The sequence below is a fragment of the Pogoniulus pusillus genome, chromosome 18 (assembly GCF_015220805.1).
Source record: "Pogoniulus pusillus isolate bPogPus1 chromosome 18, bPogPus1.pri, whole genome shotgun sequence".
Classification (NCBI taxonomy): domain Eukaryota; kingdom Metazoa; phylum Chordata; class Aves; order Piciformes; family Lybiidae; genus Pogoniulus; species Pogoniulus pusillus.
The window spans coordinates 14548695-14607616 of record NC_087281.1 but is presented as its reverse complement, the minus strand read 5'-3'; the positions used below and the strand labels follow the sequence as shown (position 1 = coordinate 14607616).

Sequence of the window (58922 nt, the reverse complement as noted above, 5' to 3'; positions counted from 1 at the left end):
AGGCTTTCTGATGGTTGCTTCTGTTAATGTTGGTTGGTTTTAGTTTGTGATATTCTGTCTTCCCTGAAAATATCTGTATCTTAATTTGGACAGCTTAGGGGCAATCTAATTTTTTTTTTCCTGTGTAAAGCAAAAGTTGCTATGAAGAAATATGCTGAGCAAATCACAGATGGCAGACCCCTGACAGACCACAGCAAGAGGCCAGTGTTGAGGTACTCTAGCACATGCCTGGAGGATGCTCTGCAGCCATGGAGGGGTTGAGACACAGGCCCAAGGAGTGGACTGCCATTATTCCTGGTGCAGGTATTCCTGGGGAATCTTGTCCAAGCCCTCATCTGGGGAAGTGGGAAGAGCAGAAGCGGGAGAGAGATCACCTTTCGCTTTCTTAAACTCTCTCAAAGCATGGCTGACTGTGCACCTAATCCTGTGCTGTAATCTGGGGAAACCAAAGTGTATGCTCTCCTGCAAGGGTTCTGCTTCCTTTGTAGATTAAGGTTTAACGTTATTGACTTGGAGCTGTGAAACAGAGGCCACCCACAGATGCTAGCTGTTCAGGTTTGCCTGCAAATGCCACTTATTTGGTACGCTGGTCATGGGTTTGGTGGGTACCACTGGTGGTACAAACCTTGCCAGAGCAGTGAGGACAAAGAATTGGTACTGCTCAGCATTGATACATCTGGGAGCTGAGACAAATACCCATGTCCTTGTGCTTGCCCTGCACTGAGGTGGCTGGGAAGTTCCGCTTGTGTCAGGAGAGCATGGGATGTGTGAGAACAGTCTCCTTGCCAGTGCCTCTGTGAACACCATGTTGAAAGGCTTTTTAAACTTGGTTTCTTCTACAGAAAATGCCTTTGTTCCACAATGGCTACATGTGCTAGTTTGAGCCTAGCTGCGATATTTTAGTGAGAGGAATTAGACGATAGGCTGTGAAAAGGAAACAATGGTGATGTCTGCTGCACTCATAGGCTTGCTGAGATGTATAAGAACAAGAATATAAATATAGAGTTGCTCTCTGTCTCTTAGGGCTGCATGAACTTCTCTCTAGCCTAACTTGCTGCTTGAGTAATCCTTCTGCTTCCTAACCCTGCCAGCTGACCCTCCAAACTCACCTTGAACATAAGGCAAAGTCTGGGGTAAGGTAGAGGGGGTGGGGAGAAGGTGGAAGGGTGGTTGGGGGCCCCTCCTGGGGACTCTGATTTCTGGGAGGGCTGTTGTGCTTCTGTATTATTTAACTCATATATTTCTGTCTATAGCTGTATCTATTGTAAGTACCTGCTTGTATACTGTGCTAAGCTGTAAATACAAAGCTTCATTCAATTTCCAGAGCTGCTAAGCCTAGTCTGGGTGGTTTTCTTAAGTGTGGGGGGCAGGTAACACCCAAACCATCACACTACATAAGGCTGACAGGCTTTTGTTTTTAATGGCCTCAAAGCAGGAACTAGCAGTATTTTTCCCATGTCCCCTCACCTACGCATGCAGAGGACTTCTAAACATTTCCCCCACCTACTCCAGCAAAGAACGAGACACAAAAGCAACTGGTAATATATCTGACTGTATTTCAAAGTTGTTGGTTGTAAACAAACTTTGTCAAAGAAATAAAATCACAAGACAAGATATCAGAGTGATACTATAAATCCATTTTTGTTATTGTTGCCACACTTCACATTTTTGGAACTCAGAATTCAGCTCATGGTGTACAAAACTCGTAAAAATTTATTGCAAGCGTGCCTTTGTGTAGAACAAAACTGGTGTCATAAAAGTAGTTCCCTGTCCCATGCAGAAACACAGCTGCGTTTCTCTTGCTGTGAAGAGGTCACACAGGTGCGTTTTCTGAGAAGACTTGGCTGTTACAAAATTGCTCTGAGAAGTTGTTTGGTTTCAAAACAAAACAAACAAACAAGGCAGTTTCAGTGTATGCTTTACCTCTGCAATTTACACTTCCAACAGAAATCTTTAGGGTTATATAAGAACATGGAACTTTGCAACAGAACTGCAATCGCTGATGTTGTGAGAACAGCTCCATGGGGTTCATCTTCAAAGCACTCGGCCAGCTAAGGCCCATCTGCATTTGGTACCATCACTGCACTTGATGGAATGTGAGTTGCACATACTGAAAATAAATGAAAACAAACCGTAAAGGGAGAGATTCCTTTTCCAGAATCCCCATTGTTCCTGTTTCTACTGTGGCATTTCCTCAGGCTGTCACTTCCATGCTGTGCTGACATGCAGCAGTGCTTTGACTCCAAGGCTGATGACTACTGAGTGTCTATAGTATAAGGAAAGGCATGGAGTGAGGCCAGCAATGTAGCTAAAGCAGGGGTTATGTGGCTCAAGCAGCTGTGCAGACCGGTTGTGTTAAATAGCCTTTTCATTCGAAGGCAGCAGGTGAGGGGGATTCACAAGCTGGAAAGAGAAGAGTTAAAAGGGATCACCTGCATCATAGAATCATACAATGGTCCAGGCTGGAAGGGACTTGCAAAGGTCATCTAGGATACTCTGCCTCTTCAAACCTGCTGTTCCTCTTAAACTTCAACTTGTATCAGACTGTGCTGTTTAGCCTCACCTATATGAGATCAGATTAATTTCTGGCATAAATTTGAGGTTTGCTATCTCTAATCTCTCCCCAGACCACGGGATCCAGTTATGCCTAATTTCTGAAATGGCAGGCACAGAGAAGACTTGCAAGAGAAACCCAGGTTGCAAAAGTAAGTTCCAGAGACTTACAATTTGTTTTCCATCAACTCCATTTCACAGAGAGGTGCTAACTGTTCGTACACCTTGACTCAGATTAACTGCAGAACAAGACCACAAAGTTACTCTGACACCCAGTGTGTTGGGGTTCTGGACAGATGAACCTAGAGGCCTGGGCTTTGCTTTTCAACTTCTAGGCTTCTTTAAGTATCTAGTGAAAATAGGGGGGGGGAAAGCTCAGTTTGAAGTTCAGAGCATGCTGTAAATACTTGAAGAGTGAAAGCATTTGCCAGCTGCTTTATTTTAGGAACAGTTGCCAGAGCTGGGAGCAAACTGTGGGCCTGGAATCTTCCCCAGTAAAACTTGGGAGACTTGCCTGACTGTGCTCATCGTCCAAGGAGCCTGGACCTCATCTCTCTCCACTCTTTGCTCATCCAGCCATGTCCTGCACTTCATTAGGCATTATGGTCCTTTCCCACTAGGTTCTTTGTCCAGGTTCCCCACACACTCACAGGTTGGTGCACTTACATCAAATAAGCATTTCTGCCGAGTGCATGTTTTCACCCACGGGACTGTTTTGCACTACACGTTGTGTGGACCACCCTGACATCCAATACAAGTAATTATTACTTCAGAAGAGTGATACAAAAGGGATTTACCACTTAAGGCCTTTTTGTGATACCTAACAACTGTTCACCAGACCCTTTCCTTCCAATGGGTTTAAAAAAACCCAAAGCACCAACACCCCACCCCCCCCCCCAGGCCGTGTCAAAGGCCCCTCTTTGACAGTGATCTAGAGCTGAGGAATGTCACAGCTATTTCAGTGGGTGTGGCGATGCTGATACTTGTTTTCGGGCCCGATGGGCAGCACTAATGGGGCAAAGCAGGCAACACCTTCACAGTGATTGCAATTAATTAGTACAGGCTTCAGAAACAATACCCTGTTTCATCTGCGATTTGCAAGATAGCAGAAAGGATCAGCAAAGTAATACTACAGAAGTAAGCTAAAAGGCCAACTCTGTGTTGTCATCTCTTGCAGACTGACCAAGAACCTGTGGGATGATTTGGATGCACTCTAAATAAGAGAAGAAAAATGTAGGTCAGGAAACTCCTGCGCTGGATTTCTGAAGACACAGAGTCTTCTGAGTCTTCTTTCAAGAGAAGAGGAATATATGCTCTCCATAACAAAGAAGATATTCTCAACTGATCTGCAACAGTGAGATGATGATATGGGGGGTGGATGGGGTGGGGTGGTAGTTCAGTTCATAATGCTTCTGGAAACAAAGGCAGATTTGGGAAGAATTCTTACAGAAGGAATATATATCAAGGAGCACTGGTAGTAGGCTTGCATTTGAGCAGATCTGTTTGTGCAAAATATCCCAGCTAATGACAGGCCAAACATACATGTTCTGAGGTTAGAGTTCCTTGCCTTTGTGAAGGGTTGCTAACAGTCCTTTGACCTTTCAATATTCAATATATTTTCAATATTAGAAAGTGCTATGGCAAACTCCACAACAGAGATGGATGGAAGATTTCATATAAGACTCAGGAACCTTTTTCAAGTCAGTCTTAGCAATTAGTTGTCTGAATTTCACCCTGATTACTGGACTACAGACCTTTGTGTTCTCCAGATGCTGCACTGTTTTATCCAGTTTTCTCTTAAGTACAACCTGATTTTGACCCGTGCTGGCTTATATGGACTAAGGAGCTTGTGCTGACAACGTCCCACAGTTCTTAGTTCAGAGTGGAACAAAGTTTGTGAAGCTGCATTTCTAGTTTGGGAACGTTTTCAACAAGAACCAAGTCACTGAAAATACAGGACATGGAGTGTGAATTTCGCTTTACAGTTTCATCACTCCCTTACCTGTGCTGTGCCGCAGTAGTTTGATTAGGGAAGGGGAAGCTCCTACGTGAGTACCTAATGATGTCTCACGAGTGCTGAAGCTGTTAAAGCACTTTGCAACTGTTCCACGGAAAGTAGCACAGAGTTTTCAGTGCAGCATAATCCCCACTCATCACTACAATCAGATCTAGGACTAGGGGACTTAGACACGTAAGACTGAGATATGGGAGGCTCTTTTCACTACTCACCAGCTCAAGATAGATTCCTAAGCAAATGTTAGAGGGAAAAAATAAAAAAAACAACTTCTTCAGCCAAAAAGAAAGAGAATGCCACAGAAGTGCAGCTGGAGGTAAAGAATGGGAGTGCTGTTTTGAGTGGCCATCCTTAATGCCAGTCTGGAAACAGCTAAATTAATTTTCTTCCTAGGAACTGTCTCAGGAAAACAAGATGTTGTATTCATTAGGGACTCCAAGACTTCTGTAAATTGGGATTCTTGGACAATCTCGCTAATGTAGAAGGGTCCAGGCTAGAGAACAGAAATGGAAGCCAGAGATTACTTTTGTTTTCAATTGTGCCCTAGTGTGACGTGCACAAATGGGCTGAGAGAAGTGGCAGAGTTTCTGCAAGCCCTTGAAGCATTTTTCAGCTGAGACAACAGCAGCACTGGGAACCATTTCACAGTGGCTTCTAAGCTGTAATGAGCGTTACATTACACACTGGGAAAAGAGAGGTTTTCCAAGAACAGATCATTGCAGACATCTCTCAAAGAAAGTTCTGTGCATAGAAGGTGGTCAGTGTCTCTTACTGATGGTCTTGGCTCTTCGAAACTACGTTTGCATACCTTAAAGCAATTTACAGAAGTATGTGTGAATGAAAGTTCAGATCAGTAGAAGGGAAACAAGGCTTGCTGCTCCTTTCTCTACTCCAGCTTCCAAGGGTTTTTAATCTTTTATTTTCCCTGTGTGACCTGCTTGGCATTTTTACTGCATTTTAGCTACTGTCACACTTTAAAATCTCTTACTCAGATTGTCTCAAGGCTACCACCCCCCCCAAAAAAAAATCCAAACTTGCTCCCATTTCACAATTAGCACACATGCACAGACTAGAGCTAGCATCCTTATGCTACACTGAGATTAAACTTCTTTTTCTTTTCCTCTAACTAGGGAGAAGCTTTAACCTTACAAGCAGGTGAAGAATCAAATCTGTAAGCCAGTTTGCAGTAAAGGAAATGCTACAGCACCTGAACTGCAGGTAATGAAATTTTACCTTCTAAAAATCACTTCTTCCTTAATTACTTTGCGTCATTTGTAGTAACACAGAGAAAGTGCAAGATGCTTTTTCAACAAGGAGAAATCTTAACTTTCCCCAACCCTATCCCCTCCCAGTCACTAAATGGAGAAGATGAGGTGGAAGTCATTTATGGATATAGACTATGCTTTGGTGGCTTTTGCTTGGTGGCTTTGAGAGCCAAAAATTCAGGCATTTTGTACATATAAATATATATACATATTTTTGCTTACTTATGGAATGTTTCTGCATGTTTAGGGCACCGTTTCAAAACAATGAAGGGATGGTTAAGGCTAAGAAAATGAAATTCATTGCAAAGCTATAACTTTGTCTTAATTTTTCTCCTTTACAAAGGAGACTAAAGCATCTTCCCTGTAATAGTCAGCCACTGTGTAATCCCCTGTCAACACCAATTCTAGGGAAAACTACTCAGGACCCAGTCCCTGAGGCAAAAAGCTAGAACCTCATGATTTTAGCTCAACACACATAATTAACAGCATACATTACTGGAAAATTAAACATTCTAAGGCCTTGGACCTGAAAAAGAAAAGGCATTTTCTATATGGGATGGCCTAGTTCCAAACCTTCAAGCACACGTAATAAGGTAACGATAGGCCAAGACCTCCAGATCTATCTCAGGGGACTGCATGGAGAGTGCTGGAGAGTGGTGTGCTCACTCCTCAGAAGTGCCAAGTTGCTCCAAGGAGGTCCTGCAAACCTCCTCAGGTGTGCTGCAGGCTTGTACACCTTGCAAAGGCTCCAGCACTGCAGGGGAATGCAAGGAAGTTGGTTTCCCAGCAGCTACTATTCATTCAAGCTGTCCCATCTGCAAAGTTCCAGCTGGACCTTTCCTTCCTACCTTGATTTTGACTACTGTATATATTTATAGGCTATACTTAACTTGTAGCTGCTATTTCCATTGCAGTATAGGATGGCAGTGTCTGAAGCAGGGAGCAGTAAGAAACCACTTGCCTTTAGGTACCATTAGGAATTCCCTTATGAAAATAAAAGGAACCTGTGGGCTACTGTCGATTAACTTTTTTCTTCTTCATACCTCATGGCAGCTCCTGTGCCCCTCTGAGTACTGACAAGATAGAGAAGAAGCAGTTACTGCACACAGTCTGAAGAGGAGAGGTCTCAGTTCTCTGCAGGGCCAAGAAATTTTGAACTCATCCTTGAACTACTATGCAGCTTGGCATTGCCAAGAACTAGACTGGTACAAACCTTCTCCTTCCTTTTCAGGCTACCAGATCTCAGTGCACAAGGTTTTGTCCTTTCTGTTGTGTTTACCTTGTGGGCTGATAAACGAAAAGGAGTGCTTAGGAAACCCATCGCTTGTAGATCATGCAGCCATCAGGCAGCACAGGATGTGTGAGACAATCTCCATCCAGGCTGTACTAGAACCAGAAATACCATGGAGTTCACCATCTCCTTACTTTTCCTGCAACCAGGTAAGATCTGCCTCTACATCTACTCAAAAAAAAAAAAAACCACTTTGGTGCAAATAGAAGGATGTCAGTGCAAGGATACTCTTTGGGCTAGTCAGTAATTTACTAACCCCAGCTGGATTCTTTCTCAGTTAGGATGCCATGCATTTCTACATTGCATAATGATGTAATCTGGGGAGTTCTTAAATTCATCTTAGTTACCCTCTGTTGTCTCTTGACAATAGACAGAGAACCTGGTGAGGTTTGCACTAATCAATCAATCAATCACTTCATTCCTCTTGAATCAACTCAAGTCATGCTTTTATACAAATGTTCAGGCTTGGGGACCTGACACCAGTTGGTCCTCTAAGCAATGTTGCTTCTGCCCTGCGAGTTAATGCAGTTCTGTTTGTGTCCATCACTGCTAATCTTTAGAATACAGAGTTTTACTGATTGAGTTGTGGACTGAAACCAGTAATGTACAGAGGGCAGGGTAGCATTAATTCTTCCGTGTTTCATTCATACCTCTCACTCTTGACATTGTTTTCCAAATCTTTGGAGGCCTTCAGATTCCATCAGAACCAAAATGTGGCTTTTCAGCCACCAGCTCACAATGATGCTTGTCCTCTACAACATTCCTCCAAATGGAAGAACTCTTTGGGCTTGCTCTGTTTCAGTGAGGTTTAAGATAGGGTTGCAACTGGACTTGTTTTGTTTTGTAAACCACAACATTATGCTCTTTTGCTAAACATGTAATCTGTTTAATTACAACTACTGTGGCAAGCCCTGAGTTCTAACACAAAGAATTTCTACAGAGCACCCCACAGTGATAATGGAAACCGCACTGCTATCAGTGGCTTAGCTTTTTTTTTTCCCTGCCAACTGTGTGCCAAATGAAGTTTTAAAATGGACAAAATCTTGAGACACTTACAGAAGGAAAAGAAATAAGTTGTTGTTCCATTAAAAAATGTAACAGTCCCTTACATTAGATTTGTAAGCAATATTTAAGATACAGCTGAAATCAAGGAAAAAATAAAGTTTAATTCTAAGATCTCACCTGCACACCAGCTGTAACAGTTAAGATGTGAGGCAGTTATTACTTACAGGTTTTACTCACTGTTTGTTTGTGTATAAAATGTTTCATCCTGATTAAGAAAGAAAAAAAAATCAAGGTAATGTATTTCTGGTTTAGATTCACTAATCTATTTGTGGGTTTTTTTCCTAATTTTACTACATTCTAAGTGGGACCAAATTACCTCACCTTACGTTAATAAGAATAAAGGGGGTGGGAGGGGAAAGACAGAAAGACAAAGTCTTAACTGGTCCGCAGTTCCTGCCTGCCTGCCTGCGAAGGCTGTTTGTCAGTATGCTTGCATCAGTGCTCCTGGATCTCAACAGCTTTGTTTAGCACACTGGGAGGGCAGCAGCGACACCTTACAGGATGGCAGGCACAGCCCATGGTGCACTCAGCATTGTCTGTCCCAGAACTGAATAGCTCCAGGAAGGTTTTGGTGATGCCTACTTAGGAGAGATGAGCTATGTCAGCTTATGACAAGCTCTTAGCCCAGGAGAAACTAGATGACCCCGCACAAAAAGTAGTATTGACAGCTAATTTAAGTCTGTTTCAGGTGTACAGAGTCCCACAGGGCATTAAGTCTGTTTCAGGTGTACAGAGTCCCACAGGGCATTCGCATATGCAGTTGTGTGTTAGCCTTTCAGTGGCACTTTCTGCAGGACCTGTTTACATCCGGCTGCTTCTAGGAACAAAGTTTTGACCTCTCTAGTGGCATCACTTGGCGTTTTTGGATAAGGACAGCCCTGTGGCATCACAAGTTCTTTGCTTTGCTGTTTCAGGTGTGGTATCTTCTTCTGCTTACCCTCCATCCCCTGCCTGTACCCCCAGGAACAATGCATCAATGGGAGGATGAGGTGTCCTCCAAGCCCAGGAGCTCCTTTACGAGTCTTTCGCCGAACTGTGCGCGGCTATACCTTGTGACGTGGTAAGCCTCAGACATTTTGTAGAGGATGTAGGCATTGTTTATAGCGATGCTGATGGCAAACCAGAATACTTGCTGCCAGGTCTTGTTTGGTTTGTGAGAAATGAAGTACCTGAAAAGCCAAGAGAGAAGGGGAAGGAAAAGCACTGTTCAGGCAACACTTGCAGCTGGGATGCAAGGCACAACCCCAAAGATTCTGCAGTCCCAAAGTAGAAGCAGGCCTAGGACTCAATTCCTAGTGCAAGTATCATCTCTGTGTACAATGTGTTTGACAGTCATTGAAAGGTAAGCTGCACAGTGGTGGATATTTCTGTAGCAGTACATAAAAGAACAGACTTCCTACCCTCATAAGCAAAACCTCAGCAACGCTCTCTGTACCGCTCCATGTAAGGAAGAGCACTGACACAGACTCTTCAAGCTTACTCATGACTAACATCCACGTGATGGGAGCTGTGGGTCTGAACCCCTCCAATTTGTAACTAAAAAAAGAGCCTCAGGCACATTGTGTTACAGTTTAGGGAAGAGTGCTGATGCTTGCTTCTCCTCTTGTTTATCTCCTGTGAGCAAAGAATGACTTCTGCTGCTGTCAACACTAGGTGGGAGGATGTGGGGGCAAGAGCCAGCATATGTAGTGCTGGTGTATGTGGGGCACTTCTCTGTGAGGCAGAACTGGAAAAGGACTGACATCCTTATATTTAGGTTCTGACTAACTTTAGAACTGCCAGAATATTTGCTCTTCAGTCATAAGTTTTCCCACTTTCCTACTTCCACATTTTATTAGTAACCATTTCCATGCACTACCTCACCTCTCTTTCATATTGATTTCCTCATACCAGATCCCAACAGCGATCTCCAGCAACCACCACCTCCTCTTCACCTCTTCTACTAAATTCTTGCTGCCTTATCCAGAATTGGCTTGGAAAAATCTCTGTTGCCTTTTTCTGTTTGACAGCTGTAGTTGATGATTTTAGAGGTATTTTGGAAACATTCTGTGATTCTCTCTCCTTAGTTTTTAGTTCTTTAACCTCATCTCTATTCCCACAGCTAAGCTTTGACACTGCTATATTTGTTTCTGCATCTCCCTGTTAGATTAACAACTGAGGACCTCAACTGGAATTCATGAGCTAAAAGATCTATATTCTGCTCTCCCAGATCACCTAGATCAGCTTTACATCCACAACTGAACATCCTTTTCTTCTGGCTTGAGGTGACACAAGTTTCAACAGACAGATAAATCACTTAAGCACCATCTGCTGATAAGAGTGGAGAGCTGAATTAGTCTGAGCCACTTGTGGGGCTGATAGACCCTTGTGGAATTCTCTAGCTTTCAATTTGATGTGACCAAGATCATCCTAATGCTTCTTAAAAGTTATTTACAAGATGCTAGGAAAAAAAGCCTCCATTTTTTTTGACTGGTGGACAGGTATAACGAGCCAAAATAACAACAGCAAAAGCAGCTCTTGCCCTTGTGCAGTCAGCGTCTGATCTTTGGTCGAAACAGAAATTTTGTCAGAGACTAATTCTGGGAAAAGCAGGACTGGGCCCTCAGCTGCAGCTCCACGTGGATAACTCAACCCCTGCAGCAACAAAGGAGGAGTGAAAGAAGCACACACAGAGAGACGTTTTCTTACTTGCTGTACTTGTCGTCGTATTTGCAGATATAGCTAAGGTGAGCAGCAAAGGCTTCAACTGCCAACGGGCATGGGATTTCTCCACTTTTCCTCTTAATTATGACTCCTGCACCAATTAGAAACATAACAGTTTTAAATTCACACCACAGGTCTAGTAATTAGAAGATAAATTTCTAGATACAACTTATTACAAAATCAACCTTGTTGACAAGTTTCTGCCCTACATCTGGAAAGCTATCATCTGCAACAGAGATTCTAATTTGATTTGGGTTTTTTGTTGCTACTACATTAAGTGAGTGGAAGGGGAAGAGGAGAGATGATTTTTCAGCTGGAAATGAGAAGGTGTTGGTTTACCAAACAATTTTGTTGTCTGTTAAAAAAGAAAACTCGTGTTGCCTTAGTCCCACAGTAGCCTCCTACAGACAGTGTCTCTCCTCTTGCTTCAAGAGATGATGATCAGAGGCTTCACAAGATGATGAACAGAGGCCTGGAGCACCTCTTCTATGAGGACAGGCTAAGAGAGTTGGGGCTCTTCAGTCTGGAGAAGAGAAGGATTCGAGGAGACCTTATAGTGGCCTTCCAGTATCTGAAGAGGGCCTACAGGAAGGCTGGGGAGGGACTGTTTACAAGGTCTTGTAATGACAGGATGAGGGGTAATGGGTTTAAACCGGAAGAGGGGAGCTTTAGACTGGATATTAGGAAGAAGTTCTTTACAGTGAGGGCGGTGAGACACTGGCACAGGTTGCCCAGGGAGGTTGTGGCTGCTTCCTCCCTGGAGGTGTTTAAGGCCAGGTTGGATGAGGCCTTGAGCGACCTGCTCTAGTGGGAGGTGTCCCTGCCTATGGCAGGGGGTTGGAGCAGGATGATCCTTGAGGTCCCTTCCAACCTAGACCATTTATGATTCTATGTGGTCACCTCTAGAGCTGTGATTTGGTATTTTCTGCTTTAAGTTCTGAAGGTCCCATATGAGTCCTTTGAAATTAAATCCTTTGCTCATCTTCAACCATGGGAGCCAAGAGGAACACTACCTCCACTTCACTTGACAAAGAAAATACAGTACAGTCAAGACAGAGGTGGTGCTCATGGGTTAGTTGAGGGACCCACAGCCATAGAACCTCTGAAATGAGAAGCTACCTGATTTGCTGCTATGAGAAGCCAGAACTCAGATGTATGCTTAGGTTGCTCAGTGGAGCTAATCACATATTTCTCTGCCTGCCTATGATGTTTCCTGCCCTGCCTTCTCAGCTGGCTTAGATAATTCAGATCATTGAGAGAATGATTTGCTATTGGAATGGGCTGCCCATGGAGGTGGTGGAGTCGCCATCCCTGGAGGTGTTCAAGAAAAGCCTCGATGAGGCACTTAGTGCCACAGACCAGTTGATTGGAAAGGGCTGGGTGCTAGGTTGGACTGGATGATGTTGGAAGTCTCTTCCAACGTGGTTGATTCTATCCCGTGCCTGGAGTGCTGTGCTGGGTGGCTACAGACTCTTCAGAAAGATAGGCCCAGAAGCAGAGGTGGTGGGATGGTCCTGTATGGCAGGGAGGACCTTGACTGTCTTGAGCATGATGATGAAGGTGATGATAGGGTTGAATGCTTGTGGGTAAGAATCAGGGGAATGGCCAAAAAGGAAGATGGCAAGCAGGATGTTGTGGGGGACCACGTCAAAGGCCTTGCAGAAGTGCAGATAAATCACATCCATAAGTCATCATTTGTCCATTGACATAGTCACTTTCTATGATAAAGTTTCAGTACAGGTACAATTTGGGGCTTTTTAATTTTGAAGTCCTCAAACTGTCATAGCCTTCCTTCTGCCACCTCTTTTACAATCATCCCTAAAATGCTCCTCACGTTTTGATTACAGACTTCACCATTCCATTCTTTCAGCTGGAAGTCTCATTTCATCCATTATCTCTGTCAGGCTCCCTGTGCTGAGGTTCTGTTTTGAAGCAAGGCTTATGATACATACTAAATATCATGTTCAGCTGAGCCACGCAGCAATTTATTTGGGGTCTTTAAAGTCTGTTTTTTCAAGAGTCTAAACAGGTATCAAAGCTAAAATGTTTAATACACTCTCCCTTCACCTCTGCCTTCCCAAGCTGGGTGTAAATGTAGCCCAAGAGGAGAGGGAAAAAAAAAACCCAACAGTCAAGTGAGTCCTTCATTACACTCACATATTTACTACTGTGCATTTTTGATCCTTCTAATAAATCTTGCAAAAATCTGGCCAGCATGAAATAAGAAGGGCTGATAAAAAAAATCCAGCCTGATGCATTAGTGCCACAAAATTATTGGCCCTCCCACCTGGGCAGGTCAGGAAAGAGTAAGTCCTGACAGGAGTGTTTTAGAAAACAAAAACTCCCTGTCTTTCTTCTCTTGCTCTCTAGTAATAACCAGCAACTTATGGGAAATTAAAAACCCTATTGAATTTTGTCCTAAGCAGCAATGGTGTCTTTGACAGTAGACTAAGCAGGACATTTTTGAAAGGCTAAAGGAATAAGACTCATCCTTTAGCATCTGAGATGATGTATTATGGCACATTGGTTCAAAACAACCATAATAAATAGCCTGCTGTCTCTTAAGAATAGTATTCATAGATCAGCTCTGACAAGCGCAATGCTCTCCTGGTATCTTGCTTGGGTGAGATTTGCAATCCAGGTAAGGTAAGTTCTACCTTCTTGATTTCCAAACTGCAATAAGTAGTTCATTATTAGCTACATCCATCTCTTTTCTCATCCTGAGTTTTGTTTTGACTATCTTTTGTGTTCTTTCTTAAGGGTTTTCTCTTCATGGCCTCCTCCACCCCCACCAACATTTATGCTCAACCAAGTGCAAACATGCACCGTGCACTGCCAGGCAATCACATTGGTGCCAGTCTGTCCAATTCCCCTGTGTGGGTTTTATTTCTCTTTGTCCCCACTTCCTTTCTCATCTTACCTGCTCACCAGGTCTGTGCTACAGGTTTGACTCAGGGAGCATAGATTCCTCCTCTTCCTCCTCTATATTTGCATGCCTTAAAGGAGACATTGGTGGTCCATCTGAGGTTGGTTTAAACTAGCTTTGCTGCACTAAAGTAAAGGCAGACAGTCTGGTCTCCTGCCGTCCTACTGAGTCTCCATCTGTTCCCAGCTCTCATTAGAGAGTCTCCCCCCCCAGCACCACTCTTAAAAACCCAGATTCTGCTTTCTGCTCTGATTCACCACAAACTATGTCAACTGTCCCAGCCAGCATTTGGTGAGCAGTGCATTGGGCAGATCCTGCCCATCCCATGCAAAGCTCCTAATCAATAGACCTTGCACACCCATCTACAATCCCATCTATGCCAAGGTCAAGCACAAGCAGAGCTGCACACACCTCTGTGTGCTGCTTGTAAAGGATGCTGTCAGTGCAGGGTTTGCTCTTGCTCCCTCTTTGAATGGGGCAGTTAATATTGATGCTTACAAACAGGCTTTTTCTAGCAGTATTTATGAATGCTAACCAAATACTCCATGATAACCTATAGAAACAAGGTGACATGCAGTGGTAACTCTTGCCCAGCTACTGCAGCTGAGTAACCCAAATCCAGCAAATTGCACAAGGCAAATGGCACAAATCCCAATGGTGAATATCCTTCATGGGGAAGCAACACTGCTCCAAGGACTGGCCTCAGCATGGACCCCAAAGAGTCCTATTTCCTTCACACATGTACACTCAGCATTTGTGTACATGTAAGTCACCAAGTCCTCTGCTGGGGTGCCTGGCAGAATTCCTTGAGCTCAGCCATGTTTTGCCATGAACAGCACACTGAGTCACCTTCTCATGTCACCATACAGTAACTCAAGGCCTTAGCTTTGCTTTTATAGCCTGTATGCATGAGTGTCACTTGGGATTCCAAACAGGAGTGTACAAAATAGCTTTGAATTGGTGGCTCTACACTTAAAGGTTTAAGTTATTTGTCTCAAGTAGTTATACATGAATTTGAATAACAAAAATTAAAAGAAACTGAAACAGTATTTTCACTGACAAAGGATTTCAGAGAGTAGTTAATCATATCACACGACTGACGTTGAGATACTGGAATGTGTCCACAGGAGGGCGACAAAGCTGGTGAGGGGCCTGGAGCACAGCCCTGTGAGGAGAGGCTGAGGGAGCTGGGGGTGTGCAGCCTGCAGAAGAGGAGGCTCAGGGGGGACCTCATTGCTGTCTACAACTACCTGAAGGGAGTCTGTAGCCAGGTGGGGGTTGGTCTCTTCTCCCAGGCAACCAGCAATAGAACAAGGGGACACAGTCTCAAGTTGTGCTGGGGGAGGTCTAGGCTGGATTTTAGGAGGAAGTTCTTGACAGAGAGAGTGATTGGCATTGGAATGGGCTGCCCAGGGAGGTGATGGAGTCACTGTGCCTGCAGGTGTTCAAGCAAAGCCTGGCTGAGGCACTTAGTGCCATGGTCTAGTTGATTGGACAGGGCTGGGTGCTAGGTTGGACTGGATGATGTTGGATGTTTCTTCCACCCTGGTTGATTCTATTATTCTATGATTAACTGTAACAGAAGTTTCCAAACCTTCTTAAATCCATCTGTATACTTTTAAAAATAAAAGATCTCAGTATCAAGAAGCTCTTTGAAATGATTTGAGCCATCTCACTTATCTGTTTTGGTTTCTCTACAATTGCTAAAAAAGATATCAATTTAACATACAACAGGAAGGCTTAATCATATTTACCTCTGGCAAAAAGACGTTTGTGAGTTTTTACTGGATAAATTAATTGTAAGACCTGCTCAAAGTGCACCATGATGTTTGTCAAGTTTTCTGTAGCAGGAATCCTACAAGATGCTCTGCAAAAGGGGCTAATGTAGTGTTATGTAACAACCATCCTCCCTTCTCTGACCACCATCAAAGATACAATCTTTATACCTAAAATGATACTGCCTCCACCAGCACAGGCTAAGGCCACATTAGCAGTAGGCTTTAACCTTTGATGATGAAAAAAATAATAGCTGTAGAAAGACACAAAGAGAAGCAGTCACTACTGCTACACTGTTTATCTGAGATATTAGGATGAAGAGTTTTGCTGAGGCTTATTACCAAACCCACATAAAGCATGTGCACTGCAGAGATGAGCAGGAGGAGTATTGCTTACCTTGTTGAACTGGTGAATAGGCATTTGTCAGAAAACGAAAGTGCCCTTTATTGTACCAGCAGATCAAGGACATGTTTCCTTTCATTCTTATTCTGTACTGTCCTCTGGACTGGGGAGTTTCAGGGTTGTTCAGCATGGATGGAGGTAGGCCTGTGCAGTCACTCTTCCTGGTGCTTAGCAGCCCGCAGCAGTAAATCTCTGCATGTGAACAGAAACATTTCCTATCAGCCTGCCATGCATGGACCCAGAAAGCAAGAGCAGTGGAGCAAGTCTGAATGACTTGACTAGGGAAAGGTACAGCTTTCCAGTCCAACAGAAGCATTAGCAGACTGGTCTTCTGCTGTAATACCAAAGATCTGTGGCCTACCTGAGTGCCTCTGGAAACTAAGGCAAATGCAGAAAGCCTGGTCTTCTGGTAACACGTATTGACACTTCTTGTACAGTCACAATGAAATGAAACAAATTCAAGGTGTCTTCTCAGCTATAATCTGTGTAACAGTGTGATGGTCTGGGTGTTACTCACCCCCCTACACTTAAGAAAATCACCCGGACTAGACTCAGCAGCTCTGGAAATTGAATGAATGAAGCTATATTTACAGCACAATATACAAGTAGGCATTTACAACAGATACAGGAATATACAAGCTAAAAAATAATACTGAAACACAGCCCTCCCAGAAACCAGAGTTCCCATGAGGGGCTCCCAACCACCCTTCCACCTTCTTCCCACCCCTCTATCTTACCCCAGACTTTGCCTTATGTTCAAGGTGAGTTTGGAGGGTCAGCCAGGGGGGTTAGGAAGTAGAAGGATTAGTCAGACAGCAAGTTAGGTTAGAGAGAGAAGTTCATGCAGCCCCAAAAGCCAGAGAGAGACTCTGTTATCTACGTTTGTGTTCTTGTTCTTCTAAATCTCAGCAAGCCTATGACTGAAGCAGACATCACCACTGTTTCCTTTTCACAGCCTGTAATCCTTCTCACCAAAACATTCTAGCTAGCTTCAAACTAGCACAAACAGTCTTCATAACATGTTTAAAACTAGACTGAAAAACACCCCCACAGTGATGTGCATTATGGAACAAATCAGAATTAATGATGCAAGAGAGTCTTTGATGTGTAACTAAGAGAATAAACTATGGAGGGAGCAGGGAGGCAGGGAGTGCTGTAGTATCTTGGATATTAATTGAAACAATTTCGCCCCCATGACTCCCATCCTGCTTTTAATCACAACACAAATAACTGAAAAACTCTGGTTTGATCCCATTGCTTTACTGTACCACCCAGTTCTTGATCTTCAGCTCACTACTCCTTGCACCTGCCATTACCTGGTTTGTTAAGGAATTGCTTAAGCAATTAAGAACTACTGAAATCACAGTTTGATTTCCCATGTGGCAGAAGGATGGAGAGTATGGAAATAAAAATGCAATGAAAACATTTTTTAGGGAAAGGAGATAAACCTAGATGAGTGAGCACTGAACTTGTCCTGCACAGGTATCAGAGGGTCCTCAGGAGACATATTCTGCTGCTCACAGCTGCTTGGTCTTTCCAGATGTGAAAGAGGCAATGAATAAAATCTAACACCACAAAACATGTCTCAATGCAGTCAGGTGAGCAGAAACAAGCTTTGGAAACAACATTAATAACAACAATGCTTGAATTTGTCATTAGGCTGTGAAATAATAATGCCCTGTTTCCATCAGTCCAAGGGAATAAGTTCTTCTTGATCAGATTGACTGAACTCAAGGAATGCTTGGATGGAAATTTCCTCATTTTCCCTAGATTTTGTGCTAAATTATCAGAGGGGGGAAAAGACAATGGGCACAGAAACAGGTGACATCTGTGCACATCCTTCATGAGGCAACAGAGGCTTGTGGTAGTTCAAAACTCGTGTCAGTTTAGTCTGCTTGATCAATTTTTTCCTCATGCTGAATTTTCTATGTTGGGTAACTGGATGCTCTTACAAGGGAAATGCTAAGTCTGGCTTCTCCTGAGCATGTTACCTCTGTTCTTCAATTTCCATTTATGTGGCTCTTCTGCCTCTGTCATTCTGGAATGACCCAAGACCTTGAGTGTAGCTGGAGCTTTTGTCCTCGGTTTATATAGTGCCCATCATGCAAAGCATCCTTTCAATAGCTCACAGATACTAGAGGAATACTACTATAATAATTGCTAATATAAATTTTTTTGGGTAGGTCTACAAGTAGCCAAGGCTCTTCCATGAAAAACTGAAGACATTTGTGTCAGAAGAAAGTCAACCAAGACAGCAATGGGGTACCCTTACTCTGCAGGTGGAAATCTGCACACTACCAATTATTTCTAACAAATTAACCAATCCCTGGAAATCCATAAGCTCTTTCCACTAAAGACAATGAGAAAAACCTGATGGCAACAGGCCTACAATCAATACAGGAGGAAGTACAGCTCCAGTGGAAGGACTTAAACAAAACCAACTGTTCTTGTCTTGTCTTGCACACACTATAGGCCACTTAGCAGTAAACTTGAGCATTAACATACCAAGCTCTAAGAAAGCTTTCCTCTAGCCAGTACTAAGATCTTCCTGCTCTGATAACAAGTAGGCCTGAGAAGAATTTCTTTAGCTGCATAGAGTTTATGACTCACTGAAGGATGACACTCTCTCCAGGGGACTGCAACAGTATAAAACCAAGCTAATAACTGCATTATTGTGCTAGAGCATCCAAAATAGCAACAGCCCTCTCTGAGATCCCATGATAATTAATTGTGGCCTTTCCTTTAGCATAGGCAATAAGACTGCAGAAAGCTTCCAGCAGATGTTTCACTCCTCTCCCAGAATAATGGAAATGTTTTCCTCTCTCAGGAACACACTGTGTAACCTTCCTGCTGTATAGCCTAGAAGAACACAGCACTTCTGCAGATTTACTAGCATCTCTCATCATGGATGACACCCTTAATCTGTGGAGTTTCTTAAAGCCACCCAGTTACTACAGCAATAAAAGCAATAAAAATTATGCCCATCTGGCTCAATCAAGCTTTTGTAGGTAATTAAATGAGCATTAAAAGAGGTGTTTACCATGGCAATGGCAGGAGTCAACAAAAGCAAGTTGTCCTTCTCTGGTCTTCTTAAACTGTAACTGCAAGATAAGTGCATACACCTAAGCTATCTTAGTAAAGATGAGGAAATGTGGTATAGGCACCCAAGATCTGCTTTTCAACAGGACATTTTGTGGTCATACTGATGGGGGAAAAATAAAAAGCACTAAGGTCATTGCTGAGGGTGACTGTGATACATTAGGAGAGATCTCTTTGCTGATCCCAGGCTTCTCTCTACTCAGATGTACTGCCAATGCAGTAGGTTCCCAGCTGGTGCTGGCAAAACCTTAGCTGCTTTGCAGCAGAGTTAATAAACATTGTCTCCTCCAAGGCTCTTACTGAATTTACCACAGATTGACATCTCCAGCACCTCACCTCTCCCAGTGTCTCAAGGTTCTTCAGGTTCCAAATTCCCCTGCAAAACCTCTGAGCTAGCCTCTAGCAAATCATGGCAAATGCAGCCAATTCCATGGCCTTAATAAACAGAAACATGTTCATGCTCTCCCTGTGATCTTCTTTATACAGGAGTGTCACACTATTTTGCAAAGCCAATAAAACCACTATCTTCCCCACAGCTTCACCCCTACTAAAGTGACAGCATGTACCAAACCTGAAATTTAATTTTAGAAGCATCTGTCTCACATCATATAAAGTCTCATGAAGCCATATAACATCCATACATCAAATGGAAATCTCAGTACAGTATCAGCATATTTGATCAGATAGTAAGCAAAAGCTACAGGCTTTAAAAAGACATTATTGAATTTGCTACATTGTAGAAACTGTTCATTTGCTGCATCCAGTTCTGGAGCCCCCATTACAAGAAGGATGTTGAGATGCTGGAGTGTGTCCAAAGAAGGGCCACGAGGATGCTCAGCGGGCTGGAGCAGCTCTGCCGTGAGGACAGACTGAAAGAGTTGGGGCTGTGCAGTCTGCAGAAGAGGAGGCTCCCAGGTGACCTGCTTGTGGCCTTCCAGTATCTGAAGGGGGCCTACTTTTTAGGGGGACTTTTTAGGCTCTCAGGGAGTGACAGGACTAGGGGGAGTGGAGCAAAGCTGGAGGTGGGGAGATTCAGACTGGATGAGAGGTGGAAGTTGTTCATCATGAGAGTGGTGAGAGCCTGGACTGGGTTTCCCAGGGAGGTGGTTGAGGCCCCATGCCTGGAGGTGTTTAAGGCCAGGCTGGCTGAGGCTGTGGCCAGCCTGCTCTAGGGTAGGGTGTCCCTGGGCATGGCAGGGAGGTTGGAACTAGATGATCCTTGTGGTCTCTTCCAACCCTGACTGATTCTATGATTCTATCATAGAATAGTAAGTAACAAATATACACTTTAAGAAGACATTATTGAATTTGCTACATTGTAGAAACTGTTCATTTGGATGATCTACTCAGTGCAAAGCCCATGAATAATTCACTCCTGTAAACAATCCAAATTATCTGTAAAGTAATAAGCACCCTGCTGGGATTCTCCATCCTTAGAGGTGTTCAAGCAAAGCCTGGCTGAGGCACTTAGTGCCATGGTCTACTTGATTGGACAGAGCTGGGTGCTAGGTTGGACTGGATGATCTTGGAGGTCTCTTCCCACCTGGTTGATTCTATGAAGGGGAAATTTGACCTGGGATTATTTCTTCTCTGTGCTAAGAAGAAAGCGCCTGAGAGAGCCATACTGTTAGACATTCTGCTAGCTAGACTGCTTTTGCTAATGCTGAGCATATTATGTTTTCAAAACTAAAAACTGTCCTGCCTAGGCAAGTTGATAACAGCAAAAAAAAAACAACAGAGAAAAAGAAAAAAGAGAACGTTGATAGGGCTTTTGTAATGGCATAAAACATCATCTAGAGAAGTTGCATCTATAACAGATATTAAACAAGCAAGGACTCCTAATGTCCACCTTTAAGGATTAATCTTATCACTATTCTTTCACAATAGGAACAGAAAAATCACAGCCAGCTAGGAAATGCCTTGACAAGTTCCCCAAGTCATACAGGAGACTTGACTTGGCAAGTATAAGGCAAATAATAAAAGCCAGGCCTTTACATAACCTTATTTAAAATGCTTTTACATCCCCATTTTGAGCTTTTAAGATTTAAAAGAACAACTTTAGAAGTTCTCTGTATAGAACCTTCTTATAAATGAGAACCTTTCTTAGTGATGACCAACTTACCTATACAAGGAATCAAAATATCAGTGAAGCCTTTTGGGACTTCTTTTGATTCAGTGGCAGGAGGCCCCTACGTCTGTCATCATTAAAACCCAGTGAGTCACCCGATACACACCTTGCTTCTCAAATTCTTCAAAGAGATTCAGGCTGGTAATGCTTGGGCCAGTGAAGATGATGTAGTTCTTCCCAGAAGCATTCTGACAAAGGCTTTTGGCCACCATACTGTGAAGCTGTGGTTTGTTCTTCAAAGCATCCAGACCATCAGCACCACTTCCTTCTTTCAGATGGACATAAATCTTTAACAAGAAACGGTAAGAAAAGTCAGAAAGCTTAAGAAATGCAGAGGGAGCAGATGCAATTGCTAACATACCTGCTCAGCTCAACCAGAGACAAGCTGAGAAGGAAGGCAGCAGATACTTTTCATACACTGCTAATTAATCTAAAGTCCCTTTCAAGGGGTCGTTGCTTTAAAACCACCTCAGGCTGGCTGGTACAGCTACCGATAAATATAGCATCCTTTGCCTCAGCTTAAAGGCTTCCTGAGGTTCTTGTCACTGTCGGGCAGGTTGAAGATTGTTTGCCTGGCAGGAAAAGTCTCCAGTCATAACTGAGATTATGTGCTGTACTGAAACTGCACAGGCTTCAATGCTGCCATCAAAGGGACAGCATGGGAACCTCAGTTTCAAAGAAAAGCCCCAAAAGATGACCAGAAGGAAGTGGCCCATTAGCTACTCTGCAGTAATGTCCAGATGTATTCTGTTGGCAGCAGCCATTAGGCTGTGATGCAAGTGAATTTACACCACTATACATGAGAGGAGCCAGCAATGCATGCCCCAAATCTCAGCCAGAACATCCTCATCAAACCCTCCAGACACATCACTGATTCTTACATCCTTTAGTTAGATCCTAGTTCAGAGGCAACCCACCAAAACAGACTGAACCAGGAAGCAGGGCACAGCACAATATGGAGCTGTTAGTAGGGAAATGCCTGGCTCATTTGCAGCAGGCTGCAGTAGCTTTAGCACGTATCCTGCTACAGTGCAGTCCACATCACCACGTGTTTCAGGAGAGCTGTCACCATCACCTGTGGGTGGACGTTTCATGCTTTGTGTTAGAGGGTAAGAATTAAACTCTTGGCAGTGTGACAGTCATTAACCAAACTCAGCCCTACCAACTGGCTGGTAGTGTGACAGTCATTAACCAAACTCAGCCCTACCAACTGGAAGGGCACTGAAACAAAGCTATTGATTCATTCCTACAAATGATCCCTTTAGGAGTCCTCTGCATTGTCATGCAGAGGGAGAAAACACATATTCCTTCCTTTGTACACAAGCCTTCTGTTTGTTTCCCTGACAGTGTTTAAAAAAGGTAACTTTGATCAAAGCAGAACATCTATTAAAACTAGTTATCTGACCCTCATCATGTTCTAGAAGTCAGTAAAAATAGCCAGCTGGAAAGAGCAATGAGAAGCAGCAGACATTATGCTCAGTCACTCAAACAGTACTGTACACCATGGAACTTGTAAAGATTTAAGGCCACATACATATTTGCTGCAAAGTTTGCTGAGACCTACCTCTGTGACTTTGGCTCTGAAATACTCAAATCTTTAAGGAATTCCAGAAACTGTTACCTGGCAGAGAAACAGCTGAGACTTCCTCACTATTTTAGGGGACAGGAAAAAGGAGTTCTACCTTGTTTGAGCAATGTATCCGCTGTGATATGTTGGCCTGGATGATCTTGGAGGTCTCTTCCAACCTGGCTGATTCTATGATTCTACAAATGAGCTTTTTTTTGTTAAACTTGCTTGAGACCCCAGCTCGCAGCATCGCTTCTGTTTCTCTCACCAACACATTCTATCATGAATGTGTTACACTCATGTAATTACAATGCCCAGAGAACAAAAATGCTCAATTTGGCAGTAGTGCTTCCACTACTTTGTATCTCAATGATTTCACATAGTAACAAAATTCAATTAAATACCTAAATTCATTTAATACCCAAGCTATGCTACAGGCTGGGGAAAGAGTGGCTGGAGAGCAGCCAGGAAGAAAGAGACCCTATGATTCTATGACCTGGGAGTACTGGTAGATAGTAGCTGAACATGAGCCACCAGTGTGCTCAGGTGGCCAAGAGAGCCAATAGCATCCTGGTCTGTATCAGGAACAGCGTGGCCTGAAGCAGGACAAGGGAGCAGGAATGGAATAGGACAAGGGAGGTTATTCTGCCCCTGTACTCAGCACAGCTCAGGTCACATCTTGAGTCCTGTGTCCAGTTCTGGGCTACTCAATTCAAGAGAGATGTTGAAATACTGGAATGTGGCCAGAGAAGGGTGACAAAGCTGGTGAGGAGCCTGGAGCACAGCCCTGTGAGGAGAGGCTGAGGGAGCTGGGGGTGTGCAGCCTGCAGAAGAGGAGGCTCAGGGCTGACCTCATTGCTGTCTACAACTACCTGAAGGGAGGCTGTAGCCAAGTGGGGGTTGGTCTCTTCTGCCAGGCAAGCAGCAACAGAACAAGGGGACACATTCTCAAGTTGTGCCAGGTGAGGTCTAGGCTGGATGTTAGGAGAAAGTTGTTGGCAGAGAGAGTGATTGGCATTGGAATGGGCTGCCCAGGGAGGTGGTGGAGTCGCTGTCCCTGGAGGTGTTCTAGAAAAGCCTGGCTGAGGCACTTAGTGCCATGGTCTGGTTGACTGGATAGGGTTGGGTGCTAGGTTGGACTGGCAGAAGAGACCAACCTCCACCTGGCTACAGCCTCCCTTCAGGTAGTTGTAGACAGCAATGAGGTCAGCTCTCCAGTCTAAACACCCCCAGCTCCCTCAGCCTCTCCTCACAGGGCTGTGCTCCAGGCCCCTCACCAGCTTTGTCGCCCTCCTGTGGACACATTCCAGTATCTCAACATCTCTCTTGAATTGAGGAGCCCAGAACTGGACACAGCACTCAAGACATGGCCTGAGCAGTGTTGAGTACAGGGGCAGAATAACCTCCCTTGTCCTGCTGGCCACACTGTTCCTGATCCAGCATTACTACAAAAGCATGATATTCACATTGTTTGGGGATTTTCTGCTGTCCTGACACTGATGTGTGAAGTAACCTCAGACATCTCCCCTGGGAGACTGCTGCTCTTCAGTGACACAGCCCTCTTATGCAAGGGCCACTCTGATTCCAGTTGCACTCTTTAAACACTGCTGTAGTGCAAGTCGCTGATTGCTTGGTAACACGGGAAGGCTCAAGCTGCAGAGACACAGTCTTTTTCCTTCATCTGTCCTGACTCATCACTTCTTCAGGGTAAGAAGTGGAAGGTGGAAACTCAAATTCAGTACCAGCAAGGGGATCTAAAGGACTTCATAAATCTGAGCAACACATTTCACAGGGATATTAGAGAAAATGAAATGCATTATGGCAAGAACTTTCTGCCAGTAAATGAAAGAAAATGCAGAGCCCATATAGTTTGGGGCAGAGGGAGTGTAGGAAGGAAAGAGCATCTAGAATAGCCTCACAGAACAAATTTCATCTCAAGAGAGAGAAAAGGACACACGCATGCATAAAACCATCTCTTCTTCATCATGATATCACAGTTTTTTAAAGTGAATAGACTGATGAACTAATTCCATTACCTCCTCTCATAGTGATTAATAATGCTTGACTGTCCCTTTGCAGTGTTACCACCTTCACACTGCCTTCCATTTTGTTGACTGATGGCTTTTCTGAGTCAGGGATTATCTTTGGGGTTATGTGTGTGTCATTGGTTTGTAGCTAAGGTGGAAGCACTACTGGAATAGCTCATCCTTCCTGACTCCCTATGGGGTTCAGTGTATGGCACCAGTTTCCTGTGCCTCCTGTCCTGCAAAATGACCTCCTAGTGCAGGAAGAGCTATGCAAGGACAAGGCAGCAATAAGGCAGTTACTGATGACCACATTCATTCCTTACGAGCCACAAGAGAAAGAAGAATAACATGATGTGACCTACTAGGACAAAATAACTATCCCTTATCAGATATTTGGGAACTCTCAGCAGTTTTTGATGAGCTCTATTGCTATATCTGAAATGAGAAAGAATCCTACCAATCATATTTGTGAACATCCTTTACAAGCAAGTATTCCAGAATTTTTGAGACAAAAAGAGAGCAATAAAAACTGACACAACTGAAGTTTTGACTTAAATAGGACGACTTACTCAGCAAATACTCTAAGAATGAAGCACTTCTAAGCTACTCTGATCATTTAGACTGCAATCAACACACTTGAAAAGTGTCTTAGGGGTTATGTGTATGTAGGAAAATATATTGGAGGGAAATGAGGAAAGCAAAGGAAAGGTGGACCAGAGAGGGACACTTGAGGTCCTGGAAGCTCAGTTTGCTGTTCTCATTGAATTAGACATAAAGAGACATGAAGGCCTAAGCCCTCTCCTGCAGCAGCAGCTGCTGTCACCTTGATGTCCAGCATCAAAGTTGAGTGAAAAAGGCAGTGCTGCCAGCTACTTGCCAAAGTCAGCTCTCCTGGAGCTATTCAAACCCTTTGAAAGGTTTAATTCATTTTTCCAGCTGCTGTAGATGTGTATTTACTTTGCTTGAATGATGATGTGTACCAAAGCAACAAAGTTATTTGCTGTAATGAGACGTTTTGTTTGAGAAATTCAGAAGCAGAGACATCTGAAACTATGTATCCAGCTCAAAACTGAGACTTAGCTGTAAGAGTGGAGTCAGGTTTATCTGCATTACAGAAGACAGAAAAGCAGTCTAATATAGATACATTATTCATATTATGCATATGTAAGACCAAGCACCTTCTTACATCCACAAGAAATATTGGAAGGTTATGCCACTTCTGTTCCTGGAAGGACTTAATGGGCTGGGTTTTTAAGCAAACACTACTGAAGAAAGCAAATGATGAGCCATCAAACAGAAGTATTTACTTACACCCCCAAAAAAAGGTGAGTCAGATATCTGTTCATGAGAACAAGCAGATAGAGGAATCTGGAGATCCGAGCAGCTAATCTTCCTAACATAAACACCTCTTGCGTGAGCTGACAATCGAGGGCTGTTCATGGAGTAGCTCAGCATGTGGCTTCAAACACTAGTACCATTTTTACATGAGGAAAACAAACCAGCCAAACCTTTTCATTGTAGGGAAAGCAGATCACTGGGAAAACTGGGATATCCTCACATGGAGATTTTTTTTTAATCAGAATCATCATTCAGGTTTAGAGGACCTTGTTTTTGGCCAAGGCCTTCACAGATGCCTTGAGGTTCCTTACATTCTTGAGAACCAGTCATGGGTAGATCACTTCTCTCTTCTGCCTGGGCTGTCTATACTTTGGCCACAACAACCCCAACCAGTGCTACAGGCTGGGGACAGAATGGCTGGAGAGCAGCCAGGCAGAAAGGGACCTGGGGGTACTGGTAGATAGTAGCTGAACATGAGCCAGCAGTGTGCCCAGGTGGCCAGGAGAGCCAATGGCATCCTGGCCTGGATCAGGAATAGTGTGGCCAGCAGGACAAGGGAGGTTATTCTTTCCCTGTACTCAACACTGGTCATGCAACACCTTGAGTGCTGTGTCCAGTTCTGGGATCCTGAATTCAAGAGACAGAACAAGGGGACATAGTCTCAAGTTGTGCCAAGGGAGGTGTTGGATGTTAGGAGGAAGTTCTTCCTGGAGAGAGTGATTTGCCATTGGAATGGGCTGCCCAGGGAGGTGGTGGAGTTGCCATCCCTGGAGGTATTCAAGAAAAGTCTGGCTGAGGCACTTAGTGCCATGGTCTAGTTGACTGGATAGGGCTGGGTGCTAGGTTGGACTGGATGATCTTTGAGGTCTCTTCCAACCTGGCTAATTCTATGATTCTATTCTTCTCCCCAAAGGAGTGCCTTGGATTCTGCAAGATCCCTTCTAAGTGTGACACACAACTGAACATAATATTTCAAGTATACTATAGCTGAAGATCCACATCCTCCACAGACTAAGTTTTTCCATGCTAGCACAAAAATTCAAGTTCCTCTGTATTTTTTTCACTCTTCCCTAAGGTACCTCTTACCTAATCATTTTAGCATGATGATAATTACAGCCAAGTCATGAAACAAAAATAGAAGGCAGCTGGTAAAATGATCCTGGACGTCATCCGGATACAAGCGAAGCATGAGTATCTAATTCATTAAGGGAGCAGGAGGATTAGGGTGGTGCTCAGCATCTATTCTGTTTAATTTGACATTCCATTAATTTACTCTCTCAACGGACAGAATGGGAGGAACAATGTAATTATAGCTCAGAATCTGAAACCTCTGGCATGTCTGAAGAATTATTAGTTTGGCGGCAGTTGGCTGAGGGGAGCATGGCAAGAGAGGGAAGCAAACTCTGCGCTTGCTGTACCCATTACGCTTCAGTGATAAGCTACGTGCTGGACTGGTGGAGTTCACCTTGGAGATTAAGCACACTGCTTCTGTCTAGCAAATGACTTTCCAAAAGCCTTGAGAGTGGAAACTTCCAAGAACGTTTTACAAGGTGAATGTATGTTATACTGGACAAAACAAGCGCTTTAAAACCCGCACGGAAGATGTATGATCATAACTGTCTTCAGAAAACGCAAACTTCTCTTCCCAGCAAGCCTCTTTTCTTGCACAGCTACTCAAACAGTTGTAGTGATGCATGGATCAAATCTTATTGTGAACAAATGTTTCCAGAACAGCAAACCCATGGGCCTTGCAAATTTGCCATGCATTTCATAGAATCAAGCAGGTTGGAAGAGACCTCCAAACTCATCCAGTCCAACCTAGCACCCAGCCCTAGACAGTCAACTAGACCATGGCACTAAGTGCCTCAGCCAGGCTTTGCTTCAACACCTCCAGGGACAGTGACTCCACCACCTCCCTGGGCAGCCCATTCCAGTGCCAATCAGTCTCTCTGTCAAGAAATTCCTCCTGACATCCAGCCTATACTTTTCCCTGGCACAACTTGAGACTGTGTCCCCTTGTTCTATTTGGCCTAAACAGGCAGCGTGCACAGAATCACAATGTCAGGGGCTGGAAGTGACCTCAAAAAATCATTTAGTCCAACCCTTCTGTCAGGGCAGGAGCACCTGCACATACTACCTGCACCTCTGAAGCACTGCTCTGGAGCATTCAGGACAGAAGGTTTTCACAGAAGCTTTTGAAAGAAAGAAATACCAGAAAGTATCTGCCCACTTACCTCTAGGCACCAAAATAAATGGCCAGATTTTGGAGAGCTCTCAAAATGCATCAGCAATTGGACAATCTGAGAACTTGAAAAGTTGTTCCCAGTGCTTTACGACACTGAAAACAAATTCTGTTAACACACCTCTCACTGAAGCTCACATCTCCCCTGCAGTCACATTAGCTTTTATTTCTTTAATAGAGAAGTAGAGGTGTGAAAAGAGATGTAAAAGGAAACCTGGCTAATATGTTTCTCACAGGAAAATGGACATCTTGATACCATACTGATTTAGGCTATTGCACATCTCTGGCTATCACAGGTGCAGTGTTACACTTCAGAGAGAAGCTGACTCATTAAAAAATTACAGAAGTCACAGTACCTAGACATTTAGGTAAGATGTACAAACACACAGACCCTTTTAACTCCATTTCAATTGAATTAGCTTAGGGCTGGCAGCCAGATGGACAGTATTAGAGACAGACACCCTGAGTTAAATCACATAGCAAACTGAGCATCAGGAACTTGTCATCATCATCCATCACATCTAGTATCTACAGCAGTCAGAAGCCTGCTGCATTCAGACTGTAGCCCCCAGCAAGGCAATGAAGTGACTATTACTTTTGGCCCTCACAAGATATTTGAAGAGTTAAAAGCACCTGGCAGATGAAACCAGTGGATGAGCACTGCCGAACCCAGAGACTGAATTTCCTCTTTTTCCTCTTGCGCAGCTCCCTCTCTGTGCACGTGGCAATGAAAACAGGATCCTCATCAATCAGGGGCTCATGTAGCACCTGCAGTTGGCAAGAAAACGGAGGGTGGGGGAGAAACAGAAGAGTAAGTGACTGCTGAAAATACTCCTCCACGGAAATGCAATCCTTACAGCATGCTTGTAAAGGACCAGACTCACTTTTGTTCAGTGTTAGCATTCAACACCAAAGCTTGGCCAAGCACACTCCATTGTGGAAGGCTGCTCCACACATCGTGTGCAAATGCTGCAAAGCATGGCTCTCACTTCTCTCAGCTGCCATTTAACATTGCTCCAAATGTGGCTTCTACCTCTTATTATCATCTACAGTTCAATGTTCCTCCAAACTGAAATGAGGAATGGGGGTGGAGGGGATGGTTAGCAGCACCCTTCTCTAAGCTTTATCATCAACACGTTTTGTTTGGCCTACAACACACTGTAAGGTGCACTCATGGGTTACAGCAAAGCAAAACACACAGCAAAAATAGAAAGAAATTTAGGGAGAAAAACATCTTTTCTGCTGCCACTTAAGGTGGTGGTGAAGAGATAGAAAACGTTTTCCTGATTGCAGCAGCATCAGGGAAGCCTCTCTTGCCTCAGGAGCTGAAGAATTTAATAAAAGGTGACAGAAAGATAAAGGTCTAGAGGCAGGAGTAGAAAAAGACATGGCAAACTGGAACAAGTAATGAAAACCAGCAAAAGTGAAGCAATTTCTGCATTCAGCATCCAGATGACATAAGTGGTTCTCTATTCCTTACAAATGTTCTGTTACACTTCTCTCCATTAATTCTGTGGCAAGTTAATCAGATTTTACACTACCTGAAGAACAGCACTACTACCTCCTTGCAGCTGACAGGCAGCTGTGCATAACATACACATCCCTGACTGCACAGCATGTGAGTTGCCTAGCAAGTCACTTGTGAGAGTACAAATGCTTGGAAACTGTTTGAAGATCTCAGCTGATGAATGCTCACCAAATTAAAACATCTGCAACTAAACCAAGGCAAGTCACTGCAGGCTCCCCTCCTAGCATACAGAGAGGCAATTCCAGCAGGCCATAAATCTTACTCTTTTAGAGACAGTGAGTCAGATGGACTATGATCTGAAGGAGCCTGCTCTTTTACAGTGACTGTCACCCCAGCACACAGCCTATCTCACAGATACAGGTATCCACAATGGAGAGGCTACAACCCTCAGACCAAACTTTCCATGTTTGCCTGTGTGCTACCTTTGTGCGCAGCGGCACACAGCCAGCAGCTGAAAAGAGAACAAAGCTGCACCGAACCTGGAAGTGATGCTCATAGGAGAGAGGTGGTAGGTAAGCAGTTAAGCACCAGAGACGAGCAGCTGCTGACCTCCTGAATACAAGACCTTTGTTGAACATCACTCTAACAGCCCAGAATAGGAGCCTGTGCCCTCCCCACACAGCGGCGGCTGCACGTTGTCATTTATACACACTCCACTTCGTCACGGCTCATAAAACATTCATAAGAGCATCTGAAAGCACTTCTGTGAAATGTTCAAATTATAACCCAAAATGCAGATGCAAGGAGAGCTGCACACAAAGCTATTTGTTCTTAAAGCTGCAGCTGTCCCGTTTTCCCACTGGAGCCAAATCCTCTTCCTTTCCCAAGGTCCACACAAAACACCACTCTCTCTTTAGAAGGCCACCTTGGGCATTTCAGTCTTCCATCTCAGGGCATTCTGACAGGATTTTGCAAGTATTAAACATGCTCTCACTTGCTTTTGTCTTTCTGCCTCTTACATGCAGAGGGCAGAACTACACCCCTTGGCATGAAATTGAATACATCATTAAGACCATGGAGCAGATCCTCCTGGAGGCTCTACTGAGACAGGAGGGACTTGGGGGGCTGGTGAATGAGAAGCTCAACATGAGCCAGCAGTGTGCACTTGTAGCCCAGAAAGCCAACCAGAGCCTGGGTTACACCAGGAGAAATGTGGCCAGCAGGTTGAGGGAGGTGATTCTCCCCCTCTACTCAGCTCTGCTGAGACTCCACCTGGAGTACTGCATCCAGTTCTGGAGCCCCCATTACAGGAAGGATGTGGAGATGCTGGAGTGTGTCCAGAGAAGGGCCACGAGGACGATCAGGGGGCTGGAGCAGCTCTGCTATGAGGACAGACTGAAAGAGTTGGGGCTGTTCAGTCTGGACAAGAGGAGGCTCCCAGGTGACCTTCTTGTGACCTTCCAGGATCTGAAGAAGCCCTACAAAAATGCTGGAGAGGAACTTTAGGCTCTCAGGGAGTGATAGGACCAGGGGGAATGGAGCAAAGCTGTAGGTGGGCAGGTTCAGAGTGGACATCAGGAGGAAGTCCTGTTTGGCCTATCCCCATTTTACTGATTCTTTTTGCCATCATTCACAGGTTAACTCCCATCTCTGACAGAAGGATGATTTCAGGCATCTCTGCCAATTTGTTTCACTTTTCAATGAACTCTTATCAAAAACTAAACTTAAAGCCAACTCCTAGAGCACTCTATTATCACTAGGTAGTTTAAACATAGCCATAAAGGGTCAGCATTTTCTGCTATCAAACTCTCTTTAAAATTCGGCTTCACCAGACGATCAACTGGCTAAGAGCTACAGGACATCAGATATTTACCTTACTATTCAATATTCTCATTGCTCCTCTCTCTTTCTCTATGTCTTGTTTGTGGCCAATGTCCTCTGAATACTTACGCTGCTGATGTGAAACCATCACCCTTATCCACAGAGAAACACTCTGAAGGTAGGAAAACTGAAATATAGAGGGGTGACTTGAGCAAGATCTTACAATTCAGGAGTGCCCAACACCAAAACATTTAATCATGAGGTTGATCAACCTGGATTTGTCCCTCTATGTTTTCAGAGAACCTGTCGTTTAATGCTGTGAACTAGTTTGGAAGAACTATGCTAAAACTGCTCAGCTGTAACAAAAGGATACCACCAATAGTGAAACACAAATTAGTCCCCTAGGAATGAGCCAAATTTAAGCACCTTGCCCTTGGAGCAAGAGATCGGAGTTATGGCTCTGTTTTTGCCAGGCAGTTCACTTCTGCCAACTTCAGCCAACAGTTCCCAGCTGACATTTCACTGGGCAGATGCAGAACTGTTTGGTTCCAAGATGCCAAAGAGGAGGTACTCTGGAGGGAGAGGGAAGAAGACAGTGTCCGGTGTGATGCTCCTGTCCTCTCTCATCTGAGTCAGGTGCAGCCAGAGACAGCAATTCTGTCTAGTCACCTCCTACTGACAAGCATATAGATACTCAGCAGGCACAGAAAAACACTTGACCAATTACATTATTTTCCTGAGCTCCTCTGTTTTTTGGAGTTCAGTATATATCCTTGGCAGGTAAGTACCCTTGAATTTATTGCAGTGTAATTCTGGAGCTCAGACAGGGTTTCATCCCTACCTTCAGGTTTCCACTTGTAGACTGTAGTACAGCTACAAAGCTAAGCAGCAAAGAGATGTCACTGATTTAAGAAACAGACCCAAAACTCCATGTCTTGTTGCTCAGGTAAAGGCAGCAGTTATGTATGCAGAAGATATTGGGGAGGCTTAAGGTACAGAGAACACTCCTGTCATTCCCATCCAATCTAGGTCAGAGCACCAATTTTTTTTACCTTGGAAACTGAAGCTAGCATTGCTGATACACAATTACAATGTTCTGGGCTTTCAATACCTTAATAAGCTGGAAAGTAATTATTTCTTTTTGTTTGCTCAGTATAGTCAGCAAAATAATTATAGTTCACTAGATTGCTGTCTTTATTTTGGCATATTAGTATAGTCCTCTCCCTTCTTCCACTTCCTTTTACAGAAACTGGCATCATTTTTGCATGCACATATTTGGCTGGGGTTACACTTAACAAAAGCACCCTAAATATTTTCTGTTGAATATTCCACTTGAAGAATGGGACTCTCCAAAAGGAAAATATCAAATCTGTGGAAGAAATTAACTGTGAAGGTAGATATTGCACTGCCTGCTGATGTAGCCTGTTGTTCTGTCCATAGGAGTGAATTAAACAACAAATGTGTTTTGAACTTAGAATCACAGAATCAGTCAGGGTTGGAAGGGATCACAAGGATCATCTAGTTCCAACTCCCCTGCCATGCCCAGGGACACCCTACCCTAGAGCAGGCTGCTCACAGCCTCAGCCAGCCTGGCCTTAAACACCTCCAGAGATGGGGCTCAACCACCTCCCTGGGCAACCCATTGCAGGCTCTCACCACTCTCATGCTGAACAACTTTCTCCTCACCTCCACTCTGAATCTCCCCATGTCCAGCTTTGCTCCATCCTCCCTAGTCCAGACACTCTCTGAGAGCCTAAAAGTCCTTCCCCAGCTTTTTTTGTAGGCCCCCTTCAGATCCTGGAAGGCCACAAGAAGGTCACCTGGGAGCCTCCTCTTCTCCAGACTGAACAGGCCCAACTCCTTCCGTTTGTCCTCACAGCAGAGCTGCTCCAGCCCCCTGGGCATCCTTGTGGCCCTTCTCTGGACACACTCCAGCATCTCCACATCCTTCCTGTAATGAGGACTCCAGAACTGGATGCAGTACTCCAGGTGGGGTCTCAGCAGAGCAGAGTGGAGGGGGAGAATCACCTCCCTCAACCTGCTGGCCACACTTCTCCTCATGCAGCCCAGGATCTGGTTGGCCCTCTGGGCTACAAGTGCACACTGCTGGCTCATGTTGAGCTTCTTGTCCACCAGTACCCCTAAGTCCCTGTCCTCAGGGCTGCTCTCCAGCAACTCACAATGTTTGATACTTGATTCCAGGCACCACAGAAATCTGGACCCCTCTTCCCAGAGCGTTTTCAGAAGCAGTGCATCCAAAGGCCCATCTGAATGGATCTTTCTCCTTGCCTCTTCCCTTTTTGTGCAACTGGATTAGTACTTGTGTCATTTTTGTTATTTCTCACTGGGCCTGAACATTCTGAGTTTGATGTTTACTGCATTCTGCTAATCTATATTGAAACAACTTCCAGGGAGAGGTTTTTCCTGTTCTTTTGAGTAGATAGGGAACACATCTCTTGGGACAGGGAATGTGTGGCACTGCCTTGTAGTACCCAGAAGAGCATTAAGCACAAGGCCCCTTTTGGGAGGAGGTCTGCAACATCCCCTAGAGTATATTTAACCTTAAATTATTTTTAACAACAGATCCAAAATATTTTTTTCTTGCAGCTACTTTTGAACTATACTTTAATGCTTTTTGTTCTGCTCAATATTGTTGTCACGTGCTGTACAGAAATTACCAATGAAAACATTGTCAAGGGAGCACACAAGCAGAAAGGGAAAGAAGAGAATTGGGCTGTCACTACTTTTTTCCTCTTTTTTCTTTTCAAAGTAACATCTCCTGACCAAGCCCAGCACAAGTAAACATTTTGCCTGTGGAGATTTATCTTGGGGTTAGTCTCTTCTTCAAGGCAACCAGCAACAGAACAAGGGGACATAGTCTCAAGTTGTGTGTGGGGAGGTCTAGGCTGGATGTTAGGAGAAAGATGTGGACAGAGAGAGTGATTGGCATTGGAATGGGCTGCCCAGGGAGGTGGTGGAGCTGCCGTCCCTGGAGGTGTTCAAGTAAAGCCTGGCTGAGGCACTTAATGCCATGGTCTAGTTGATTGTCTAGGGCTGGGTGCTAGGTTGGACTGGATGATCTTGGAGGTCTCTTCCAACCTGGTTGATTCTATGATCTGTTTTGTAGCTCCAAATAGCATGGTATAACTTTGCCAATTCAATTCTCAAACCTTGCTGGGCTGTGGGGGAAGGGAAAAGGGATATACATGCAAATCAAATACTATCCTCTAATGGATTTGCACTCACAGCATGTCCCGCAGCACACCGTTATGAGCATTTACATTAGACAATGATCACATTTCTAAAGCCTTTATCTTCTGCCCATTGAGGACAGTGGCCAAAAGAATTAGATTTCATATCTTAATGAAAGCTCAGTCCCAGCAAGACCATATCTCTCATTGCCTGTACTGTCTTAATGGAAATACCCCTTGCTGGCATGCCTTAGTGAGAACACTTCTCCTTTCTCTACTGTAACAGCTTTTTAGACAGCTGTCCTTTCCCAGTTTATACAGGTATGATTTTTGTTGTCTACAAAATAGAGAAAAACCCCTGTGATCACTTCCAATTTATTTTAGGCATACTTCAATGGACGTGGTATATCTAGACTTTCGTTAATTTTGTGCTGTGGGCAAAATTCTGATGTCTTCAAGAGTAATCAGGAAGAAAGAGTGGACAATGGATACAACACTCTTTTCAAATAACTAGGTGGAATCCTTATGTTCTGAAAACAAAGAGCTGATTGAGAATTTATTTCAAGCTAAATTTCTGTACTTAGTTCCATGACTTGTCTGCCCAGTCTACAGAGCAGTCTTTCTACAGAATGGCATTCTGCTGTATCCCTAATTGAATCTAGAAATGAACATTTGTTAGAGTCCTGCTTACTTTTATTCTTGGTAGTCTAGAAACATTTCCAGTTCACTGACAGTTTGGTTGCAAATCCACACATCAATAAGTTTTTCCATAGGAGCACCACCCATCATTAAAATCCAGGACTTGCACAAGGAACAGGCAGTACTGCTGAGGGCAGCTGACAACTGCAGGGAGCAAAGGCACCTGCTCTGCCTATTTATTTTCCCTTTAAGCCAGTTGTGGGAGTGTTGCGGATTTAAGACTGGATGTGTTAACCAGAGGGAAAAGTGCCCTCTGGTTAAGATGTACCAGTGAAGCACAGACTTCTCTAAGATCACTGAAGATCTTCTCTAAGATGATTGAAGACTCAATGACATTGCAAGTCTTTTCCAACCTGGTCAATTCTGTGATTCTGAAGTGGACAGTGGAAAGTGTAATCTTTGTCATTCCATTCCCATCAGCCTGCACCTCTATATGAACACACACCACAGGCTATTCTGCCCCTTTGCTCCCTCTCTCTGTTCCCACCACGGACCCTTATCTCAAGTGGTGCAGGGGAGCTTTGAGGCCTTGAAAAGCTAATTTTTGCTGCACAATTTGGGTCTGGTACAGGAGGGAAGCAGGAAGGCATGGCAGGGGTGGGCATTGAGGCCTAGTGTTTGACCTGGCTGGGGGGAAGGTTTTGGAAGGTGTTGGCCCAGTGAGGTTTTGGAAAAGCCCAGGTTGGAGAACTGGGCCAAGGCTGAATATGAATTTGTGTATTTTGTATTTCTCTATACATATGTGGATAGGATTTCCATTTAGACTTCCAAACATGTGTGGAGTGGTTTATTTCACTCCTTTGGGAAGGGGTAAAATAGCTTCTGTCTGCTCAAACCAAGACAGGGAGGTAGCTGTACTGCTGGACTATATACAAAGAACTTACCACAAGAGTCACAGTCATTCCTAGTGAACTCTGCTCCTGCATCCAGCTCTCAGTATGTGGCAGAAGCAGCTACAGCTTTTCCCTTCAGCTCAGCTGCACCATCTCTACTACACTTCCTCACAGGAGCAGGTTGCAACTTCCCATCCTCAGGACACCAAAACCTAGTGGTGCCACCCTCACTGAGAAGTCTCCACCCTGTTTCGATTACTAAAGCAAACAGCCCCAAGCTCAGGGAGCATGGATCCTATTGGTACCTGCACTCAGAGCTATAAGGCAGACATTGCTGAGCACTCGTGTAAGACAATGCTGCTTTCTCTCACATTTCAGGGAGGCACTGCAGCATGGCTTTACATTGTGAAAGCATGCTGTGAAAGAGCTTCATATTATAAAGCTCTTTCTTTAGGCAGCTGTGCTCAGAGCTTTCAGTCATAGTGAGACAATCTTGAGCACAGGGGTTGGACGTTACCTGCCAAGAGGTTAAATCTTACCTGGGCTTGTGAAGGTCTGAAAGCAGAGTCAAAGCCATTCTGCAGGGAGTCCAGAAAAGGCTGGATTTTGTAGAGGCCGTGTGTTGTCTGGCTTGAGCGGAAGGCCACAACGTGGAAGTACTTCAAGATCTTCTCAAACCGTGACTGTGTCATGATGAGTGCAATGCTCTTGTTGCTATAGAAGCCGCTGCTCCAGATGCTGAGAACAGACTCACAGTGGTGGATGCTGGTTGATATCATGTAGCCCAAAAAGGCCTTCATTTCGGACAAAGTGACGTCGATCCAGGCATCATCACTGCCGAACCTCTCCTGGTACTTCTTGGCATACATGTTGGTTTGGACCACCATATTCTTTAGCACATTGTCAGGGACAAAGAGTTGAAAAAAGTCCATGGCACTTGCGGTCAGCGGCATTTTCCGTGTCGGACCTAGGATAAAAGCAAGAAGGGAAGATAAGCTTACTCTTGATCATCACAAGGCATGCCTGACGCCAGCAGCATTAACCTGCCTAAAGCAGGAAATTAAGGCCAATTCCTTGGAAAGTGAAGCTACTGCCTGACAGATTTCATCAGGAAACTTCCCCCTATATTCTGTCTTCCTCCGACATGATACAAACACAACACGCTGAGAAGTTTCTTCCTCTGCTCTGTGGGTTCATTAGTTTGTAGTGTGGAGGTCTGTGAGGCAGCATATTTACTTTTTCCACTTACACACTATCTGTGCATTTACCCTCAGCACTTGTTTTGGCTTTTTTACGGATAGTCTCTACTCTGCTGAGACCCCACCTGGAGTACGGCATCCAATTCTGGAGCCCACATTACAGGAAGGATGTGGAGATGCTGGAGCATGTCCAGGGAATGGCCATGAGGATGCTCAGAGGGCTGGAGCAGCTCTGCTATGAGGACAGACTGAAAGAGTTGAGGCTGTTCAGTATGGAGAAGAGGAGGCTTTCAAGTGACCTTCTTGTGGCCTTCCAGTATCTGAAGGGGGCTGACAAAAAAGCTGGGGAGGGACTTCTAGGCTTTCAGGGAGTGACAGGACTAGGGGGGATGGAGCAAAGCTGGAGATGGGTAGGTTAAGAGCAGACATGAGGAGGAAGTTGTTCAGCATGAGAGTGGTGAGAGCCTGCAATGGGTCGCCCAGGAAGGTTGGTTGAGGCCCCATCTCTGGAGGTGTTTGAGGCCAGGCTGAGTGAGGCTGTGGCCAGCCTGCTCTAGGGTAGGGTGTCCCTGCCCATGGTAGAGGGCTTGGAATTAGATGATCCTTGTGGTCCCTTCCAACCCTGACTGATTCTGTGAATCTATGATTCTTGTCTATGTGTGCATCAAAGCAGTACCTTTCCTGAAACAGCCCAGAAGGAAGGTGTGTCCAAGCACTCCAGAAAGAGAGCTGACCCCATCCCAGCTGACATGATTCCTCTTCCTCTGTGCCTATAACCCCTGTCTAGTTCATTGCCATTATTACGACGACTTTCGAATCTGTTTCTGCTCCACACATAGAGACACAAAGATCATGTCTATCTGCTTACAAGTTTTATGTCTCTGTCACCACATTGGAACCTTATCTTGAACTCTGGCATCTCAATGCCCCCTCGGGTTACCAGAAAAAGTCAGACACCACATGGCTACTGTCACTGCTCCACATCCAGGGGATATTTGTAGTATTACAATGTGTATGCTGGTCCTCTTCCTTCCGTAATGCAATCAGCTTTTTCACCAATCTTGAACCTTCTCTGCCAGTTCCACCTATTCCATGAGAAGAGAGTGGAGAGGGAAAGGCAGTGGCTCTAAGGATTGGCAGCAGTGTATGAGTTTAACAAAGTTATCCAGTCAGACACCAGATTACATTAAACCGAATTAGGAACATCAAGCCTGCAATAACAGGGATGCAGACACCAGTCCCTACAACCCTCACTCCTCTAATCCCTTCCATAAGCTAATTAAGGTCCATTTAAAAAGGAATGTTTTTCATGCTTCCCCCCCATAGCAGTGCTTAGTCACCAGATAAAGGCTATGGAGACAGAGACATAGAGACATTCTCTATTCTTCTACAGAAACAGTGAAAACCGATTCACCAGATGAGGGCAGCCTGGGCAAACCCAATGGCCAGGGCAGTGCGTTAAGGCACTGCTGTACATCACCTTGCAAAAGATAGTGTTGTGATTATAACCCCTAGGAGTTTGATCTGGTAAATACTGTGCCTTAGTTTAACAGCCTTCAGAATGTCTGAAAAAACAGTTTTCTTGACCAGAAGGAGGAGGCAAACAGCTTCTCATTTCAAGTTCTGCCTAACCAGAGTGAGTCTTGTACTACCTGGCTGCTTGAATCTCAGCATCAGCTTTCCCAGACAAATCAGAGCACAAGATTTGCCATTGTACAGTCTGGCTCTGCAAAGATCCACTACTGTGTTGGTCATGTCACATTCTCCAATACCCCTGTCCATCAGCTCACATCCTTATAACAACAACTATAGCTTGCAGAAGTTCTGCATTAAATGGTACTACAAAACTACACAAATACTGTGCTTGGACTTGCTCTTAAGCTTTAACATTTGGGTGCAGTCTGGTGAACTCAAGCTATTAGAAGGACAGCAAATACAGCACCAAGGCATTGAAACAGTGAACCTGTTTGTTGGAAAAAATGAAAAAGAAACAAACAAAAGCAGGTTGCTGGTTGGTTTGTTTGTTTGAAGTGCAATGGGGACATACACATTTATGTTAATGTTACTTTCCAGATTTGATTTGTGAGATTTGGAAACAATTTGGTTGAAACCATATTGCTCTACATAGCAAGACCAGACCAAAGAGCTCCACATAAATCATGCTCTGGTAAATGAGAGAGCAGAAAATTTCAGCTTAAATGATAGAAGGCTTTCATTAACAAGTGAAAACTGTGGGGCTAGAACAGACATATTAACCTTAACTGCTAGTGTAATAATAAAGTCTCTTAACAGAGGGTTTTCTTTTGGTAAGGGGTTTATATTCTACTACTGCCCACTGGACTTAAAGCTGACATAAAATGCTCTACAAATGATTTTGCACAAATGATTACAGTACATCTCTTCCTCTTTCCCCACAACTTAAGTTTTGACATTCTACAGCAGACACTGCTTTGACAAAAACTGCACCAAGAATACTCCTATTTATACAGGAAACCCTAAGTAGATACGGAACTCAACTCCAGCACCCAGGCAACCCTTCAGGTAGAGCAAAACTACCTTTGTGCTCAGGAAGTTTGCCATTAGAAGCAGAAGCTGGGAGCAGGGGTGATATTTCAAATCTTGCCTACAGTGAACAAAATGCATCCAGAAAGCATTAGGTGTTGTGAAATGCATTTGTCTCAAGGCAGGAGAACATGGACAATAGGATGGACTTCATTTTTAGGGAGTCAAGAGTAGTAGATGCACATAAAGGTACTTCAATATGCAATTAAGCTTTTGGTAGCTGCACAAATTTATCTTGAGAAGTGATTACAGAAAACTGCCAGATACACTGACTAGAACAATCCTTTCTTACCTAGCAGTCTTGCTCCAGCCAAACAGAATCTCTTGCTCTCCTTCTTGAAATAAACATACAAGGTTTGTAGCTCATTGGCTATACAGAACCCACACAGTTCTAAAAATGTGAGCTGAATCACTTTATGACTCAAACGTCAATCTAGCTGTTGACCAAATATAGTTCTGAAAGCCCTTTTATAATCTCATTGTCTGAAAAACCAGTATTTATCAGCAAAGTGAGCAGAACTGATTCATAATTTGCTGATACACAGGAAAAACAGTGGCACTGAATTTCACAGAATCACAAAATCAACCAGGTTGGAAGAGAATTCCAAGATCATCCAGTCCAACCTAGCACGCAGCCCTAGCCAATCAACTAGACCATGGCACTAAGTGCCTCAGCCAGGCTTTGCTTCAACATCTCCAGGCACAGCGACTACACCACCTCCCTGGGCAGCCCATTCCAATGCCAATCACTCTCTCTGGCAACAACTTCCTCCTCACATCCAGCCTAGACCTCCCCTGGCACAACTTCAGACTGTGTCCCCTTGTTCTCTTGCTGGTTGCCTGGGAGAAGAGCCCAATCCCCACCTGGCTACAGCTTCCCTTCAGGTAGTTGTAGACAGCAATGAGGACACCCCTGAGCCTCCTCTTCTCCAGGCTGCACACCCTCAGCTCCCTCAGCCTCTCCTCACAGGGCTGTGCTCCAGGCCTCTCACCAGCTTTGTCACCCTTCTCTGGACATGTTCCAGTATCTCAACATCTCTCTTGAATTGAGGAGTCCAGAACTGGACACAGCACTCAAGGTGTGGCCTGACCAGTGTTGAGTACAGAACAAGAATAACCTCCCTTGTCCTACTGGCCACACTGGTCCTGATAACAGGCCAGGATGCCACTGGCTCTCTTGGCCACCTGGGCACACTGCTGGCTCATCTTCACCTACTATCTAGCAGTACCCCCAGGTCCCTTTTTGCCTGCCTGCTCTCCAGCCACTCCGTCCCCAGCCTGTAGCACAGCTTAGGGTTGTTGTGTCCAAAGTGTAGAACCCTGCACTTGGCCTTGTTAAATCTCATCCCATTGGCCTCTGCCCACCCATCCAGCCCGTCAAGAGTCCCTGTGCAGGGCTCTCCTGCCCTCCAACAGACCAACACCTGCTCCTAGGAAGCAGGTGTTGATCTATTGGAAGGTGCTGATTTCTGTAGGAAGACAACAGAATTTTTAACATTATTTGGGTTTTGCATAGTTAATAACTAACCTCAAATATTTAAATAAGACTTTCCATCTAAGTACACAAATATCTCATACACAGAGACAACTGCCTAAAAAACTTATATAGTGAAATTGTACTTTTAAAAGATCTTTATATTGACTAAAATGACCCTTACTCAGAAAATACTCACATGAAAGAGTTTAGTGATCCATGTATGTGCTGTTTACCTTTCAAATGTTTACTTTATCAGATAAAATAGTGGCTGTTCATCTTCCATTCTCAGAATTAATATACTGTTATGCTTGCATGTAGAATTCAGGTTTTATTCTCTCCTTTGTCCTGAAGGGCACACATGGCAAACATATTTATGTAGGGGCATTAAAAACTAAGCCGAATTTACAAGTTTAAATTACAGAGTCAGAGCACAAAAGTACTCTTGGAATTTCCAAACACAGCTAGATCTGGAGTTTCATGCACACCTAGGGTGGGGATAGAGCTCTGCTAAGTAACTTAGAGCTGGGCAGCACAAACACCAGTGCTTTGAGCTTGCTTTAAGTGACTTTGTGGAACACGTGAACTACCATAAACTTTCTCTGTTATGATACAACATGCACAAACTCTTCTTCTCCCTTGTCATTTTACCAGGAAAAAAAAGTGCATTTATAATCATCAGCAATCACCTTACAAGTCATTACTGCTACTAGATCCTGTCTTGACCAAGTTTATTCCATTTTCCACTTTACACTCAGAAGGAATGTCTCTACCAAGAGCCACAGCTATTTAAATGGTAAGAATAGACTCAAAATAAATGAAGAGGCTAAGCTGGGAAAGCCATTTGTGTTTCCATACTGGAGACATGATTATGGAGCAGAGGCTGGCATCTTGCCCTCACACTGCACGCATTGCAGAGCTCATTTTGGCTCAGCTCAGGGCAAACTGCAGCAGCCCTGATGGGTCTGACGCCTAGCAAGAGAGCTGGCTGTAAGCTTAGCTTCTTGACAAACAAACACATTGCAGGAAAAAAAAAGAAAGAATTAATAGAAAGTGCACATGAAATTTCTGTGTGACCATCCTTCAAGCAGGCCCTGCATGTCCTCTCACAGTTTCTGGTCTTCTTTCTCTGACAGATCCCTACTAGTCACAATCTTCCCTCTGCTTCAACACTAGCAGTGTTCCAAGTCTTCTTTACTGAGCAGTACATTAGGAAAAAATAAGAGCTCCAAATCAATTAACTGATTTTTCCTTACTTAATGGTTTGCAGGACTAAGTAACTTGAGCATCTTTTTAGTAGGTTCTTTTATCCTTTTCCATTTATCCTGTTCCAATTACCAACCTGTTACGTAGGATCAAAGTTCACAGACAGAATACAAGCTAGAAAGTTCCAGAACCTGCTGTAATCTATCATTGCTTACAACACAAAATAGAAAATTTAAGGGGGTCAAAAGCATGGTCATTTGGCTTGTGGCACTTGGTGCCATGATTCAGATGATTAGGTAATGCTGGGTGATAGGTTACACTTGATGATCTCAAAGGTCTTTTCCAACCTGACTGATTCTGTGATTTTGGTCAGGATAAATCAGATGTGCAAGAACTAAACATAGTGGAAGAAAATTCTCCTTTGCACTGCAAAAGACATTGCTCTCATTCAAAGTGTAACTGAGGTTCACAGCAAAATACCTCATTATGCTGACAAGCCCAGGTATCACCATATGTAGGTTAATTCAAATTGCAAGGTTTGGAAGTAAACCCCAGAGTAATCCAGAGTTGACTTTGAAATTTATTTAACCTCATTATCAGCGAGGCAGACCCCAATACTGCTGTAGCAGGCACAGGAGTGGTAGAAGAATCAGTATAAGACTAAGTAATTTGTCAGTCCTCTTTGAGCAAAAATCTAACACTTCATAGTCACACATGAGGACCAGCACAATTCGGTGTATTATATACAGATATGTACCTAAGAATCATAGAATCAATTGGGTTGGAAGAGACCTCCAACATCATCCAGTCCAACCTAGCACCCAGCCCTAGACAATCAAGTAGACCATGGCACTAAGTGCCTCATCCAGGCTTTGCTTCAACACTTCTAAGGATGGAGAATCCACCACCTCCCTGGGCAGCCCATTCCAATGCCAATCACTCTCTTTATCAAGAACTTTCTCCTAACATCCAGCCTAGACCTCCCCCAGCACAACTCAGACTGTGTCCCCTTGTTCTGTGGCTGGTTGCCAACCCCCACCTGGCTACAACCTCCTTTCAGGTAGTTGTAGACAGCAATGAGGTCCCTCCTGAGGCTCCTCTTCTCCAGGCTAAACAACTCCAGCTCAGAAAAATCAATCTACAACATAGTAATTTTTGGCAATGGGAAATATTTTCTCCTCTGATAAAAGGTACAGTTTTCAAATACTAGAGTTTGAAAAGCCAATTAATTCCTGCTTCCTAAGTGGAAGCATTGTTTTATGTTCCTGATAAGCTATTTCCCCAAAAAGAACACAATGTGATTTGGGGGGCTTAAAGAACACTGAAAAATGCTGGGAAAAGATTTCTGCCAGTAAATACACATTCATCAAAAAAGAAAGTCATGATGTTTTCATGGAAAGTGTGAATTGACAGGCAGCTTAAAATGATTTTTCATCTTCCTCAATGTTTAGAGACCAATAGAAAGAGCTGGAAAATCATCAAAGACAACAAAACCATTTAAAAAATATTTCCCAAGGGAGACTTAGCAGAATTTGGGTTTCACAGTAAATTCTCTCATGTAAACTTTCCTATCAATGCTATTCTTAATGGCCTGGGAGAAATGCACACCAGACCATGCTCAAACCATAGGCACTTTGACGGCCTTATGACAAGCCTGTCAAGGCAGCTTGAAGTAAGTTCATGTAGCAGTTCCTGTCTGCATTTTATTTCAGTTTACTTCAGAGACTGCACTTCTGTAGGAAATGGGCAGCAAACATCTAGGTCTTTAAAGCTGGATACTATGCTGCATGTATCTTGTTCACCTTCACTTAAAAAGCATCCAAAGCTTCAGTGACAAGTAAGCCTATTTTGTTAAATCATCCTAATTTATATCAGCTGTGGTTCTGACCAGTATTTTAGGGCAAGCAGGTGTTTGCAGTTGTTATTTTGATAGATGAATCTTTCTTTTAGGACAGCCTAACACAAGCCATACTTCTGGGTAAGCTTTTACAAGGTCACATTTCCTCAGAAACTTAGCTTGCACTTTTGTTTGGGTGCTCAGTAGCACACTCTTTTGCTCTACATTTTGTTTCAGTTAAGCTTATTTCAAGTTAATTAGCAAAGTGTGATTTGCCTGCACTTTTCCCACCTCTATAAATCTTTGACAATGTCTCCACATCTGCATATAATAATCCTAGCCACAAGACCTGTTCCAAATGGCTTCCATGAAAGGACACTCGCTCTTTCCTCCCCAGCATTAAAGACGATTCTGGTGCTGTGAGGAAAACAGATAAAGTGATCCATACACTGCAACTTCTATCTACTGAGAGAATTAAAAGCTGAGTCTAAAAGCAATCCAAGGACAAATGAAAGAGGACTGAAAATTAATGCACAGCTGCTTGGTGCTGACTCTGGTCAACAGCCCTGGCCTCTACACCAGACAATGCTGAGTTACAACACATTAAATAAAAAGCTTTAGTAAACTAATCACTAAACTTTAAACTAAATGATAAAGCTTAGCAAAGTATTTAGTAAACTAAGGAACCGCCTGCAATTCAGCTTGTTTGCCTGCTGTGTACTGGAGCCAGTTTCACATCTAACTTTCTCCAGCATTAGAGCAAAACTCTTGAAAGTCAAGTCTAGCATGTCAACTTGGAATAGGTCTGGGACAAGTATTGCACCTGTTCCCACCCAACACAAAACAGCTTTCCCATTCAATGTGATGGTGGCCTCCCAAGACCCGAGTTGATAACCAAGGTGCCCTGACCATTCCTCCTGCTCCATACTACTGTGTGCTATCTAGCAGCTCAGCCTGGAAATGGTGAAGAACTTTGAACTTCCAGCTGGAGCAGCTTCCAAGGTAATAGTTCACTATGCTTCTTTTGCACTGCAGGAAAGCATGTACCTGCATTTCTAGGTGCTTTCACCCAGTGCATTAGGCATGGGGGAAGATGAAAGTTTAAATATTTTCTTCAGATAACAATGATGAAAGTGAAGGTCATGTATTTGGAACACCTGCTAGGGCCAGGGCTCCTTTACACATTCAGTGTATCATAGAATCAACCAGGTTGGAAGAGACATCCAACATCATCCAGTCCAACCTAGCACCCAGCCCTAGCCAATCAACTAGACCATGGCACTAAGTGCCTCAGCCAGGCTTTGCTTCAACACCTCCAGGCACAGCGACTCCACCGCCCTCCCTGGACAGCCCATTCCAATGCCAATCACTCTCTCTGCCAACAACTTCCTCCTAACATCCAGCCTAGACCTCCCCCAGCACAACTTCAGACTGTGTACCCTTGTTCTCTTGCTGGTTGCCTGGGAGAAGAGGCTAACCCCCACCTGGCTACAGCCTCCCTTCAGGTAGCTGTAGACAGCAATGAGGTCACCCCTGAGCCTCCTCTTCTCCAGGCTGCACACCCCCAGCTCCCTCAGCCTCTCCTCACAGGGCTGTGTTCCAGGCCTCTCACCAGCTTTGCTGCCCTTCTTGTTCCAGTATCTCAACAACTCTCTTGAATTGAGGATCCCAGAACTAGACACAGGACTTTTGTGTAGGCACAGGTGAAGATCTTTGTTCTGTGACTTACAACTGAATAACACAGAGTTGGACATACTTGCAACCAAATGTTGACCCAACTGACCACCTGCATATGATAGGTAATCTGCCTCAAAACATGCATCTTTAGAAACAGTTGTATAGCTGAAGCATTCATACTAACAAAAATCTGATCCCATTGCTCCAGTGAAATGCCAAGAGAACTGGAAACTTCAAAGTGCGGCATCATCTCAGAAACACAGGAGAAAGGTCGGAGAAAGCAACAGGGAAACAGAGCTTGGGGAAAGTCAGAGTTAGATAAAAGCAAGTTGTTGGTGAAGGCTGGCAATGTGCAGAATGTAGCAAAGGAAAATAGGGCATATGTCCCCAGTGCCAGCCTGAGGCACAGATAAGCCAGAAGCCCAGATGAGATGATTAAACTAAGATAGAAGGGCAAATTAGCCACAGAGTAAAACATTCAGGGAGGCTGACTCCCAGTCCCAGAATTTGGGAAACAATTGCTCTGTCTTGGTGGGCAGGAAGTTAGAAAGGGAAGCACCACTTCTGCCTTTGAGCAATAGTACAAATTCACAGCCCTGGTTTAAATGGGAACTTCTGCAGTCACTTGTCACCAAGTAAATACACTCCATCATATCATGAAATCATAAACTAGCCTTTTATCAAAACAGCAGCTTACATCATTCTCCCTTAAGAAACCAATCCAGAAGTAGGTGGGACAGGACATGGGGCCAGAGTTTACAGAGCAAAGAATATACTCAGAAACATCCTTATTCGCATGTTATTAAAACGTTACTTTAAGCGTGCCACTGACTCCACCTATGGCATCTAACCAGTTATAGGTTTTTGTTCCAGACAGATTTTTCCAGGTTTAGCTCTTGTGATAAACCAAAGATCTGTTCTGATGCCTGCTGTGAAAACTGCATGCTGCTTCTGTATCAAGAGGACTAGGGCTAGAAAATGTGAAGCTCCAGTCTCTGAGGTTTTGAGCTATAAATGTTTTAATCTGTAGTTACAAAATGGGAAGCCATTACTTCTGTGATAATGCCCAGAAGCCTTGCTAGGAATCATGGAATTATTTTGGTTGGAAAAGAGCTCTAAGATCAAGTTCAACTGTCAGTCTGTCACCATCATAGCCATTAAAGCATGCCCCAAAGCGCTGTGTCTACAGTTTTTGAACACCTCCAAGGACAGTGATTCTGCCACCTCCCTGGGCCTCCTATTCCAATGCCTGACCACTCCAGGAAGATTTTTTTCCCCCTAATACCCATTTAAACCTTCTCTGGCACAATTTGAGGCCATTTCCTCTTGCTGGTTGCCTGACAGAAGAGACCAACCCCCACCTGGATACAACCTCCTTTCAGGTAGTTGTAGACAGCAATGAGGTCACCCCTGAGCCTTCTCTTCTCCAGGCTCCTGCTTCCTGAGCTTTCTGGACCTAACTGTTAAAGCTGGCTTTATATTTTAGAGAAATTTGCTCCTTTGCATTGCCTCTCCACCTCCTCAGCTGCCCATTGCTTCACAGAGATCTCTCATTTAAGTAACATTTCTCTCCATTCATTCTTAAAGTATGTTGGCCACCTCATAAAATGAAATTAAGACGTGTAATAGACCTGCTGCATCTCATGCAACTCATCAGCTTCTTACACCATCTGTTAATGGGGCTTCTTTCCTCTTTACTGTGAATGGCTCTGAATAGGCAGCATTTTCCTTTCCACATCAAGCCTTGATTACATTGCTCCCCTAGGGCCAGATTCTACAAGTTCCCAAACGCTGTAACTCCCACGGATGCTTAAGGGGTGATGCCTTTGTACTATTAGCAAGGCTGGGCCTGGAGATTTTAGAACCTTGTATGATCAACATCTCAAACCTGCTATGCAATTGAAGGCGTTATTTAGCTGGAGAGGAGAGAGAAGACAAAGAAAGTAGGTAGACAAACTGCTTTTCATTGCAGCTAAATATTTGATCAGGATCTGGTAGTACTCCTGTCCTGGCAGAGCATGAATCCTGCTAGACTAGTTTGGTCACTGCTCTACCTCCTCCCATTGTAGGGTCCAGGTGTTGAGCTGAGGAGTAGACAAAACAAGCAATGGAGGTTGGGTGTCAGGTGCCCTCTGCATCCCATTTTGGGACTACATGTGTAGCCACACAAGGCACAATACTTTTAATTTCTTGCCCAAAACTCCTGATGCTTGTGCCTGTTGGCCAGTTTGATCTTCGAAAAATGTGTTTAGTAGGGGAATGATGTGAAAAAGCCTTCCTGCCTTTCCACAGCCATGCTTCAGCCTTTCTGGGACTGGAATGTTAGGGTGATTCCCTCAGTGAACCCCTCTTCAGCTTCCCCCATTAACTGGCTTCCTTTTTGTGCAGGAAAACCTATTCACAGCAGCTACAGGTGATCGCAGCAGCAGCTCACTCAGTTTTCCTCTCCTTCCCTCTGCCTTGGAATATTTAGTGGGTTTTTTTTCCCCTCAGGATCATAATTGCAGACTTTGGAAGTGTCTTTATACAGGAAACATACCCGGGAAACCAGCACATCATGAGTATTTGGGCTACAGTTATTACTAAGGCTCCATAAGCTATAAAATTTAGACTAGTTTTCAGACTCACTGAGCAAGGGTGTTTAGTCCACCTTCTGACCACAGCTGGTTGTGCCTGTTGAGTAGTTAGAATTTTCCTGTCTCCCCATTCCTATTTTGTCAAGTTCTGACTGTTCGGATCATTTAATTCTGTGCTCATAAATACTCTCTGGGTAAATACTTGCTGTCAACTGAGAATCCAAACCCATTCTATGCAATCTGGTGAAATGTTGAATATTAATAAGCAATAATATTCTTACTGGAATATTAATATTCATAATTAAGATTCAATAGTAATCACAGCAATTCCTCAGAAGCTTGCTGCAAAGAATTAGGCTCGTTGCTCAGTACATTAGCCTCTAAATTTCCACTAGTCTTTTCTACTAGGCAGCAGGACTACAAATGCATTCACACCTCACTCCCAATAAAATTCTCACTTAAAATTCCATGCAGAGGCATCTGTGACCCCCAAAGTGCAGCCTCCATTCAAACAGAAGTTTAGTTAGCCCTGCTCTAGCAGGGAGGGTTGGATCAGATGATCCTTTGAGGTCCCTTCCAATCCCTAATACTGTTATAACCAAACCCACAGATAAGCACCACTTCTATTAGCTCTGAAACTCAAATTTTGTTGAGCTGCATGCTGCGTTCCTCACAGCTTTTCAATATCTTGGTGGGCGTGACAGTTGCTCACATAGAACATCTCCCACACAAGCAGATCTGGAACATCAGCTGTACAGGGTGTAGGGTGAGCAGCATGGTCAGAGGCATGTGTCCATCTTTTTGGTGTGTTAAAAGAACTAGCTGTTGCCTTTATGTTATAGTATGAATGCAAGAACAGCAAGAACCTAGTTTCACATGGCCTTGCCTCTCAACATCAATTGGCTTTTTCATCATAGAAGATGCTGTTAAAGCCTACAGACTCTTCTCACTACAAATGTGTCATCTAATAAGGACTGAATTCAAGGAAGCCACCTTTCAGCAGCTCAAAATGCTGTCATCCTCATCAGTTATTTTTGCGTAAGGTAGACGAGAACTCAATACCTCTTTACCTTTTCCTCCCACAGGAGTGGACCTGGACATATGGAGCACAGTAAAATTGCAAGTCTTGGCTTACTACGCAGCAAAACTTGAACAAAGGAACCCTGCCTCAGACTACCTAAAATTGTAACAGTGGAGACATGGTGTCCAGCAGAGCCCAGAAGAGTGAAAAAGCCCAAAGTTGCATAATGACTAAGCACACAATGTTAAAATGCAAAGAATCAGTAGGATCTATATTAAGACACGAGAAATGTTCATTTTTATGACAGCAAAGGATCCTAGGAAACTAAATACAATTAGAGAAACTAAATGCTGCAGCAGAGAAGAGCAGGTTAGGAAAAGGTTATAGTACAGATTAAAAGGATTCCGTAGAAACAGAAAGTTCAAAGTACATTTTTTAACAGCTTTGTTTCTTTCTCCTTTTCTGATTTATGTATTGTGCTGAAGCATTCTCCCCTGAGCTGCCCACTTCAGCTTAAAATGAAAAAATCCCATCTCCCTTTTGTCTCAGGAAGAAAACTGACATTAGGACAATTGGTAGTGGTGCACTGGTCAATGTCATGCTGCTCCAGGGCAGTTCTCAGACCCCTTCTGAGTCAACCTTTCAGCAAAAGACCTGAAGAAAAGGCACCATCTGTATTTTAACATTTCACTCACTCATCTGCAATATCTAGCCATAAAATGCCATCAAATGTTTCTACTTCAGCCTATAATATAAATGACTGCTGTTAGAGAGAAACTAATGCATTCCCTTGATTCAGCGAGTGATAGCCAACAGCCCACAAGAAAACAAGAAGGTTTACATATTGGTACAACCTCAACAGCAGCATTAGCAGTGTCAATTCCATTAGAACAAGTTTTAATATTCAGTATTTGGACTGGATGATCTTGGAGGTCTCCTCCAACCTGGTCAATTCTATGATTTCTATGAAAAAGCTACTCAACCAGTTTGTGGAAGATAAAGCCACTAAGAGCTATTAAATAGAGAGGTATCTCCACTAAGAAAAAATTTTCAAGCCTTCAATTTTTTGACCAAGTGAGTATATTGCTAGGTTGGAGGAGGCCATAGGCAAGGACACCTCCCACCTGTTCTAGTGGGAGGTGTCCTTGCCTATGGCAGGAGCATTGGAAATAGATGATGTTTGAGGTCCCTTCCAACCTGAACCATTCTATGATTCTATACCTTCTTTGACAGCACCAACTGAAAGATATCCACAGGCAAATATTTCTGGGATAGATAGTCTGTGTAAAAATAAGTAAAGTGTGCTTGCACTGTAATTTGCACTTAACAGAACTCAACGTGGTTCATGTCTACCCTAGTTTAATGCAACTGCAGAATAAGTTACTTCTGGCTCTACTCAAAACCCTCCCTACCAGAAACAGCTGTGCATTGTATATAAATATACATAATGCTCTTTAACTAAACAAAATAGGGATGAAGGGCAAGAGGGAGGAAGTGGGGGCAGTGCAATTTTGAGGACACAGATTTATGATAACCTAGGTGTGTTTCAACTGTTGGCTTCATGGTGGTTCATGTCTACCCTAGTTTAACAGGACTATAGAATAATTACTTCTGGCTCTACTCAAAATCCTCTCAACCAGAAACAGATGTGCATTTGTGCTAGTTTGAGCCTAGACAGAATGTTTTGATGAGAAGGGCTAGATTACAGGCTGTGAAAGGAAAACAATGCTGATGTCTACTTCACTCATAGGCTTGCTGAGATGTAGAAGAATAAAAGCAAAACATAAATAAGGGAGTCTTCTCCTGTGCTTTGGTTTCTAGACTCTAGCTGGAACATGCAACAGATAACGCAACCTCCCTTGTGCAGATCATCTCTTGTGGCAGTCATGACAGAATAAATGACTGTTTCCCACAACTTGGTCTTTCTGGAAAATAATATTTTAATTCAAAGAGGAAAAAGAAGTAGAAAAGGAAACAAAAATACTGAAACCTACTTTAAACCTCTTCAAGGTGACAAGGAGATTGTTAGATTCATAGACAGAGTCTATGTAACTTCTTGAGAAAATGCTCTTCTGTCAGAGCATGTTCTTTACAGACGGTAGCAGATTGAGTGTTTCAGAGGAACACTCTGGAAATCCACAAAAAGCTAGCTACACACTTAAGATGCAACTTGAAGGGAAGCTGCTATGCTTTTTCACAAAGGAACAACCTTAACATTCTGGCCACGAGTCTAAGCTTAAGAACAGGATTTGAACAGCATAGAAAATGAAAATAACAGTAGTACTGATTGGCTGTAACTTCGAGGACTTAAGCATTAACTTTTGCTCAGATTTCCATGCTCTTGTTGCCATCCTAAACCACTATCCCTAACAGTAAGAAATGCTCTTATATCTGACATCCAACCTTCTGGTTGCTGATTTATAGGGATATAGGAAGCATTGGACCCTAGGAAGAGAATGCCAGCTACTCCAATTCAGAAATATCATGCTGTAGCAATACCAAGGTATTTGCATCACCTGAGACCCTGCATGAAGGAAGATCAGAATCAACAGTGCCTCTATCTATCAGAGAACCTCTCCTGGCCAAATTACTGAGATAACAAAGGAAAGTACCACCCCAAGTCACCCCATTTGTGAAGGAACAAAAAGCACACCAACTAAGTCTGAGGCAGGAGCAACCAGAAATTAAGGTCTGATGTTAAGTTACTGTCACTTGTTAGCTTGTCACTAAATCAGTAATAGCTGTGCATTTGCTCTCTCCATTTCAATCACACTTCTTCTATCCTAGCAAAAATTTATTCTTATTCTTTCTGAATTTCCACAACTAACTCTGTTCTGCTCTCAGAGGAATGGAAGCCAGAAGAGCCCCAGCTGTCTCCTCCTTGTGGAATTACAGTACTGTTTGGGTAGAGGTCAGACCACCTTTTCTAGAAGTGTATCTATTTGTAGGTTCACACTCCAACAAATCAGTTCTAATTCCCTTTCACAGTGAGGTTTGAAGAAAATATGAAGTGAAATGCCAAAACATTCCTAGATCCAACAAACGACCACGGACGCCATCATCCTTTTAAACACACACTGACCTACCCTAAGACCTGCTGTAGTAAGGCGCTTGGTGAAAGGAAAACATTCTGGCAGCTGTATACAAGACTCCAACTTACTACTCATATCCCAGTACCTCAGAATTCATGTTACTGCTTGGATACTTATGATGGGCTCTGTTTTCCTCCACCAATTTTAAATGGATCTACACACTGCCACTAATCACCGGTTCAAAAATCAGGGCATCATGATACAGTTGAGATTTTTCTCAGCAACTAAAGTGAATGATTTCACAGAGCATCTTAACTGGAAATAACATGAAGTTCCAGCAAGCCATCTGTTCTAACCTCTCTGTTAAAGCTAACAGCTATTCTAGATTTCCACAAAGGAAGTCAGTGAAAGCTATTCATCTGTTTGCAGTTTTTACTCCCCAGGGAATCTAAGCACACACTACTTTTATTAAACAACACTAACCGGAGATTCCCAAAGAAAGAGCAGAAAACAAAGGACACAAACAGCAGAGTGTTGCATACTGATGCAATCCAGTTACTTCTCTCCCAACACAGAGGACAATCTAGACTTCCTCCAGTTTGTCAGAACCTGCCACACAGCTAAGGCAGGTATCACCAGAAACACACAGACCGACTGCAGTTTGAGGGCATAATGAACCATTTAGCATTGCCATCAGCCCCCAGCACATCCGAACCTATGGTATATTTCTGAGACAATGTCAGCCTGTCTGTGCTCAGAAACAACTCTAGGGATGCATGCAATACTTTCATATATCAGATTAATATTAGGCCCAGCTGACTGGGGGTTGGCAAATATGATGCCCATCTACAGAAAGGGCCAGAAGGAGGACCCAGGGATCAACAGACCTGTCAGTCTGACCTTGGTGCTGGGGGAGGTCATGGAGCAGGTTATCTTGAGTGCCATTACGCACAATGTGTGGGACAACAAAGAGGTAAGGCACAGTTAGCACAGGTTCTTGAAAGGCAAGTCCTACTTGATGAACCTGATCTCCTATGATTAGGTAACCTGCTTAATGCATGAGGGAAAGGCTGAGGATGTTTACCTGGACTTCAGTAAAACATTTGACACTCTCTCCTCAGCAGGTATGGATTCAAACTCTTCAGTTAGAAAGTGTTCAATCAAGTGACAATGGAGCTACTCTAAGTATGTTTAGCATGACTCCAATTACATGTGGTCTAAAACCAGTCAGTCTACAAATCAGGATTCTAAAAGCTCAGTTACCTACAGTACAGTAGTTACCATAGCTTAGAAATGGAGTAATTAAAAATATCATAGAAGGTACATACTTCACATATCAAATTGTTGCACAAAATGAACTTCTGTTGAACAAAATCACCATGCTATGAACAGCATACAGCAAGTATCACCATCATCATAATCAATAGAATGAAAGGGCAGCAGCAACCTCTTCCTCATCTGTTACTAGAAGGAAACATTCCTAACAATACCCACACACCTTCTTTAAAGGATGTCTGAAACTATTTCTGACAACCATAAATCAGACTCCTTTATTTCAGAGGAAATGTGAATCCCTGAATTAATCAGTCATCAACTCTTTTCCAAACGAGCATTAAAATGCTAATCCTGGTTTTGTCTATGATTAAACAGATATTATTACAAAGTTACAAATCAGCCAGCAAAGGCAGAGAAAGTAAGTCAAAACTGATGCAGAAAAATAGCATCACACCATAAAGCTTGTGGTATAGAACTTTGATATGCTTATGAATAAAAATCACTTACAGAGTTCTTCGAAGATGCATAGAGGTAGACCTGGCTTCTATTTGCAGAACTATGACAGAACTTTAGGCTTCAGTGTCCAAATATTTATGCCCCCATCCCAAGCTGCCTGCTCAGGTTTCTGACTGTCCTAAAGAACGAATTTCAGCACACTGTGCCAAGTACAGTAGCCTATTTCTGCACTTACCCTTTAACAGGAAAATGAAGGAATTAAACACTACCCAAACAGTGAAGACCTCAGGCAAACTGTCACCTTGGCTGAAAATAACAGCAACCATCACATCCCATTCTGTGATCTGAATGTTTTATTTCACATCCCAGAGTTTCATAACCATCAATCTTTTTTTGCAAAGCCTTGCTGTTAGACAGCCAAGCTGGTTGCTGAGGTCTGCAGACTGACACACTACAACGAACAGCTCCCTAGGCAAAGCAGCGGTGCAACTTGCTATACAAGCCAGTCCACTGAGATCTCGGCACCGAGTCCTGCTGATGTAATTTACCGCTCTTTCGGTAGCCACTCTGGTCCAAAGCCATGCAAAAAGGGCCAAAGTTGGAGCCGGCTGCACAGAAAGGCACAGGGAATCCCATGCCCAGCTCCCCTTCTGCACAACACAGGGCAGGTCACGGTCCGCATCCACGGCTTTCCCCACCTGTGCGCAGGGAAGAGTCGCCCCCGCCACACAAGAGCGCAGCCAGACCAGGGGCCTGCGCAGAACGCCCTGCTCTGAGAGCGCCTGCCTGCTTCCCACGGGGAACCCCGCATTTGCTGGCGCTCGGGGTACTGCTACAGCGCCGGGAGGTGATGCCTGTGACTAAGCAGAGGCGGCCTCCTCTCGCCCTCACCGTCACTGCCCCGGCCAATCTCTCCCCGCACCGTGAGCATCAGCGGCGTGACTGTACGGCCGCTTCCGGGCAGGCAGCACCGGGCACAAGGCACCTGCCGTCTCTCTCCCTTGGCCAATGGCCAAGCACCAGGACAGGCCGACAGCCAGGCCCGCAGGCGCTCTCCTCCTCGGAGTGGCGACCCAGGCCACAGCGCCGCGCTACAGACACCTTGAGCGTGCACCCCAGCTCCCAAGGGCCGCCCGGAGCCGCCCAGCCTCGCCACCCCCAGCCCCGGCAGCCCGCCCTCCGCGTACCGCTGCCATCCTTGAAATGAGGGGGTGGGACGTCTCGCAGCGACCGGGTCCAGCCCCCCTTCTCCCCTTCCTCCTCCTCCTCCTCCATTGGGCCGGGGCCGCCTGGGACAGCGCTGCCTCCGCCGATCTGCCGCTGCCGCCGCCGCTCCGCCGGAGTGGCCGCCGCCCTAAGGGTGCGGCGCCGAGCCAGCCGGCCCCGCGGCCCTGGCCCCTCCGGGCGCCCCTCATCCTCCTCGTCGTCCTCCTCGTCCTGGGAAGAGGCGGCGGAGCGGGAGTCAGGGGAGGTGCTGTAGAAGGGGTTGCCACTGCTGTCCTGTCCCGACTCCCCGAAGACATCGTCAGAGATCTGCAAGCTCTCGTAGCGGGAGCGGGCTGCCTCCAGCAGCGACAGCGCCTTCCTCCGCGCCGGTCCGCCGTCGCCCTCCGCCATCATCTCGGCTGCCGCTAGCAGCCGCCCCCGCTCCCCTCGGCCTGGCTCGGCCGGGTCCTGCGGCCGCAGGCAGCAGCCCAGCAACAGAAGCGGCTCGGGCACGGTGGCGGGCAGGCAGGGAGTGGGGGAAGCCCCGCCACCGCCGGGGCTCAGCCCTGCCTCCCGCTCCCGCCCGCACCACCCGCCCCTGTGTGTGTGCAGGGACATGGGAGGAAGGAGCCAGCTCAACATCTCCAAGTACCACATCCAGCCAATTACCGCGGCACTCCGCGCCTGGGAGGTGGGGTTATATGGGCGCCGCTGGCCGGCGCGGGCCGCCCACCGCCCGCCCCGCTGAGCGACACCGCTCCGCCCATTTAAAACCACAGAGCCGGCTGCAGCCGGGGCCGCCGCCGCCTGCAGCCGCCGGGAGGGGGGACCCTGCGTCGAGCCCGGCCCCGACCGGAGCTGTCCTCCCGCCCGCAGTGCTGGAGCCGGGCAAAGCAGACAGGGGTGCTCTGGCCTCGCCACCCGAAGGACCAATCGTCAATAGCGCCAGAGTGCGCGGAGGGTGGTGAAGAGCTCCTGAGTGCAAGAAGGCCACCAGATGGAGCTGGCCGCAGAGCCCCATGCGGTCGGGGCTCCCTCCGGGAGGAGAAAGGCGCTGAGGGAGGACCGGTGTGGGTCTGAGCTGCACTATCTCATCCTGGTTTTACAGCAGTGAGGACCCTCATGCCCCTGCCCCAAAATAGAGCACAGAGCTCCAGAGCTGGGGCAGCGTTTGAAGCAAAGCAAGCACAGCGCTGGAGCGCAGAGCTGGGAAGAACCTGGCTCTTGGACCCCACCAGGTGCTCATTTGTTGCTGCATCTACTTGGGCTCTGGGGAGGCATTGCATGGGCCTGGGGTTACGTGCATGCTCCCGTCCATTGCTGGATTCGTCACCGAGCATGCTGCAGGTTGTGAGGCTGAGCACCTGCAGCATGTGTTCTGGTTTCTCAGGCAAACATGGTATGAAGTAACCAACAACTCTTCCAAAATCGCCACTGATTTAAAAGCTATATAGTCACAGAATACAAACAAGGGGATTTGAAATGTCTGTGACCTGACCAGGTTAGCTAAACATGGTTGAGAAGTATTCCTAGAGTAATGTAAGAGTTTCACAGAGCAGCTGAAGGCCCTGGTTGTGCATCAGTCAGAACAGTCTGTCTGACATTACAGGAATGTTTGAAATCTCTGATCAAGGTTTATTATTATTACTATTGGCATCCCACCTTGCTGGTTACTGTACCAACTCCCACTAAGAATACAGCCTCTGCCTCCCTTTTTGCCATCAGTAATAGCAGCTATCGAGCTTACCTTTTCACAGCAGTGCTTTCAAAATAAACAGTAAGCAGAGTCTGTGGATTGATTATACAGAATTGTGGGGGGCATATTGTTTGCATTATTTGATACAAGCTTTATGTTGACCTGAAGATCTGTTAGTGCTACAGATTTCAAAATATTTATGACTATTCTGTCTTTAATAAAACAAAGATTAATGTACTTCTGATGACTCTCAAGGACTGTAGCCCAACCTAGAATATGATAAAAGCTGGACTGTGTAGGTATTTAAAAGAGCAGTCTGATGTTCTATGCAGCTGCTTTTAAATTACAATGACTTCATTAAAACTTTAAAGTTCTATATAGTGCATGCAGTCAAATCCAGGAAAAAGGATCTGTCTTCTATGCATCCTTAAACAAACAGAAAAGCCCAGTGTAGTTTGATGAGTGCTATTTAAACTGTATTTCTACCTTGGAAAATCTCATCAGCATCTTCTTGATTAGATTTTAAATTTACTTAGTTTATATGCTAAGCAACTTTTAAAAGCTTTCTTACTGCAGGCTCTGCCAAATTAGCCTGTAAACTGGGCACCACACTAGATTTGTTTTGTCTCACTAGTCACCAGAAGCCATACATCTGTTGGCCAAGCCACCCTTTCAATCGTATCTGTGCTACCCTGTGTCTTCAGAATACCCCAACAGGAAGGCGTAACTGGACTTGCAGGAATTTTCTTGATGATAATGATGAGTGATCAGCTTGAAACTTTAAAGATGTTGACACATTCTTTGCACTAGATACATTGAAATAAACTTTTGATCTGTGAATGGATAGAGGTGTCCATCCAGATGATGTAGAATTCACCTCAGCATCCATCTAGGTTCTAGGAGTGTCCATAGGCATTCAAATGTCTTCAAATTTGCTGGGTTTCAGTAATACACAACAGTGGGAAGGAGTGCTCTGAAGTACAGGACAGAAAAAGCAGCTTTATGAGAATGTGTTTCCAATAAAAGTATTAATGGGAGCAGTTCAGAGACTGAAGAAACACAGCCTACTCTAGCTGCTTGTTGCAGCAAAACCAATTTTCCTTCCTTTTGCATACTTCACCCAAAACGTGGGGTTCAAATTGTGAAAATTACCATGCCTGACATACTAAATGATTGTGGAGAGGCAAGACAGGACAGGTGGTTCTAAAAATGGTCTCATCAGCCACCAGATTTTTATGAACAGTCGTGAAAAAGGTCACCAGTGGCAGTTTGCAGTTGAAAGAACTAATTATATAAA

General features: G+C 44.4%; 1 protein-coding gene across 1 annotated transcript; it reads right to left on the bottom strand.

Moving 5' to 3' along the window:
- Positions 1 to 8913: 8913 nt before the first annotated feature.
- Positions 8914 to 56586, bottom strand: PGBD5 (piggyBac transposable element derived 5). The gene is made up of 7 exons (XM_064158505.1): positions 55911 to 56586; positions 36948 to 37375; positions 29030 to 29164; positions 21329 to 21509; positions 15990 to 16187; positions 10877 to 10982; positions 8914 to 9357 (listed from the first exon to the last, which is right to left on the bottom strand). Exons 1-7 carry the CDS (start codon positions 56584 to 56586, stop codon positions 9162 to 9164), a joined length of 1920 nt encoding a protein of 639 aa, XP_064014575.1. The 3' UTR covers positions 8914 to 9161.
- Between the last annotated feature and the right edge of the window lie 2336 nt (positions 56587 to 58922).

Bases quoted from the DNA above. Each gene is read 5' to 3' on its own strand.
- PGBD5 (XM_064158505.1), bottom strand. From the start codon at position 56,586: ATGTGGTACTTGGAGATGTTGAGCTGGCTCCTTCCTCCCATGTCCCTG. The intron at 37,376-55,910 runs GTACGCGGAGGG...CTTTTATCCTAG, and splicing joins TCATTTCAAGGATGGCAGCG to GTCCGACACGGAAAATGCCG. The intron at 21,510-29,029 runs GTGCTTTTAACT...TTCTTGTTAAAG, and splicing joins CCACTGGTTTCATCTGCCAG to ATTTATGTCCATCTGAAAGA.